Source organism: Trachypithecus francoisi, unplaced genomic scaffold (genome assembly GCF_009764315.1).
Source record: "Trachypithecus francoisi isolate TF-2019V2 unplaced genomic scaffold, Tfra_2.0 Lachesis_group17, whole genome shotgun sequence".
Taxonomy (NCBI): Eukaryota; Metazoa; Chordata; class Mammalia; order Primates; family Cercopithecidae; genus Trachypithecus; species Trachypithecus francoisi.
Genome location: NW_022681462.1, coordinates 94,334,074 through 94,406,162, shown reverse-complemented (window position 1 = coordinate 94,406,162; position 72,089 = coordinate 94,334,074). Strand labels below are relative to the sequence as shown.

The window sequence follows — 72,089 nt, the reverse complement described above, 5'->3', positions numbered from 1 at the left end:
TTAAAGGAAACCTCAGTATAGTTCAAGCACAGGGGAAACTTCTGTCACTGGAGGAATCCCTCCAGAAATACCAAGGTAAGACACCCTGGAAGAAGGCAGGCTGGGTGTTTCAGAAAGTGCTTAATTAAGGAGCAGCTTTTGGACTAGCTGGGTCATCAGCCCTTTCCCATTACACATTTTTCTTCAGCATTGGAACTCAGAGGAGAACAGTGCAATGGCCAAAATGGCCAAATAAGTAGCACCAGTGTCCCAGGTAGCTATTTACTTTCAAAAGTGTGACTAGAAACCAAACCCAGGGAAAAAGCAACTAGAGAGTCATACACTGCAGCAGAGACTACTCTTGGGAGGCTGAATGCAGCAACCAGAATCTGGATCCACACAAAGATTAGAAGGAGATCTCAAATAAAATGGTGAGCACCAAATCAAGAGTAATCAAATATTTAATAAAATAAAAAGTACTTTGAAAAATATACAAAATCCAGTAAACAGAAACTAAGACACTGGCAAGTTGATTTATTAGAGAAAAAAATATATATGACTTTCAAAGAACAGTATCCTTAAAGGGATAAAGAGATATCTTCACTGTAAACAAGAACAAGTTGTTATAAAAAAAGAATAAATTCAAGTTGGTAGAAATTATGAATACATACATAAAAAATAGGTGCTGAATAGCTGAATCATAGACTAAATATTTTAATGTCATATTATTGATCAGGAAGGTGAAAGATAAGATTCTCCTGGAGTATGTAAAATGACTTAAAAACACAAACTTAAATGATAAGAAAAGTTAAGAATGCAGTATAAACTCATAAACCCCAGCAAATGTCAACAGAAGTTCCAGGAAGCAAAATAATAAAGAAGGTGGAGGGGAGGGGAGGAAGGAAGAAGGAAAGAGGAAGGAAAAGTGTAAGTGGGATAGAATCTCTTTGTATATTCTTTCAACTATTTTGTAGATTTGAAATCATTTCAAAATAAAATTTACAGAAAGAGCTAAAAACAAGCGTGTCAACGTAGAAATAGAAATTTTAACAGCCTTCTGCAATACAGATTGATAAAGTAAATGTTGCAACTAAACTATATTTGGAAAAAGCAAAACAACACAATAACCTCTTAAAGGAAACCTCAGGAAGGGAAAAGGAAGGAAGGAAGGAAGGAAGGAAGGAAGGAGGGAAGGAGGGAAGAGGGAAGGAGGGAAGGAGGGAAGGAGGGAAGGAGGGAAGGGGGGGAGGGGGGAGGGGGGAAGAGAGGGAAGGAGGGGGGGAGGGGGGAGGGGGGAAGAGAGGGAAGAGGGGGGAAGAGAGGGAAGAAGGGGGAAGGGAGGGAAGGAGGGAGGGAGAGATTAAGGAAAAAGGGATTATGCAGACATAGAATTATGACAGAGAAAAATTTTCCAAAACTTTCAAAATGTCAAAAGACCTAAATTTTCAGACAAAAAAGACCCACTAAATGTCAAGTAGTGTATAATTTTTAAAAGGCCATGCCTTGCAACATGCATGTGATATTTAAGAACATCAAAGATAAACATAAATTTCCAGTATTTTGCAGAATATTAAAAAACGAATACAATTTGTCGGGACCTCTCATCAGCAGCACTGAATGCTAGAAGACTATGAAGTAATTTCTTCCAAAAAATATGATTTTTACCTGAGATTTTGAGTTATACCTAATTGTGAGATAATCGTGGGGGAAAAATAAAAGCCTGTTGTATATTCAATAACTCGGCAAATGTACCATTCAAGAAATACTAATTGTAAAATATGTAGTTCTCAAGGATGTACCACCACAAAATGGTGGAAAAAGTCAACAAGCAAAGAGAAGGCACAGAATAAAAGAAACAATAGATTAATGAATTAACAATATTGTAAGTTATTTTCAATATAATAGTTGATATATAATGTTAAAAATTTAATAACTCTAAAATCAATTTTCAAATAATTTTAATGAGAAGTTCCACTAGGAGATTCAAGGGAAATGAGGCAAAAATAAATTTATCTTGTTTTATTTTTAGTTAATTACTAGGTAAGCCTTTAAGTGATAAAATTCTAAAGATAGCTGGAAGAAGTGAAAAAACACAATATATAATTTTCATAACATTAAAGGTGTCGAAGCAATGATGAGAAACAAAGTTAGCATAATCAACAGAGCACCAGGGTCCCTTACTTAGTGATCCACAGACCCTTGAGACAACAGCCTGGTAATGACATATCTTTAAAATTAGCCGTGTTATTTGCTCATTAGGTGGTGCATTTCATCTATCCCACTGTCTTGGGTCATGCTGTCATGCCCTTTCTATGTGTTCCTAGAGAATCTTATTTTCCCCAGGTTTATGATAGGGACAGGAGGCAGAGAAATTCTAGGCAGAAAAGAGCGGATCCCTGGTGAAAGCCCCACCCTCAGGCTGAAAAGCCTGAAACCATGGCCCAAAGTGAGAACTTACATTCCTGTTCCTAATTCAAAGTTGTCTTTTCCAAAACCACCCATAGCCCACCCCAGCCCCCATCCTGTGCCTATAATAACCCCATGCTCAGCTGCACGCGAGAGGAGAAGCAGCTGGACATCGGAGGCTATGGCTGGACATTGGAGAGAAGCGGCTCGACTTCAGAAGGATGGTTTGATGGTGTAACTTCAGAGAAGAATCAGCCAGAGACAGCCAGACTGCAGTGGGAGATTACCTTCCCACCCCATCCCCTTCTCAGTTCCCCTTCCCACTAAGAGCCACGTCTTTCATCAGCAATAATATCCCCCACATTCACCATCCTTCAGTTGTTCATGTGACCTCACTTCTCCTGGACGCTGGACAAGAACTTGTGAACCATGATTGAGGATGCAAAATGCTGTCACACTGACCCTTTGCACTTGCTGGTGAATGGCAGCTGCCTCACGCAAAAATGCAGAGCATCCACTGAACTCTTAACACTTAAGCCATCCACTCTTTCTGTAACACTCTGTCTGGGACTTCAGGGGTCACAGGCATCCCCAGATGCTGCCACTGTGTCTGCACGGAGTTTGCTCCTTGCTCCTGCCAGTGCCCAAAAATGCTCACCTTGGCTCCTGCACCTGCTCACCTGGGTGCTCCCTCCCACAAGGAGGTGGAGTGCAGTGATCCCAGTGAGCAGAGTTCACCTCTGCCAGTGCCGATGTGGCCAGCTAGTTCTAGCTCCTGTGCATTCCAGTTCCCATGTTGCTTGCTTACGTGTTTCCTCCTGTGGGGATTTGAGGGCTGTGGGCTGAGTAAATGGGGCATCCCCTTCATGAGTCCCGCCAAGGGGTCAGGAACATATCCTGCTTCATTTATACTGTTTATCATTCGACACTGGTTATTCTGTTTCCCCAGTAGACTGTAATCTTCATGAGAGGAGGGAGAGAGCCTGTTTACCAATCTTTTTCTCCAGTGGCCAGTCTTGTGCCTAGTAAAACTTTTTGAAGATGTACATGGAGAAATAGAAGTCTGATTCCACTTTAGAATCTGGCCAACATAGATTGGAATAACAATTTTGAAACTTACTGACTGGATGACACTAACACAGCTGTGACTCACAGAAGGCATGTAAGAATCCTAGCTGCCACGACATTCTGTCCACGATCTTATCTGATTTCAGCATCTTCTCTGATCCATGCCACTCCTATCTTTACTGCTTTTCTCCGGGTACGGGACTTCCCTCGCACCCTCCTCCCAATACCCTGCATCATAATGGCCTTTTCTCTGACATTTTCCCTAGACTATTCAAATGTCATTTCAATGAGGCCTTCTCATACTAGAAATAATTGCTAAAAGTTCTGATTTTCAGAGGATTCTTGGAATAATTAAAAAATGTGATGATCAGTGATCAAGTTTCACACTCCATTTGACAACCGGAGTACAAGGAATTAGCAAAGGAAACAATTTGAGCAAGATTATGCAAACAGGATTAGATGCAGTAGATGCAGTAGATGCAGTAGTCTATGTTCATCTCTTAGCCCAGATCTATACTAGGTACTAAATGCAATTCCTATTATCACTTTTATTATAAGTGTTCCTTATTGTTATTAACACACAGGTACTCTGATTCCCCGTCTAATTATCTTTCTACTTGAACATCCCCAGTACAGTTTCACCCGCTGTACTTGTTACGGTAACATCATCTAGAGAGATTTAAATTTTACCTATTCTTAAAGACCCAAATTAAACCTCCCTACCCCAAGGAGGAAATAAAAATAAAAACAAACAGAAAAGGTTTTACTTACAAGATATTTACCATATATCAGGCAGTCTTATAAGTACTTTACATAGATTGTCATCAAATCTTCACAATAATTTTATTAAGTGGGTGGTGTAATTATCATTACCAATTAAAATGAAAAATTGAACAACAGAGAATTTCAGTAATTTGCAAACGGAAGCAAAGAAGTAGGAAGGCTCTCTTGATTTATCTAACAGCAACATCGAAAATAATTGTTTGGAAAGTAGAAGGCACTTCCTCAGATCTGTTTTATAATAGATACTTAGGAAATAGTTGTTGAATTATAAATATGATAGAACAATATTATAAGGTATTTTCGTTATGAGCCTGAGTAAAGGCATAATAAAGGAAACTGTAGCTTGTAAAAAGGAATATTACTTTCCATATGCTGAAGAAAAATTTGGGTTTAGCTAGGTTCCCTAACATACTCAGAGACAGGTCATACTCCTGAAGCTTGCCTATGAAGTACCACAGAAGATTTCACAGTCATCCTACATATGAGCTGGAACATTCTGCACTCGGACTATAGGTGTCTTCCAAATCTGGGGCACCAACGGGCAGCCACTGTATTTGTCTATTTCAGTGAGATTCAGAAAAAACCTCGTGATAGTCTGTGAGTGTCTCTTCTATTTTGATTAGCCACAGACCTCTCTCAACTTCTTATTCCAGCCCCAAGACGTAATATTGAAAATCACTTTGTTTTTTAGAAGCATATTTAAAGATTCAAAAAAGTAGAAAAACAACTGGTTTAAAGAAAAGGAAATCAGAGAAATGAAATAAATTTTGACACAGAATATAAAAACACTTATTTTATTATGGTTCAAAAGTTATCCCACAAAGAATCAGAAGAGAGGGTTTTTGATTTACCATGTTGACCAGTTGTACCATATAGTAAGGCCAGCTCAAATTGCCTTTCTGTGTAATAAGGCCCAAACTCTCCTCTAATAAACTTCTCATTTTTCCCCAATCAAAATCAATTTACCTTTACTTTGCGTAGTGTTGGCTCTTTGCTTATTTTTTATGCTAAAATTGTTTTTTATTGTTTCTTATTTTATACATATATGTATACATTTCTTTAACTTCTGAATATCAGAAAGTCTATCACATCATTTAAGAATTCACCGTTATTTCTCCTAAACTACATACACAAAATTATCAAGCTCCCACTACCATCCAAGACAAATTGTAGGTATTTAGTAAATGTATGATATACAATATCCTTAGAGAAACTTTGAAATCTCTGTGCATCTCACACCAAAAAAATAGAGTTATTTCCACAAAAAGTTCACATTTTCCTGCTTCACAGCTGCAAATTGCCAACTGTTGCATGCTTCCTTCCACAACTTAATGGAGCTGATATTGCCATGGAGTAATAGAAGATAAAAGAGGAGAAAGGGGAGTAGGAAGATGACAGTAACAGGGATTGGAAAGTGCAAACCAAACAGGTGAAAACGGTGGGGCATGAGTTGTGAGAAACATAAAGAGCTGCCTTCACTATAAGCTAACCGTATGACTGAGGAATTGAAGAGACAGACAGCAGAGGAAAAAACACCACCACAACAATTTGAAAGAAGTATATCAACACTAGAATTATGGCTGCGGTAGAATGGCATAGACACTTCTATTTGCAGAGATACGGGTGAATTGCATTCTCTCTGCTTCAGTTTCTTGCTCAAAAAAATTGACTTCAAAATATTCACCTTCCAAAACTCTTGAGAGGATAAAATGGAAAATATCGAGGAAAAGAACAAGCACAGGAGTTCTGTGCTGCTTTCTTTCTCCAACTTCCTTCTATGTCAGGGGTACATTTTTCCTTAAGGCACTGATTCCTCAAAAGCCACAGACTGTTTCTTGGCCCTTGCCTTGTGTTTTATTGATGAACACATGCTAAGAGTATCTTCAGCCATTTTCACTAAAAAAATGTTAAAATGGATAAACACTCATGTGACATGCAACATTTTTGGAGGGCTGTGGAGGACTCTAATTTCTGTTTTCCTCTCAGTGAGACTCACTTATTCCTTGTCACAAGAACCTTTCTGTGGAAGGCAAGAACTGCAGTAAACTTCTCTCTGCATGTTTGCACGCTGACTTTCAGCCTTTAGATCATTGGTAACAACCATGTTGTCTTTTCCCAGGAAGACTTTCTATTTTAACCTCCTCTCAAGAAAGGTCTCGGGGGCTCATTTCTAGCCTCTTCAAAATGTTCACCCTGCAAGGCGGCAAAGTTTTCTTTAAAATATTTCCTAATATGCCATGTTGTCTGCTCAGTCCAGGATGTAATAACTCATTAAGAACTGCAGCTGGCAGTGCCACTGAAGGAAAACACAGCTACAGTCTCTGAATCCACATAGAGAGAGCTCACAAGCCCATACCAGCACTTCTATCATTCTCCTGGACCTTAACGACCAACCCCCCCACTTTCCTAATCAAATGTGCTATTATTTGGCCGCTGCAAGTATTTATATTTTATTAACCTACCTGGAGTGTCTTGTAAAACTGCTAATACCGTAATTCATTTCTTTAAAGAACTGTGTGCCCAAGAGCTTTGAGCAATGGAGAGATTTTTGTTTTCCCCATTTGCTAAAGCAAATAAAATCACAGTGGGCCAGATTCCCCTCATGTCTACTAAACTCGCTAGAAAAATCTTGCTTGGGGAGTCCTAGGTTTATAGCATCATATTTCCCCAACATACTTTAAAGAATGATACTTTCCATCAGAGATACATTAATATCTTGTGTTCATTGGCACATCAGTATATTTCATAAACTTGCATTTAATGAGGCTTTTGGGGGTTTGTCATTCTAAGGACCATATTTTTTACATTGCTATTTACACTCACATATAAGGATGGATACACACAGATAGTGCAGCTGCTGTGTTTAAAAAGACATCCATCTCAGTAAGTGCCCTGTTTCATCATCAGTCGTGTAATACATGTCCAAGCTTTCCTTTGCTTTATGAAACTTACACACGTTAGAAATCATACTTGGCATCAAGACATTTTTCCTCCCAAGATACTGCCTGCTGCTTAGAGTAGCGATTAGTAATGAGCATAACAAACCAGGCTACTGTCATGCAGGAGATGAGAATTAGCCAGGCTTGTTTTCTGTGGAAGCTGTTGTTTAAGAGTAAGTTTTCAGGTTTGTCTTAAAACCAGGAAAACATGGCTCACACTCTGTTCTGCCCCCCTAGCTGGGTGAGTGATGTTGAAGAAATTTAATTCACACCCCTCTACTTTTCTTGTCTATAGAATGGGATGATTTTTCATCGTCCCAGGTTTATTGTGAGGAACAGATGCCATGATAGATCTAAAAATATTTCCAAACTATAAATTGCCTAATATGTATCTTTATGTTACATTTATGTATTATTGAAACATGTATATATCATACAAAGATATGTTTATCATATCAAATTATATTAGTTTCTGTCTTTGTTCATATGCAATGTTTTTGTCACAACTATTTATTACTGTATAGTTTAAGTAGGTGATATTCAGCTTTTATTGTTGTGAAAAGAAACTAAAATATAAAGATCCATCACACAGTCACCAATGCCTAGGTCTAACAGACAGGCTTGATTTCTTTCCTCTCCTGCTCAGAGCATGTGGAACCAAGTAAAAGACCAAATACCACCCCCTGCTCCGTGTAACCTGAATGGAGCTGCTGACTTGTCTGTTTTAAAGGGAAACAAACATAAAGACATGATCAGAGAAATACGTTCTGATCACTCGGGACCCCGTTTATTTTTTGTGGATATAATGTTTCTTTCCCCAATCATTAGGAAAATGATACAGTGCAGTAAACCCAAAGGGACCCCCCCCCCAACCATGACCAATGCACCACAAGCATCCATTGCTTTCTTACCAACTAAGGAAGCAAATACCATCATCTAACCCTATCACGTGACAAAATTCTTTTCCACATTATTTACTAACACAAAAAGGCAGAAAGGAAAAATGTAGAACTCCTATCTCCATAAGAGAAATAAGGATTGGTTTTGCTTCTTGCAGTGCTTCAGGGCAAGTTATTTATCATACATTACACCTTGAGTTTCATTAACCACTACTAGGTATGCTGAAAAGTTAACTTTGACCAGAGAAATTTTTCTTAATAACAGTAACTACAAGACAGAGTTTATAATTGCACAGATTTGCTCTTATAAGATATGCTAGGTAAAATAAGTTCTTTATTCATCAAAACCAATAGTGGATGCAAACCAGAATTTTGTCACTAACAATTTGAGGGAGATATTCTGAGAGCCTTAGGGTGGCTGGAACAACCCACTGAGTCAAAAAAATCATTTAATTCCTAAAAAAAAAAAAAAAAAAAAAAAAAAAAATTGCCAGAGTGAATTGTTTAGGCCTTGGAGGAGAAGACTGTGAAAGAAAATACTTGAAAGTTTCTGAAAAAAATTGAGGGAGGGGAATAGGTTTAGATAAAAGTCTTGTAGTTTTAAGGCATGAAGTATGAAAAGAGAGTAAACAAGGAAAAACTTCAAAGTCATAATTTTATTCTAATGTTGACTTCCATTGAATTAATCTATTTATTAATTTGGAAATGAGTTACCTGTTTGCTCAAATCTCACATCTGGGTAGTGCCATGATTTTAGCAAAGTATTTGAATTTAATTGTTACAAAAAGTAGTTCATTTTTACCAGCATTCAGACTCAGTCTGAATCTTTGTGAAAAGTATATCTTCAACCTGATCAAGCTCTGAGAATAATGATCTCATTTTTCCTGGGAATAATGGAATCCCCATATACTTAATAATTATGTAGACACAAACAGTATAGCTAATATTTGTGGACTAAATTACGTTTTACAAAACACTCCCCCTAACCATTACTTTATTTAATTCTGAAGCCCGTAAGAGAGGTACTTCAATCTCTATCCTATAGAGAAAGAATTTGAGGCTTAGAAATGCAAAAAGGAGAAAAAAGCATTCTCAGTCACATAGCTAATAAGAGAAGGGAATTAAATTTCTTGTCCACAGATTATACTATCCTTGTCCTTTTGAATACAAAGCAAATGTGGGGTCACAGGATGGAGGGGCAGGAGGAATAGCTGAATTACGAAGCACGTTAAACTTGCATTGCCCCCATCTTTGCAAACTAAAATATTACTCTTCTTCTCAATGCTTACCACTGTGTTATGCCACCTTCAATATCCTCAGATGGAAGTAAACTCGGCCTCTTCTAAATTCCCATGCAATTCCCTAGTAATTTATTGGGCATTTTATATCATCATTATTACAAACTACTTTTACATAGTACCAGCTAACATTTACCTAGCATTTCCTGTGGCCCAGAGTGTCCGACGTGCTTTGCAGACTGTGGTAAACTCAAAAATGTCCCCCAAGATATTTAGATCCTAATGTCGGAAACCTGTGAATATCACCTTATGTAACGAAGGGACCTGGAAGCTATAATTAAAGTAAGGATATTGAAGTCGGGGGATTATCCTGGTTTATCCAGAAGAGCACTACATGTAGTTACAGGTGTTCTTACAAGAATGAGGCAGGAGGTGATTTCACAGAGAAAGACAGAGGCAATGCGAAGACTAAAGCAAGATGCTGTGCTACTGGCTTTGGAGGTGGAGAAAAGACAAGAAGTCAAGGAATTGCAAGAAATGCAGTTCTAGGAGCTGAAAAGACAAGGAAATTGATTCTTCCTTGGAACCTCCAGAGACAGCACCAACACTTTGACTTCAGGTGATATGTATTTGGACTTACAACCTCCAGAACTATGAGAGAATGAAAAAAAAAGTGTGCTAAGCCTTCCAGTCTATTATAACTTGTCATAGCAGCCACAGGACACTCATACATTGACATTAATTAATTTAATCCTCCTAGAATACAAACCCCAGATAATCTGGCTCCAGAATTAATGTTCTCAACCACAGTACAATACAGACTTTTTGATAAATTGTGGATTTTGTTCTATGATTATGTTAATTATTTCATCTCCCACTCTTGCAATACTCTATTGAATCCTGTAGCAGTAATGGAATGTAATAGAAAAACTGGCAAAGGATCCTATGGTGTAATTCACAAAAGGGGGGAAGAGAGGTAAACAAACAAATGGAAAAATATGCTACCACTCTATAATTAGTCATACATGTATACTTTTTCTGAAAAATAAATGTATTCATTTATGATTTTAGCAACATTTTCAAAAAACTATTTTTTCTGGTCCTTGATGAAATAAGCATTACTATACATTGCTCCTTTGCTGGGAAATTATTTGGAAAATAAGAAGAACCTTAAAAATGTGTATCTCCCTTAACTCCAAATCGGGTTTATCATTTTTATCCTAAGTATGTAATCTAGAATAGCATAAAAGCGTTTTGCAAAAGGTGTTTATACCATAATTTTTTCAATATTGCAAAATGATAGCATTCAATAGTTAAACCATTCATTGGAATGTTTTACTGTGATTTAAACAGATAAATATAAAAGTGGCCAAAACATTTGAACATCAATTTACACAAAAATGAATAATATACATATGCAAATGTGCTCAAACTATGTATTGCTCTGAGAAATATGATAAAAATACAGAGTACGATTTTGATTCCATTATATTTTCAAAGACTATAAAACAGAGTATAATATCTAGTGTTTTTAAGACCAAAGGAAATATGATAGTCCACATATTATAGATTGAAGAATAAATTGGTACAACATTTTTAGAGAGTAACTTGTCAGTACCAATCAACTAAAAAATAGGTAAAAATGCTGACCAGAAAATTCTACTTTTAAGTTAACTCTCATACAAAAACACTCAGAAGAGTAGAGAAGAATATCTGTTGCAGCCTTGGAACATCAAAATATTGGAGAGAACTTAAATGTCCATTAGTACATCAATTATAATGTAAACATTGCATATTTATTCAACAGACTAAGCTGTTTTACTTAGTAAAATTGAAGAATGTCCATTGTATGTTATTGAGTCCAAAAGCAAATTGCAAGTCAACGTATTGAGTACGATCCTGTATTTGTGCTCTCTCTCTATCCTAGCTACTGCTCCACCTATCTTTTTACCCATTCTTATCTGAGAATCTGGAAACATACACAAAGAACTAGAAAAGTTAAGAGGTGAAGGCTTTCACATTGTAATTCTGTACTTCATATTTTCACTTCTACATATGTAAATTTGTGATAAGAATAAAAGAAAGGAAAAAGCTATCACATTCTGGTGAGAAATTTATAGTATATTGAAAGCTCATATTGTTAAGTTTAATAGAGAAGAATGAAAAATTGCTAAGTATATGTAGAAGAATATACAATTCTATACTGTATTAAGCCTGAAACTATATAAAACAAATAAAATGATAAGCATGAAACAATACAGAAGAATATACAACTGAATACTAAATGTGCTTATTTCTGGGACATGAGGATTGGAAATAATGGGTATTTTTTCTTTCTGTATTTTCCTAATATTGTATAATGTGTCACCATACATAACTTTTTATGATGTCAAAATGTATCTAAAATGGTATTTTTTAAAGCATTTAATTTACATGAACTGTTATATTTATTTTTCAGAAAAATTATGTATGTATGACTAATTATAGAGTGGTTGCATATTTTCCCATTTGTTTGTTTACCTCTTTTCTCCCCCTTTTGTGAATTACACCTTAGGATCCTTTGCCAATTTTTCCATTACATTCTATTACTGCTACAGGACTTCCATTTTTGTAGTGTTCCTGGGCCTTTTGGATACTGGATCATCAAAAGAGAAAGAGCAATTGTTCTGATAAAACTTTATTTAAGAGATGGTCAAGCGAATGCTCTTTAATGGTTACTTCTGCTTTTTACATACAACATGCACAAATAATCTACATTTTACATTAATGCAGTTGGTTCCTTTAAGAGGGATTTAAATAGCCAGGTGTCTAAAATTACTTATTAGGAAAACAGAAAACTTCAAAAGCCTGTACACACATGTCCAGACCTTCAGAATTACCAGCTCTAAGGAGAACTGGCCTCCCTCCTTAAATGTCTTCAAAATGCTATTTTTTTCAATGTTCACAGAATACTTCATAAAGAGATATAGAAAGGAATGGATATGGCATGTCAGCAAATGAATCAAGCCCTTTAATAGCCATTTCATCTAAGCAGCAGCAGCAATGGCAGAGAAAGCCATTTCCCTGAAGTCATGGGACAGCAAAGCTACAGCCACAGAGCATCGACGTGAATCAGCTTATGACTTTGAATCTAGCATATTAAGCCTAGGAATTACATCCATAATGAAAGAACCAGTTATAAACTGTATGAGTTGAAGTCCTGATGTATAATCATACAATTACAAAGTGAAAAAACACATCTCAAGGCCCACTTTACTTGGTTCTATAAAACACTTAACTTGTACAGTGCTTGGTTTGGCATTGTTTGGTTAAATCTGCCAAAGTAGTGAAAAATGTCAGAAGAAACTGGCAAAAAAATTTTAAGGTAATAGCCACTACTTCATATGATAAATATGTCTGTTAGCTTATCATTAAATAAACTTTAAAACAAATCATCATAAATGCAACTTCAGGAAAGTTGCTCCTAAAACCCCTTTGACTTGTAGTGTATGGGGAAATATAAGTTTATTTTCAAGTTTCCAAAACTAAAAGAGTTTTTCTTATTTAATATGACTTTATGGTTTTCAAATGTCAAAAGGAAAAGACTCATGGAACGATCAAAAGCTGTAACAATTTGAATATTTGATTTAAAATTATAACTATTACAAGAGCAAACTGGGTAAATGAAAACAAGAGATTTAAGCCAGTATTAGCCACCAAATAAATATATACAAGTTGCAGGAATAACATTTTCTTAAAGTAACACTACTCTATGCCTTGTGATCCCAATCCCAATCGTTTGTGGCATAGTAACGGGAAATGCTGGATATTTCTCTCTCAATATGAAAATTGATTCTACAATTTTTGCTTCATCAGCTACATGACCTATCTACCAAAGCAAGAGCCAGCCACAAAATTTCAAAGATCTTTGAATTGTTGGAAAAACACACACACTCACTGATAAGGTTTGGCTGTGTCACCACCCAAATCTCACCTTGAATTGTAATAATCCCCATGTGTCGAGGGTGGGGCCAGATGGAGATAATTGATTCAAGGGGCAGTTTCCCCCATACTACTTTTATGGTAGTGAGTAAGACTCATGAGATCTGATAGTTTTATAAATGCGACTTCCCCTGCAAGAGCTTTCTTGCCTGCTGCCATGTAAGACATGACTGTGTTCCTCATTCACCTTCCACCATGACTGTGAGGCCTCCCCAGCCATGTGGAATTGTGAGTCAATTAAACTTCTTTCCTTTGTAAATTACCCAGTCTCAGGTATGTCTTTATTAGCAGTGTGAGAACAGGCTAATACACTCACAAACGTGTACATGCAATGAATCCCATATAGAAAAGTGCAAGGACACTTAGAGTTGGTTGACCTGAGATTGAGTTGAGTTTCCCCCACGTTTTTTAACTTATAAAATCATGTGCAAGATTATTAAATTCAGTGATGCAACTTTTCCAACTGTAGAAAGTGAAGATTAGTAGTAAAAATTATTCAATATGACACCATTGGAGTTTCTAAATACTAACTAAATAGGATATATTAGTGCTTGATAAAGTGTACAGACCTCTCTGAAAAATAAGCTATTACTATATACATAATTGCAGATTTCAATTAAAAGTACTCCTCTTAAACTGGGGTTATTTATAATGAGAAGTATATTTTCCAGTTCCATTTATTTTTCTTTCAAATATGGTTGACCTTTGAACAATAGGAGAGTTAGGGATGCTGAGTCTTCATCCAGTCAAAAATCTTGCATGTAATTTTTTACTCACCCAAAACTTAACAATTAATAGCCTGCTGTTGGCTAGAAGACTTACTGGTAACATGAATAGTAAACACGTACTTTTAATGTTATGTGCTTTATATACTGTATTCTCACAATAAAGAAAGCTAGAGAAAAGAAAATGTTATGAAGAAAAATTATAATGAGGTGAAAACATATTTACAATTCACTAAGTGAAAGTAGATCATTATAGAGGTCTTCATTCTCCTCCTGTTAATGTTGACTAGCCTGAAGAGGAAGAGGAAGAGGAGTGGTTGTTCTCAGTCTCAGGGGTGGCAGAGGCAGAAGAGGCAAAGGAGGTAGAGGAGGTGGAAGGGGAGGTAGGACAGACAGGCATACTTGGTGTGACTTTTACTAAAAACAATCCAAGGACAAGTGGTCCTTCATGGTTCAAAACCATGTTGTTCAAAGGTCAATTGTATATATAATTTACTTCCCCAACTTTTTTTCGTGAAATGCAAACTTTCACTAAAGTTGAAAGAGTAGTACAATGCTTATGTACCCCTATTAGTGTTGTAAATTCACCAATTGTTAACAGTTTGCCAAATTTTCTTTCTATAGCCTCTGTATCTGCATGTATGTTAATATATATGTACGTAAAATTTTGTAAAAGTTGTAGACATTATTCTACTGCACCCCTATATCTCCTAAAGATAAAATCATGTTCTTGGGTAACTATAATATTATATTCACAACCTTGAAATCTAACATTAATACAATGATACAGTTAAGAAATAACTTATGTGCAAATTTTTTATCTTGAATATAATTAAGTCTTTTGGTGTATTTTTCTTTTTTTTATATATAAAATACCCCTCTTGTTTTTACACCATTGATATTTTTTAGAAAGACAGGCTATGTGCATTGTTAGTATCCCACAATATATACTTGTCTGATGTTTCTTTATGTTTAGATTAAACATAAGCAAGGATGTTTCTCAGGAGATGTTGTATTATTCCCAGAGTGTTTCATCAGGAGGAACACAGTTCCAGTTTTTCATTATTAGTAATATAGTATTTTAACCCTCAGTTGTAGTATCTGCTACATCTCCTTCACTTGAGCCCAGGAGTTCGAGGCTGTAATGAGCCATGATCACACCACTGCACTACAGGCTGGGTGGCAGAGCAAGACTCTGTCCCAAATTAAAAAAAAAAAAAAAAAAAAAAAAAAAGGATAGTTTGAGGATCTGTATTATGACCAAGCAGCACAGAGGGTCATGGAGGCCAGGTTCGAAATAGATGTCATTTGCCTTTGTATAGACGGAAATAGGGGGAAACCAAAAGATATTTCTTCATTTTACTTTGCTTTATTTTTAAGGAAAGGTTATCTTATGAATGACTTTATTTTCAAAATACATGAAATATTTTAAGTAATCTTGGGGAGTTTTGTAACCATTTTAGATAACTTAAATTGACCACCTAAATAAGAACTCAGGAAAAGTATGCAAATGAATCTATAGGTATCCATAAAAGGTAGCAAGGGACTGTAAATGTTTCTGAAAATGCTCTCAGTTGAATACTACAGACTTATTATGTTACAAACCTTTGCTCCTAAGCATTCATATAGGCCGACTTTTCAATTTCAAGGGATTTCAGTACAGTTCCCTGCAATTTATCATGTGAAAGGAATTAACAAGAAAGAAAATTGGAAGCACATTTACACTTGCCAAGACATTTCCCTTCAGATGGAGAAAAACTACTCAATGAATATTAAAAGAAAGATGATTTTCGAGCATCAATACAGAAAAATTACTTAAAGTCCCAGTTAGTAAAGCCAGCCTTCCCTTTCCTATAGAGTATGAATAAGCACCAGGTACACAATAAAAACCCGTTATGATCCAGCTCATTATCACACAGGTTCAGGCATGCTAAGGGCTGCCTTCAGTGCCCTGCACCCTTTACAAAACACTCTGATTAGCTAGGTACTACCACATGTCTCTACATATAAGACAAATCCAAATAAAATTGATCCCCTATTTTCCCAATTTTCCAGTGGAAAAATATTTCAAAATAAGGTTTTTTTCAACCAATGTGAATATTTAAACTTGTTAAGCATTCTCAGAATCTTTCATGTTGTCATTGCCCAGGGCTAATTTTTGGTTCTCTCATCTGTATTCACTCCCTGGTGTTCTATTGCCCTTTCATGGTTTAATCGTAGGATATCTATATTCCAGTGGCTCCTAATTCAATTAGAAACTTTCCCCAACCGAACTTAGATATCTCATTTCTATTCAACCTTTTCCGTGGGATATCTGATAGCTCAGACATGCACCAAAACAAACTCTTCTCTGTGCCCTTCCTAGGAGTTCTTATTTGCTAAATCCAGCAACATTACTCCTCCTCTTCCGCCATGTAGCTTTCCACAACTTAGGTCATGATGATGCAGGAAATAAGCAGAGAGGAAAAGGTTTTTGAAAGATAAAGAAGGGTCATAAATATAGTACTCAGTCAGAAGATAATCTTGGTTTATCACGCTATATACTACCATGATAATGTTAAATTCCAGCCCCCAAATGGCAGAGAATCTCTTGTCATTTCAATGTCTTTGAAGAGATTTATACCAAGACTCACCGAACAAGAAATCCAGAGGTGAATCAAGAGACCCAGGGCAGGAGAAATGCATCCTAGGCAAAGACCGTCTTATGCAAATTCCTGAACCCTGAGCAATAACAATAAGTCAGAGAAATCATAGCAATTAGGATGAGGTACCAGTAACAGTGGTAATCTGGAATGCAGTAGAATGTGACAAGAAAATAGATCAAGTGGGTCAAAATCAAGAATATTTAGAACAATACAGCAAAAGAGCAAGACGATCCAGGCCAAATCATTCAAGAGGCGTTTCCTTATCCACTGCTAATCAGCCCATAAAAGAAATAAAAATGTAAAATTGGAATTACATTTATATGATTCTTGTATATATACTAATTTGTTCTATGAGTCTCTGCTTAAATTAGTGCTCACAATACTGTTCTCCAAGGTGAGTTTAGCTTGTCTCATTTCATGTTTTGTTATTAATGAACCAACACCTTCCATTTTATACAATCTGCTTTTAGATTATCCAAATACCATCACATGCTATATTCATATAACCATGATCACATAACCAGTAAAAGATATTATACATAAGAGAGAAAGCAGATCAGTGTCCTACATGAACATAAAGATTGCTTTTAGTTTTTTCTAGTTTTTCCCATAATTTTGCAAATAGAAGAGTTCCTCCTGGCATTGCTAAGAAGAGATACACGTCTAGGATTATAATAATTAGTACTTGAACCCTAAAATTAGGATGAGATAGTCCAAGTAAGAAACACCCGTGAGTAAATTCAGCTATTGTCATTGTCAAAATGAAACCCTGGGCTTTAGAACCAAGAAGTTTGAATAATCCAATCCAGAGTTCTTAAAAACTACTGAGATTTTAGTTTTTAAAAAAAATTGTTGGGGAAAAAAGGATTAGAAAGCAAACAAGTCAATCCTTGGCTCAGTTTCTGCTTCATATTTATGCACCCATCTGCCATAGCCTAAGGTTAAAAAGTACTCATTTGAATCATGGAAAACATATCCATTACAAGTTAGCCTGAAATAAATCACTCCCCATAGGAAAAGCAATTTAAACATGGGTGGCTCTACAACAAAGTAGAAAAAAAAGAGAGAGAGAGAGAGAAACAATAGTTTTTTTGTTGTTAACTTTCCAATTTACTGAAAGTTAAATCTCAAATCAACAATCTCCAAACTCAGCTTCCCCAAATATTTGATGAACAAAGCAATTACATTTAATCTTCTCAAACAGATCTTTTAAATTTGGGGACTGGCAGAATATTGCAATATCATATAGCTTGTAAGCAGCATTTGAATTTGGTAAGGAAGCCAAAGTATATATTAAACACACTAAAATTTATTTCCTTCAGCCTAAGAATGTTTGTTAGTTTGTGAAATAGACCCACAGATAATGTAAATATTTTGACAGAAAATTGGTAGTGGTGACTATGCGTAAAACTATCTGAGGACAAATGTACTGTGACTTGGAACATAAGATACAATTTTCTTTGCATAGAGGCAAAATGAAGTGATGACAGAGTTCACAAAACCTATTCTCCTCTAGAAATTGCATTCCGACTTTTTCTTTCATTGGGCATCTTTCAAAAAGCAAAACTTGACACTCCAAGCAATCCCACTGATATTAGTTTGCAAGTAATCACAATTCCAGAATTTACTTTTTTTCTTTTTTATACTCTTTTTACCTTCAAGAGTATTAAAAAGGCATTCCTGCTTCTCCTGTGTTTTATTAAGAAGTTTGCTGTAGGGGAAAAAAAATTAAGGTATCCTAAACTGTATATCTCGCCTATCTCTTCCATTTCCTTTATGATTCTACATGTTCTGCTTCCTTCTTTCCTATCAGATAAATTCAACTGAATAATGCCAAGCACAGTGCTAGTGGGGTGAGAATAAAATTTAGGGTTAGATGTTATTCCTGCTAATCACTTACTTCCTAAGTAGTGTCTCCCACATACTTAATTATCCTTTTTGTCTTAGAATTTCCTAGAATTCCTCTTTACATGATATACATTCTAACGAAACTAAACTATCCCCAAATTTCAAACCATACTCTACAAATGGAGGGATCCATTTATGCCTCTTCTTAAGCTATCCATTCTCAGGTGTCCTTATCCTGAATTTTTCCATGTCCACATTTGAAACATTTTACAAGTTCCAGCCTAAATATTAATCTACTTGCAAAGTTTTTCCTCATCTGTCACCTGGAAACAGTTTTACTTTCCTCTGAACTCTCAAAATGCTCTACGAATCTCTCAAGTTATGTGACACGGTGACTTTTGTATTCAAGCAATTTATGTGCATCTCTTCTCTCCCTACTTGGATGGCTGCAACTTTGGGCAGCCTTGTTGCCTTTCCTTTGAATCCATCCCTGCATGTCTCCCAGTACCTAGGCCCATGGAGTATTCTGTGCAGGCAATATGATATCCGTGATTCTTTGATTTAAAAAAATGATCATTTATACTCCTTCCCAGATAAATGCAAAAGTCTTAGAAAATCTACTCTAGACTAGGCACCACTTCATAAAGTAAACTATAAAAAATGGCACTAAAACTTCCATTAAAAAAAAAAAAAGAAGTTTAACTTATGGAAGATACTTTACTTCTGTTTAATGTTTCAGAAAGAATGTTTCTGAGAAGAAAACTCAAGTTTGAACTATTGACTAAGCTAATTTGCTGAAGAATAAGACAATAGGCCAATTGCAGTATAATGTCTTAAGCAATTCAGTTTATTTTGGATCTTGGTATTATCACTTTGATCTTGGTTTCAAGTTAATACAACTTGAAAACAGGCTGGGATAAGAAGACAGAGGCACATGGTCTCATTGATTCCATCATATGCTGGTTTTTTTCCCCCATCTTGATTTTAAAATGTGTGGCATATGGTGGAAAAGTTGGCAGGAAATTCATTCTTCCAGAGGTCTTTAGAAAACCTTTGCATATAAAAGCAATAAATTAAAAATCAGTGCATTATCAAACACTGATGTGAACTTCTTGTGTCCTTTGGTATTACCTGGGAACAATAAAGGATAGATAAAAAGCACAGAGAGTTTGTACAGACATACCTTCATTTTATGGAGAACAAGGTTCTCACATTTGAGACTCTCTGCAGTACAAGAAACTTGGATTCTTGAGCAAATGTTCAGATAAAGCCTAAGTATGCACATTTCAATGAGAAATCAGGCAAATGACAAGTGGGCCCAGGAAAAAGCATGTTTGAAACCCCAGACCTTTGGCTGATAATGCTATGTAATTTACAACGAACATGAATATTTAACACCGTACCAAGAACGAGACTAATTATTAGCCGATAGATTCCTTAAAGCCTGCTCTAAAAACCCACACTAACGAGAAAATTAATAATCAAATATTTCAGAGTATCATAAAATGATTAAACTTTGAGGAATATTATAACTTCTCTAGTCCAATTCCTTCATTTTGTGATTTTAGATAGAGGCCCACACATTGGAAATGTCTTGTGTAAAGTCACTAATTACTTCTAGTGATGGGGCCATTACTCATTTCTTACCAGGGTATGAAGAGTTGACTTGACACTTTCTTAAAAGGGGTTGCTGATTCAGAGCTTTCCTTGGAGTGGGCCAGTTGGTGAGTGATCAACAAAGCATATACTTTTTCCAGAAGCAAATCTGCTAATATGTTCTCTGCATCTGCTCCTGGAAACACAGGATTTCTGTATCCTCTCTTTGGTGAGCTGCAGCTGTGAGTGATTCTTAATGAGTTTATGAGTAAATTATGTCTTTAATTTATACATCAATATAATAGGATCTGCCCCCTGATTTTTAATATAACAATCACTTTTCAGGAGATGTGGAAGGAGGCACAGAATGAGTCAGTGGCTTAAGGTTTTAATCTGTATTTTCTCCTGATGCTACCTTAGGCAATTATTTAAATTCCCTGAGCCTTTTCTCCTCCCACCAATAACATCAGGGCACAATGATAACTATAAGATAATAAAACTTACATTTATTACATGTCTAACATGAGTCATAAATTTAAATGCCTCCTTTATTAAATCACAGATACCTATAACAGAGGTATGATTACTATCTTCATTTTCCATGTGAGAAAACAGTGGTTAGCAATTTTAGGGAGGGAGTATAATACCGTGGTGATGAATACAGGACTTGGATGCAGAATGGGTTTAAGTTCTGGCTTCACTACCTTCTAGCTATGTGATCTTAAGGAAGTGACTTAACTCTTTATGCAACCGTTATCTGACCTATAAAAATGGCAAATATATTAATATAAAATTCATTTGGTTGTTGTAGAGATTAAACGTAAAAATACACACCTCTTAAAACATCCCATGAAACACAGTAATTATCAATAAATGTAGACTAATTGCCATCATTGTAATATATTGTCCAAAATCATAGTGCCACTAAGTGGCAGAGGCCAAATCAGTCACTGCTCTGATCTAATAGGAGGAGCCCTGGATTTTACCTATCATGCTGTGCTCCTTAAAGATCTTCATTGTTTCTCTCTTTCAGATTTTATGACCTTGATATATAGGCTATTTTAGGGAGACATTGACTCTTTCAACTTTAATATAATATGTTAGACATTGAAAGCTATATGAATTTACTAATTTATACCCTATTGCTTAAGAGTATGAATTTTAACTTTTATTATTTAGATTTATAAAAACCGCAATATATATATATACACACACACATACACACACATATATATATATAAAATTTTCATATACCTTTCACCCAAATCCCCAAAATGGGATAAACTGACAATGTGTGCATTCTGATATGATGTACTGAGAAGGACACAACATCACTTCTGTGGGATTCTGTTAAAAATACGTCACCTAGATGCACTCCTGAAGAAGCAATCAGTCTAACCCAGTTGAGGCACCATACAAAACAACTGGGCAGTGCTCCTTAAGTGTTCCAAGCCATGAGAAACAGAGGAATACTGAGCAACTATTCTAGAATGAAGTCTAGTGAGACATGAAAAAATTCAATGTGTATTTCTGATTGGATTCTGATCCAGAACAAGGACAATAATGACAAAATCTACTCTATTCTGCACAGATTGTCTCATGTCCTCCTGCTGATTCAGAATTCAATTCAGGAATACATGAATCAATGTTATTTTCCTTATTTGATATTTCCTGATTGAATATTTGGAGATTCAGAAAGCATAGGATAATATAAAACCTCTTTCAGGTAAATAACATGAGAACATGAAGGAAAAAGTCCCAGCAGTCATCCTGCAGATAGAGGACCTGGGCTCCAAATGAAGATTGGGTCTGGCACAGTGGCTCACACCTGAGCCACTAATCCCAGTGCTTTGGGAGACTAAAGCTGGCAGATCACTTGAGGCCAGGAGTTCAAGACCAGACTGGCCAAAATGGTGAAACCCCATCTCTACTAAAAATACAAAAAGTAGCCAGGCATCGTGGTGCGTGCCTGTAATCCCAGCTACTCGGGAGGCTGAGGCATGAGAATCACTTGAACCCGGGATGGGGAGGTTACAGTGAGCCAAGATCGTGCCATTGCACTCCAGCCTGGGCAATAGAATGAGGCCCTGTATCCAAAAAAAAAAAAAAGGTAGTTGCTTATGGTAAGTGGTAATTCCAGATTCTGTCTCTCATCTGTCAGACCAGTGCTCTTTCAGCTATATCAGATTGCTGAAAACGTTCATGCCTTTAAAATATTGCCTTAGTTTCCCATGACTGCTTTAATAAATTATCAAAAATGGGGTGGCATAACACAATACACATTTTTTATTTCACTTATAGTTTTGGCAGACAGAAGTTCAAACTCAGTTTCACTGGGCTAAAGTACAGGTTGTTAGCAGGGCTGTGCTCCGGCCAGAGACTCCAGGGAAGAATCTCATTCCCAACCTTGTCCAACTTCTAGAGCAGCCACTCTTGCAGTCCTTGGTTGATGATCCATTCCTCCATCTTCAAAGCCAACAGTTTTGCATCTTCTTTTTCCATTGTAAATTCATCTTCCCCTAATCTGCCTTCAAATTTCCCCCTGCCTCTCTCTTATAAGGACACTTGTGATTTCACTTAAGGTTGGCTCACATGATCCAGGATATTTTTTTCCACCTCAAAATTCTTTGTTTAATCACAGCTGTAAAGGCCACATTACCATATAGTGCAATGTTCACAGGATCTATGGATTAGGACCTGGATAACTTTGGGGGTCATTATTCAGCCTACTACAGGCATAGAAAGTCATCTCCATTTTTGCTAGAATTTATTTTTATTCATATCCTCAAGTAGGCCTTGATTCCTGTTCAAGCTGGAACTGAAATTAATAGTTGAGAAGCAGTTAATTCTTAACCATCTTTTTAGCAACAAAGTACTTATGCTCTCAGAGTGTGTGCCTCACATCTTTTGTAAGATTTTGGTAATCTTATGTGTCTCTCCGGTGAGCTTCTTTGAAGGTAGATGCATGCTATATATTTTGTATATCTCCAAGTGGTAGGCTGAATATTGGTCCCTAAAGATATTCAGATCCTAATTCCTGAAACCTATGAATGTTACCTTCTATGTGAAAAGGAACTTTGTGGAGGTTATTGGGGGTTCTGAGATGGGAAAATTATTCTGGATTATGTGAGTGGGCCCTAAATGCAGTCACAATGGATCTTAAAAGAGTGAGTAGAGGGAAAATTGGCATGGAAGAGAAGACAATATGACAATAGGAACAGAGAGTGGAGTGAGTGACAGGGCCATAGCCAAGGAATATCGACAGCCACTAGAATCTAAGAGGGGCAACAGAAAACAAATTATTTCCTGGAGATTCCCAGGGGAGCACAGCTCTGCCAACACCTTGATTTAGCTATGTAAGACTTAGTTTGGATTTCTGGCTGCTAGAACAGCAAGAAAATAAATGTTTATTATTTTAAGCCACAAATTTCGTGGTAATTTGTTACAACAGTAACAGGAAACCAATATATCTAGTAACCCGCTCAGTACCTGACACATAGAAGGAATTCAACGAATGCCTGATAATTGTTAGAAAGGAAATAAAACGGAAGAAAGGGAGGGAAGAAAGGGAGGAAAGGAGGGGAGGAAGGAAGGATTAAAGTTATAAGAAAAATCAACATTTTAGATATTAAATTAATATTTGCCCTGTTTTCCTCAACTGGGGAATGTTACTGACCTCTCAATTGGAAGACTTAAGACGCATTTTCTTCCTTCAGTTAAATGTCTCCTATTGAGGTCTCAGGAACTGTATTTTTAAAATCTACATTGGGACAGGAAGACTACATGACATGTTTCACCTTGAGAGAATTTTTGCAGTTGAGTTATAAACTTCTGCAAGAAGAGGTTATAGTAAAAGCCAGAGGGGTTTTTTTCTAAGGGAGAGCTTGCAGGCCTGTTCCTGTAATTGGAAAGTGTTTGAAATTTAGAGGTGAAGGTACATCCTCTGACTGCCTTAAGAGACCCATTCATTTCTGTCTGAAATTTTTAGGCTAAAAACCACATCACTCCAGGCAAAGCCACTTTAAAAAATGTTCTAATGTCTATTAGCTCCAGGCAAACAATTATTACTTGATAGATTTAGTGATACATGAAATATCAGAATCCAGATATATGGCTTCAGAAATAACATATCCTGACCCATACTGAACTCCTTAATTTGTGATATTTAGTGAAAACCTGTAAATGACTTCAAAGGAGCTAGATCTGTCTATAATAGTGTGCTACCACTGGGTGGTTTACTCGAGTGTTAAATTAAACAAAACTGAAGATGGAAAGGTTGCAGCAATTAAGTTCTTATCCTGTAGACATTTTTCTGTGAGCCCTATGCTAGGATTCAATTAAAATGAAAATGTGTTTTTTTTGTCTGAAATTATCATTGAGTTTGACAATGCTCAACAATGCCTTAATGTTTGTCCAAGTGAAAGAAATAGCTTTAATCTGTCATAGAGATAATGAGGTAAATTCATCAGGAGACCCAACTCAGTAAGAATATTGATGACGTTCTGCTTGGACGCATAGACCCTTCAGTCATGAGTGACTTGTCAGATACCCAACAAGAGTTTTCTGTTATTGTTTACCAAAAAATGTCTAAAATGCATCTAACCCCCCTATGCTGTAATTTCCTCAATTATTTTTCAGGTTATGCTACATTTTCATAGTAAGTTGCATTAAATCAGAACTGGAATGAGAAAGGTTTTAAATAAATAAAGGAACAAGCAAACACACTATCGAGCTGAATCCAGGTCTGTATTTGCTGACTTTTTACTCAAATAATATTTGTCACTTAGATTTTTAAACTAGGCTAATAAAATATATGTAAAGTATTTCCTCTCACTTTTCAGGAAAAGATTTTATACGTTTTTCTTTACACATATATAATTTTACACATACTCAGTTGCAGAACCATGTAATGCACACTATTTATTTAATGAGGCTAGCATTTATTTTGCTTTTTAATTGCCCACTTCCTTCCTCTTTCCTTCATTTCTTTACCCTTATCACTACCCTTCTAGGTAAATCATGTTAACATCTTCCATACTTGTCTCTATACTTAGGTATATCCAAAAATGCACTATGTATATACGCATACCTGGGTAAACACATAAACCTAAATTTTAAAATACCTGCACATATTGGAATCATGACTTACAAAAATTAAAACATGTCATATACATTTTTCTTCACCTTGTTTTCTCAATACCTGATAAACATTTTTTCCAATAAAGAGCTATAATTCCAATCCATTCTTTCTAATGGCTTTTTTTTTCTTTTCAATTTTTATTTTAGGTTCAAGGAGTACATATGCAGGTTTGCTACACGGGTAAACTGCATGTCATAGGAGTTTTATGTACAGATCATTTCATCGCCCAGGTAATAAACATAGTATCAGATAGGTAGTTTTTCAGTTCTCACTCTCCTCCCACGCTCCACTCTCCAGTAAGTCCGATGTCTATTGTTCCCTTCTTTTTGTCCAAGTGTTCTCAATGTTTAGATCCTACTGAGCAGTGAGAACAAGCAGTATTTGGTTTTCTGTTCCTCTGTTAATTGACTTAGGATAATGGCCTCTGGCTCTATCCATATCCCTGCAAAGGACATGCTTTTGTTCTTTTTTTTTTATGGCTGCATTGTATTGTACCGCATGGTGCATATGTACCACATTTTCCTTATCCAGTCCACCATTGATCAGCATCAAGGTTGATTCCATGTCTTTTCTACTGTGAATAGTATTGTAATGAACACATGTGTGTTCTTTGAGGACGTTCTTTAACAGATTTCCAAACTTATTTACACTATGGCTAAATTAATGTACAGTCCTACTAGCAGTGTATCAGTTTTCCCTTTTCTGCAGAGCCTCACCAGAATGTTGTTTTTGACTTTTCAGTAATAGCCATTCTGACTGGTATGAGATGGTATCTCACTGTGGTTTTGACTTGCGTTTCTCTAAATATTTGTGATGATAAGCATTCTTTTTCATGTGCTTTCTGGCCACTTATATGTCTTCCTTTGAGAAGTGTCTGTTCATTTTCTTTGCACATTTTTGGATAGGGTTGCGTATTCCTTTTTTGTTAATTTGTTGAAGTTCTTTACAGACTCTTCATATTAGACCTTTGTGGGATGCAAAATTTGCAAATATTTTATCCCATTCTGTAGATTATCTGTTTACTCAATTGATAATTTTTGTTGTTGTAAAGAAGTTTTTTAATTTAATTAGGTCCCGTTTGTCAATTTTTGGTTTTGTTGCAAAGGCTTTTGAAAGCTTTATCATAAAATCTTTGTCAGGGCCTCTGTCCAAGGTGATATTTCCTAGGTTTTCTTTTAGAGATTCTGTAGTTTGAGGTTTTCCATTTAGGTCTTTAATCCATCTTGAGTTGGTTTTTGTATATGGTGAAAGGAAATAATCTAATTTCAGTCTTCTGCATACGATTAGCCAGTTATCCCAGCATCATTTGTTGAATGTGGAGTCTTTTACCTGTTGCTTGTTTTTGTCAGTTTTGTCAAAGATCAGATGGTTGCAGGTTTATGGCTTTAATTCTGGGATCTCTAACCTGTTGTATTAGTCTGTGCCTGTTTTTGTACCAGTACCATGCTTTTTTGGTTACTGTAGCCCTATAACGTATTTTAAAGTTAGGTATCAAGATGCCTTCATCTTTGTTTTTTGGTTTTTTTGTTTGTTTGTTTTTCTCAGGATTGCTTTAGCTATTCGGGCTTGTTTTGGTTCTATATGACATTTGAAATAGTTTATTCTAATTCCGTAAAATATATCATTGGTAGTTTAATAGAAATAGCATTGAATCTGTGAAATTGCTTTGGGCAGTATGGCCATTTTAAAAATACTGATTATTTCTATCCAAGAGCATGGAATGTTTTTCTATTTGTTTATGTCATCTCCGATTTATTTCAGCAGTGTTTTATAATTCTTATTCTAGAGATGTTTCATCTCCCTGGTGAGACATATTCCTAGGTAGTTTTTTGTATGTGGCTATAGTGAATGGGATTTCATTTTTGATTTTGCTCTCAGCTTGGATGCTACTGGTATATAGAAATGCTACTGACTTTTATACATTGATTTTATATTTTGAAACTTTGCTGAAGTTATTAGGCTTAGGAGGCTTTTTGCAAAGACTATAAGGTTTTCTAGGTATAAAATTATATCATTTGTGAAGAGAAATAGTCTGATGTCTGACATGGTTTGGCTATGTCCCTAGTCCAATCTCATTTGAACGGTAGCTCCCATAATCCCCATGTGTCATGGTAGGAACTTTGTGGGAGGTAATTGAATCATGGGGATGGGTTTTTCTCATGCTGTTCTCTTGATAATGAATAGGTCTCATGAGATCTGATGGTTTTATGACAGGTTGTATCTAATGGTTTCATTCATGAACATCCATGGTATAGATGTACCATAATTTGAATAACTACTTTATCATATGTTTGGGTATTTTTCTAATATCTAATGCAAGAAAATTATTTATCCATAGGTCTCTATGAGTAACCATTTGGTTTCTATAACATACATTTCTAGAAATAAAGTATTGCTTGACCAAAAAGTATATGTACTTTAAATTTTAATACCATCTTTATGATGGCTTGAAAATTAAAGATATAACAACGTATATTCACTCTTGCCATTTTTAGAGTGCTATTTTCTCTACATCCCCAACAAAAATAAGTATTGTCATTTTTGCAAGTGTCTCTATTTTGATATATATCAGTGATATATTTTAATTAGCTTAACTTGTACTAATGCATAACTATGCTTCCACCTCATTTTGTTACATTTCTGAAAATCATCATTCTTTAGTGAATTTAGAATAAGATAAAACAATTTATAAAGAAGAAAAGGAAAGCAACTCCTATGCAGTAGATGTATGCCTCTGGATGTGAGTGGCAGAGGCACTATTCTCCTTTGGTTTGGGGGAGGCCCAGTGTCTTTCTGAATCCAAAGGAGATATATGCAGTATGGGAACAGGAATCATCTATGAGCTTGGTACTACTTAATCCTGGCAGTTCATTGCTTACTCAATGTTTGCACATCCCTGGGAATTCGGAATTCATTTTGTTTGAATGAGTCCAGCTGAAGCAACTCTACTATTAGAAATCCATGTATCTGAAGAGTCTACTCCTTACTTCTACTTGTTGATCTTCAGTTGTTTTCTTAACAAAATACAGGAAAAAAAAAATCTGATCTCTCTTCAGTAAGAGTTCATTTAAGCTATTTGATGACACTTGCACTTACTAAGAATTCTTTTCTTCTCTATGTATCTTCATTTATTTCATCCCTTCCTCAGAAAAAAAATAAAGTCTCACAACTGGCACATTCATTTTCTATTACATCTCTCTTCCTTCAGCAAATATTTAACTTATTACAAGATACTGAGAGGAAAAAAACAACAAAATAAAAACATCATATGATTCGATTCGAAGAAATACTTAAAATAGTATTTTGCCAATTGTGTTTCTAGATATGAGGAACTAGAAAACAGTTTCCATGCCTGTTATAAACGTGAATTCTCCCACTAGAGAAAGCAGAACTTGCAGAAACTGGGCCCAAGAATCTGAAAGAATTTGAAAACCGCTTCCCCAGGTAATTATTCACAATCTCAGCATAGAGCTAGTGCCTTTAAGGCCTTTATCTTGTTCTTACCACCTGGGTTGATTTAGGATGTCAGTCAGTTGTCGGGAACAAAGGAGAGGAAAGGCGCTAATTACCTATTAAACACCTCCAAGTGGCTCCTAAGAATAACTTTTCTTTCCTTCAGTCTGAGAAGTATGCATTTGGCCTCCCTTGCAGGAACCTCAGTCCCTTGAGTGCTTTTTTCCTGCTGTGAGACTGTAGTTAAAATAAAGGTTTCCCTGAGCCTTAATTGACTTGCTCCCACTTTTCTCTTATAACTGTCTTTCTTTCTACAAATTGGCTTCTTAAAGGTATCACATGTTTTCTTAAGAAAAGTTGATACTCAGTAACCAAACTATTTGGAGAGCAAACCAAATCATAATGGCTTTGTCCTGAAGAAGAAAGCCAAGTTGTTTATTTAAAAGAGAACGGATGAATCACAATTAGAACATGAAGACAGGTAAAAATATGGTTCCCATGTTTTCATTACCTATAGGCTATGGTATTAGAAGAACGTGAGTAAAGATCTTGTTCAGTGTCCTTTCAGCTTTGATTCTTTTGAATATTAAGGGTTTAGATATCTTAAAGCCCCTTATTAACTTATCTATGCTCCCTAGGTGCCCCAACGCTCATATCTTAGCTAACATTTAAAGGGTCTCAGAAATTAAACATGATATTGAGGCTAGAGGTCATGCAAGACAGATGAGGAAACCAGGGAATCAAGTGGTTTCAAGAAAAACATTTACCTACAGCCTTGTCTGTACTTGGAGAAGACTTTGAGTTCAGAGCTGGAGAACTTGGGTTCCAGTGGCACAACCAAGTCCCCTAGGTATATAGACAAGTGATGTGTCCTTTCTGAGTTTCTACTTCCTTGTCTAAAAAAATGCAATAATAATTCCTTCCCACCAAAAGTTATTGCCATAATGAAAGAAGTATTATAAAGTAAAATGGTAACTTATTTTTCACTCCAATCTGGACCTCAAGGGGGCAAATCTACCCACCTACACTAACTCAGGTATGTAGACTGATGGTCTGTATAATCTCATTATACAAACTTACCTAGGCAATATTTAAAACACTATGAGAAATAGTAAAAACTATAAATCTGTATTGAACCTACATTTAGTTAACCTTTAACAACTGGTTAAGCAAGGTTGAAAGGGTTTTGCAGAAGCAGATCCTGAGATGAGGTTTTAAGTGCAAGTGATTCTTAACAAAGTACTCCCTGGAGAATCACGTGAGCATGTGGGAGGAAGAGTACAGGGAATGGGAGAAGTCCAGCCAGGTTGAGGCTTTAGGTGCAGTCACAGCAACAACCTCGGAAACAGTAGAATATAAATTACACCTTTGGAATTTGTTCAGCCTGAAGGCAAGGCAAATTATTTTTCATACCTCTGTATTAGCTTGTCCTTGTCCACCCTAAAGGCTAGGGGTGCCTAATGAAGATATATAAACCCTCCAGCACCTTGGCTGTCTATGAATAAGGGTGAATGAAGCAGGAGGCTCCAGGGATCCAAAAATAGTCCCAAGAAGAAAGTCACTGGTACAAATCAGTAGAGGCAAAGCACGGAGAAGGTGAGGGAACTGATATGCAGAAGAATAAAAGGTGCATGAAAGGATCTGGGGAGAGTACCAACAGTAACACCTTCATTTGCCAATGCCAGTGTTGAGGCTCAGCAATAGTAAGAAGCAAGCCCAAGGTCACACTGCATATCAACGGCAAACTTGATTTCTCAACCCAGGACTCCCAGGTCAGCATTCCTTTCACATCACCAGAATGCTGGCGGGTCTTTTCTAAGTCCTAATATTATTGTGCACATTATTTATCCTGAACTGATTTTTTATTCATATCAGAGAAAATTCCCCACCCCCATACAAATTGATATGTACCCACCACAGCAAAAGTCAATTATTTGTCAGACTATAAATAACTTAGGAAGCAGTTGCTGATAACAAATCCCTTGCAAACACTGGAGTGAGTGAAAATGCTGTCCTTATTTCCATAAGGAAATGATAAAGGGAACGATAAAGGGAACAGGGAGTGAAACACACTCCCTCAAATGTAAGAATTTTAGAGAAATCAGTTTTTCTAGGATGTTTGCAAGATTTCGTATGTATTGGGCATTTCCATTAATACAGAACAAAACATTTAATTAAAAAGAAGAAGAACAATAAGAAAGGACTTCCTGTTGTGCTGAATCCTGTTGACTCCAGTGGGGATGGCAGCATGTTCAAGAGGCCAAAGAAGAGCCCTGGAGCCAGTGAATGAGATATGGGGTTTTACTAGGGGGTTATATACAGGGGAGAGAGTCCAGCAGTGGCAGGCTGGACAGGAGAACCACAACTCTTATAAAAGCCATGCAGTTTACATAGCATCTTCACTTAACAGCCTCCCGCTAACGACCTCCACCTGACAACCTTCATTTAACCCGGAACAAAGGGTCTTGATCCCCTTTACAGACCCCAGTCCACGGGAATGGCTAGGGGCTGAGATGTTCCTCGTAGATAGGGAATAAATCTCTGGGTTGTCTACTCTTGGATTCTCTAGGTCAGAACTCTGAACACACATTCAAGGGCATCTGCCACACAGGGTAATTCTCAAGGTGAGTTCAAGTCACGTTATCACTTTGAGGTGTGTTTACCACACAGTCCCTACCATGATGAATGTGAACAAATTGCCTAATGATCTTGCTGCTTGGAGAAGGCAGATCTTGTTGCTTCATATTCAGAAAAGAATGCAACACACCCATCAACACAGAAGTGAAAAGTATAGGGTGTCTTCTTTTATGATATCACCAACAAATCAGTGACCAACACTAGTCCAAAATGAGGAAAAGCAAATTGTCAAAGGCTTACAGGATTTGTTAAGATGCCCATTTGTTAAGATGTCCATCTTACAATCCACTTGCAAGCGACTTGCAATCCACTTGCAAGAATCCACTTGCAAGCGACTACTGCAACGTGGCTGTGGGAAAGCCGTCTTCTGCCAGGTGCCAGCTTTAACAGCTGCTTCCTTCTGACATGGCCAGCAAATGTTTGGGCTCTTCTAGGTTCAACAAAATGGTAGTTAGCTAACCAGAAATAAGAAATGATCATCACTCTATATTTTGGAATTTTATCCCCAGAAATTCACAGAAGAATCACAATCAAAAGAAACCCATTTGAGAAGCATGGGCCATTTTCCAGTAATGGGATGGCATGACCATTTTATTCTAGCCTTATTTTACCTTCACTTTTCTTTGTCCAGTGATGTTACAAAAATAGAAGAGAATGACAAATAGTCATCCTGAGAGATTTAAAAGGTTACTGCATCAAAGAGAAATTTGTTATAATTTATTTCACACTAAATGGCAGCAGAATCAGTAATGTAGATATTAGAGGATTCTATGCTGCATGCCTTACACATCTGATATGGTTTGGCTCCGTGTCCACACCCCAATCTTGTGTTGAACTGTCATCCCCCAGTGTTAGAGGTGGAACCTGGTGGGAAGTGATCATATCATGGGGGTGGTTTCTAATGGTTTAGCACCATCCCCCTAGTGATGTCTTGTGATAGGGTTCTCATGAGATCTGGTTGTTTAAAAATGTGTGACACTTCCCCTTTGCTCGCTCTCTCTCTCCTGCTCCACCACGGGAAGGCTTACCAGCGTACCCTTTGCCTTCTGCCATGATTGTAAGTTTCCTGAGGTCTCCCAGCCATGCCTTCTGTACAGATGGAGGAACTGTGAGTAATTAAACCTCTTTTCTTCATAAATTACCTAGTTTCAGGTAGTTCTCTATAGCAGTGTGAGGACTACCTAATACAACATCATCACTCAACAATTCTGCAAGTTTTATATTATGTCTATTTATATAACAGGTATAAAAATACAACTTGTGGAGATTACAACCAAAATTTCTTGGACATTACCTGCCCAAATTCCATCACCCTAATACCCCCCAAACCTTCACACACACATACCTAGGTCAGGAGATCGTGTCCCTGACATGAGATGACCTTCCTAAAAAGAGACTGATAGAAGTACAAAAGGGGACTGCAGAAGAACAGAAAAGGTGTCTCCAAAACAGATTTCAGATGAAAAATAGAGACATTATTGTCTGTATCTGAGCAGGGAGACTCCTTGAGGAGGAAATGGGGAGAGAAAGGAGGATGTAGCTATCAGGTAGGAAGCAACTAGGTAAACATCCTCATAGCCTTTCCCTCAGAGGCTATTTGGTCACACCTTAGCATATTTTAAATTGATAAAGTATTTTAAATGTGTTACATCACCGTTCTGAAACAAACAGGGCAAGGGAAACAAACAGGAGAGCAAGTTTTCCTGACTTTTCCTGATGATTCATTCAAAAACATTGTTGTTCTGGATGACATTCCTTTCTGATTCTACCTCAAATCAAGAGTTTGCTAGAAAAGCTAATCTAAGCTAAATTTCTCTAGCATAATACACATGCCTTAATATTAAAACACCCTAAGGGATTTTAAGCAGGAAGAAAAGCTCATGGCGGCACTGAATTCAAACACTAAACCTCTCCTTACATTTATGCGCTTTCTTATAGATTCTTGTGAACTCTCTTAGCCATTGCCTAAATTCAGCCTCAAAATATGTCTGTGGATTAACAAAGATTATTACTTTGTTTCAAAAAAGGAAAAATTAGAACTTAAAGATGTAAAAAGGGAAACTTGTAACATTCAAAGTTGATCAAAGGTAGGAACAATGAATGCCTTATTTAAGAAAAAAACGCAAATAGACTAAGGGGAGAGTGATGATTCCTCCCAGTGCTCTAGTTGGTGACCATTTAGTCTAATGTTTTAGTCACAAGATGAGAATTCGTTTGAGTGTCATATGTATAACACCGTAATTTGTCAGCCCCTGAGTGCCTGTCTCTACTAAATTACTTCATGTGTTATGATAATGATGAGAAATAGCAGTGCTCTCTAATAATATTGCACTTATATAACAAGTTCCAAATGGGCAATTTTGAGTAAAAACTGTTATATATCTTAGATTATTTATCAATTGTTTCAGGATAATTGCATATTTAAAGCTAGGGTGTTCACTTAGATTTCCTTTAAGAATTTCCAAGACAATTATCCTTGTATAAGTGAGTTTAGCGAAAATACTGGCTTTGCTCTTAATATTCATTGATGCTGTATAACAAATAAAATATATAAAACTATTGAAAAACAAACGAATGAAGATTAGCATTAATGACAATTATATTTAAAAAATATTTCATTATAGCAAAATATATGAAGATATATAAAGATCTAACTTTTATTTAAATGTACTTTCTTCATTACTTGAATAAATGAAGCAATCTCCTGCTTCATTTATTCCTGGGGTTCTCCTCAACATAAAGAAGCATGACACTTTTGAACACATCTTGAATTTTATCATAGAATGAGATATACTGCAAGACAACCTCTGGAACACAGGTCAAGGAGGTTCCTAAGATGAACTAGTTACCAAAAGCACTCTCCTATAATAACAATATTTTTTAATTCTTTCTTGTTCATTGTTTATATACCTTAATTTTTATTTATTGGCATATGTCAAGGAAAATGAGGTGGAAATTGATAGCAATAAGCAAAGAAGAAAGTTCTACAATGAATAACCTTAACTTCTGCTTTCAGAAACTGAATAAAGAAAAGCAAACTAAACACAAGGTAAGCAAGATAAGAAAAGAATAAAGATCAAAACAAAAATAAAGAAAAAATCAAAAAGAGGAAAAAAACAGAAAAATAAAATCAAAAGCTGAACTTTTAAGACCAATAAATTGATAAACCTGTAGCCAGATTGATCAGGAACAAAGGAGGGATGAAAGACACAAATTACCAATAATTGATATAAGAAAGATGACATCATTATTGATTCTAAATACAAGAAAAGAATAATAAAGTAATACTGTAAACAAAATAATGCCAATGAATTTGATAATTAAGACAAAAATGGAAAAATTCCTTGAAAGATACAAAGGATCAAAGCTCATTCAAGAAAAAACAGTTAACCCTAGTAACTCTATGTCTATGAAACGAATTGAATTTGTAGCTTAAAACCTTTTAACAAAGGTAACTCTGGGCTCAAATGGTGTGACTGGTGAATTCTACCAAACAGGAAAAACCAATACTGATTATAGATGTAAGAGACAAGAAAATAATCTCTATGACTGTTACAAATGCACAAACTCTTCCAGGAAATAGAAGCAAAAGGAATACTTCACAATGAATCCTGAGGCCAGTGTTAACTTAATAACAAAAGCAGACAAAGACATTGTAAGAAAATAAAACTACAGATCAATATCCCTCATAATCGTAAATATAAAAACTTAAAAAAATTAGAAATTAAAACAAAAATATATTTAAGGTATATGATATGGTTTTGGTCTGTGTTCCCACCCAAATCTTATGTGGAATTGTAATCTCCAACGCTGGAGGAGGGGCCTGGTGGGAGATGATTGAATCGTGGGGGCAGATTTCCCCCTTGCTACTCCTTGTGGTAGAGTTCTCACAAGATCTGGTTGTTTAAAAGCCTGTAGCACCTCCTGCTTCACTCTTTTCCTCCTGCATCGACCATGTAGGATGTGCCAGCTTCTCCTTTGCCTTCCACCATAATTGTAAGTTTCCTGAGGCCTCCTCAGTCATACGTCCTGTACAGCCTATGGACCCATAAGCCTATTAAATCTCTTTTCTGTATAAATTTCCCAGTCTTAGTTCTTCACAGCAATGTGAGAACGGACTAATACAGCATATCATAACCAATTTGGGTTTATCTCAGGGATGCAGAGTTGATTTAACATAGTCATCCAATGTATTCACCAAATCAATAAACAAAAAGTAGAAAAATAGAAATATGATCTTCTCAATAGGTACAGATAAAGCAATTGTCAAAATCTAATATCCAGTCCTGATAAAAACGCTCAGAAAACTAGGAAGGACATGAAAAAAATCTATAGCTAAACATCATACCTAATGTTGAATGGCTGAATGCTTTTCCTCTAAGGGCAAGTATGAGACAAACGTGTTTGCTCTCACTATTTTGAAGTCAACGAAAAACAGGGCAATAATAATAATAATAATAATAATAAATAAAACATCCAGGCTGAAAAGAAATAAAGCTGCTTTTATTCACTGTTTCTTAAAAAGTGAAGCATACACCTATCATATATTCCACCCATCTCACTACTAGGTATTTACTCAACACAGATGAAAGCATATGTTTATACAAAAGCTTGTATACTAATGTCGCATAGCACTTTAATTTGTAGTAGCCCCAAACTGGAGAAGACTCAAATGACTATCAACAGATGAATGGTTTAAAATATCATGTGATGCACATAAGAACATAGGTGAATCTCAAAATAATTATGCTGAGTGAAAGAACATAGACCATAAACATTGCATAAAATATGATTCCATTTTATAAGATTCTAGAAAATAAAAACAGATCTATAGTGTCAGAAGGTAGATTAACTGTTACTAAAAAGTACCAGGTACTGGTGAGGGGGAGGAGTTCAAAGGGGCAAGAAGAAATTGGAGGCATAATTTATATGCTATCTTGGTTGTGGTGATAATTTTACAGACTTATACATTTGTCAAAACTAATCCAATTATACACTAAATATATGTAGTTCATTGTATGTCTGTTATACTACAGTAAAGCTACCCATATTTGTTTCTGACAATCACAAAGGTGAAATCAAGGGAGAGGGAAATATGAACGATAGGTATAAATAGAGGAATATAACAGCACATGCCTTGACTATTCATGATTATCCTCTCCTCCAGACCAAAATAAGAGTTCTTTTTAGGTAAATGAACCTATTTTTTATATTTTAAGGAAAGGTAAATATTAGCTTGCAATGTTATATACTAGCTTACTATAGTATTACAAATAACGACTATTCCTGTGACTGAACTCTTAGAACATTAGTTCATTTAGAAAACAGCACTCAGGCCAGACGTGGTAGCTCATGCCTGTAATCCCAGCACTTTGGGAGGCCAAGGTGGGCGGATCACGAGGTCAGAAGATCGAGACCATCCTGGCTAACACGGTGAAACTCCGTCTCTACTAAAAAAAATATAAAAAATTAGCCGGGCGTGGTGGTGGGTGCCTGTAATCCCAGCTACTTGGGAGGCTGAAGCAGGAGAATGGCCTGAACCCAGGAGGTGGAGCTTGCAGTGAGCTGAGATCGCCCCACTACACTCCAGCCTGGGCAACAGAGCGAGACTCCATCTCTAAAACAAACAAACAAAAAGCACTCGGCCGGGCGCGGTGGCTCAAGCCTGTAATCCTAGCACTTTGGGAGGCCGAGACGGGTGGATCACAAGGTCAGGAGATGGAGACCATCCTGGCTAACACGGTGAAACCCCGTCTCTACTAAAAAAAAAAAATACAAAAAAAACTAGCCGGGCGAGGGTGGCGGGCGCCTGTAGTCCCAGCTACTCGGGAGGCTGAGGCAGGAGAATGGCGTCAACCCGGGAGGCGGAGCTTGCAGTGAGCTGAGATCCGGCCACTGCACTCCAGCCTGGGCAACAGAGCAAGACTCCGTCTCAAAAAAAAAAAAAAAAAAAAAAAAAAAGCACTCAAAGAGTTGATGATTATCAACAAGAATAACATGCAGTTACTTTTGCAATACACTGAAGAGCAAATAGGCTTTATAAAGAATACAAAGAAGTTAAAATTCACTGATTAGATGTCTTTAAGTTAGGACATTTTTTACAATATTCTAGCAGGAAAAACTATCTTACTCTTTGGCATAAAAATACGATTTATTACGAATTTTAGACCTGACTTGAAATGTCAAGGTTACTCTCCAGATCAAATGATTTTCTGAATGATGGTCTCAAATGACAATGGCAATGGCCAAAACATCCTTTTATTTGTTTAAAATGCAAGCTAAGCATTCCAGAACCCGCTGCAATCTCTCCAACAGTTTTCTCACCTTAGTGTGTGCATTGCACTTATTCTTACTCTCAACTCTTCACCACTGTGTATAGTCACAGGACTTTGGAATTGAAAGGGATCACGGGAATCAACTTGCCCATATCTTTTATTTTTTTTTTAAGAAAAGAGATCAGATAGATAGTCAGAAAAGAAAAGTGAGTGCCTCAAGGTAAATGGGTGAGTTTGGAGCAGGTTAAAATGTGTAATTTAGATCTCTTTATTCTCAGTGCAAAACTTCTCTTACACCACTGGATTTCTTAAAATCCTCAGCCTCTATCACACATACACACGTGCGCGTGCGCGCGCACACACACACACACACACACACTGAGATACTAACATTTTCAGGATACAAATCTTGATCTGAAAATATCATTATTTCCTACCTAGTAATTTCATTTGACAGAATCCCCACTATTTTGTTTTTCTTCTGCAACTGATTCCAAGATACAGTAAGCTCAGGTCTTGAATAGAGCCAGCTTAATTTGGGAATTAATGTTCCTGTCATCACCAATATGCTTCTTTGCAGTTTTGTTCTCTATATGGGAATACATATCTGACAACTATCATATCTGGTATCTTACTTTAGGTATATGTGGCCCAGCCTGAAGTGGAAACACCTGTGAAAGCATGGACAATGTTGGCAAGTCCTGGTGCATCTCCTATATTTGATTTAGCTGAACTGAGATATATACGCAAGGTGATTAGAGTCTTAGGATTACTCTCATTGTGATAATTTATTTAAAATCACACCTTGATAAGATCTGTGAAATTTCACTGAAGACCACAGCCAACATACCATCTCATCAATAAAATTCTATTTCTGAAATTTAATTTATTTTTTAAACCTACTTTTATACAAGAGATGAAACAAATATGAGAACGTTGTCATTGGCTTTAACCCAATACCTTTAAACCAAGCTATATTGCCTGTAGTCTCTGGTGGCTGCTGCCCAAGAGATCCAGCCTTTTCCAGTCTGGCTCCTTTAGCAATTTTCTTGACCTTTTGGATTTCCTCTGACTTTGCTCTCACATCTTGTCTTATTTAAGGATTTACATGAAAAAACAATATTTGTTTTTTTTTCTTTAGTCCCCATATCTACAGATATGACAGGTTAGATTTCCTTAGATTTAGTGCCATGTGTTTCCAAGCACTGGCATGTGTATATCTGCTTCCCAACGTTGACAATTTGGGGAAATGTGATCCAATATCAGCCTTCAGAGCCAAAGTTCTGCATCTCCAGCTCTACTGAGCTGCCATGAGGCCATCCAAAGAGGCCTCTACGTATAACCTCAAAATGCACAAAAAATGGGAGTCCTTGAGAGCCTCTAAGCATTTTGTATTATCTTCACATTCTCTCGATAAACTTTGGATGAAAACCACACAGCAGAGTGATGCAGAGTATGTGGATAAACGAAGAATTTTATCCTGCATCCAAGATCATTGAGCCTTTATAATGTAACAAAACAATCCCTAAGCTAGAAATCAATTTTAGGCCCAGTTCTTCTACCAACAGTATGTATCTCAAACAGTTGGTTTATAGGATGAGTAAAACACAAATACAGATGTGGGGACAAATGAGAGGATAAATGTGGGGATATGGTTTGCCCTGTGTCAAGGGCAGGACCAGGTGGAGATACTTGAATCACAGGGACAATTTCCTCCATACTGTTCACGTGGTAGTGAGTAAGTCTCACGAGATCTGATGGTTTTATAAATGGGAGTTCCCCTGCACAAGCTCCCTCTTGCCTGCCACCATGTAAGACGTGACTTTGCTCCTCCATCACCTTCCACCATGATTGTCAGGCCTCCCCAGCCATGTAGAATTACAAGTCAATTAAACCTATTTCCTTTATAAATTATCCAGTCTCAGGTATGTCTTTATCAGCACCATGGGAAGAAACTAATATAGTGAGACATAGGGAGCTGGGAAGGAAGCATGATTCAGGGCTGGGGCAATGACCTCTGAGTCAGACTTGGGCTCAAATTGTACCTGCCTGGTTTTTTTCCTTGGGCAAGTTATTAAATATTTTTATTACTGCATAAAATGGGCAAATATTTACAATATTGGTGTTTGTTGTAGAGTAAATTAAGAAAACTGATAGTTTCAGGATTTGATTTTTTTTAAGGTAGTAGGTGCCCTGTACAGAAGTCCTATGTGAGGTCATCATACGAGACTTGTAAAAGACATTAGGGGCCGGGCGCGGTGGCTCAAGCCTGTAATCCCAGCACTTTGGGAGGCCGAGGTGGGCGGATCACGAGGTCAGGAGATCGAGACCATCCTGGCTAACATGGTGAAACCCCGTCTCTACTAAAAAAATACAAAAAACTAGCCGGGCGAGGTTGCTGGCGCCTGTAGTCCCAGCTACTCGGGAGGCTGAGGCAGGAGAATGGCGTAAACCTGGGAGGCGGAGCTTGCAGTGAGCTGAGATCCAGCCACTGAACTCCAGCCTGGGCGACAGAGCGAGACTCCGTCTCAAAAAAAAAAAAAAAAAAAAAAAAAAAAAAAAAAAAAAAGACATTAGGATGAAAAAATAAGTGTTTTATCCTTTATTGGCCACCAATTTTTACCTTCTAAAGAAGTTAGAGAAGCTGAGAATAGAACAGAAGAAGAGGATGGGAGTGCCCATAGCACCCCAAGCCTAAGGAAAGTGGCTTTCAGTAAACAACATGAATAATAATAACATGCTTGTTTCCTGAAGTTTGGAAGGCAGAGCAGATGACTATTAGATCCACAGGCAGAGACAGAGAAATCTACATGGAGAAAATACATCTTGCTAGTTAGGCTTACAACAAACCAAGTCACCAAAGTGGGATTGTCCTGAGCTCTGAGTTTGTCAAAGAAGAAAGAAGTGAGAATGTGTCATGAGTCAGTTATGCTCTGTATAAAGGGCAGAAGATTCCGTCCAAACAAGGCACCTGGTGGGCTGAAGGACCTGAGCACACAGAATGTGCCCTGCTGAATGTTTAGAAGCTACAGAAGGAGTAGTACGTGGCCATACAGAAGGAAATACGTTTGCCAGCATTAAGAGAACACTGCGTGTGTTCCCTGATGGGGAAAGGTTTAAGAAGATCAATAAACATGCTCCTGTGTGAGAAAGAGTAACCAAACACCTGCTAAGCCCAGGGAGACTGAAACCAACTCACACCACCAATCAATCAGAACTTTCTGACACCCTGTTTGTTGCCTCCCCTCATCATTTCCCCATCAGAACCATTAGATAAGCCCACCTTTAAAACAAGTTCAAGTTTTAAATGTACACCAGAAATGGATTGTTTCTTATGTTTAAGCTTTTCTTTGGGGGTTGTTGGCTTTAAGTCATCAGGCTTGTTGGTAGATATGTATCTACTTGTAACTTTGCTTTTTACCATAATCCTGTACCATTTTGTTTTCAAATATAGCTTTTAAAAATGTTATAAACATTGCCTGGAAAAAATGTGTAGCACTGTTTTACTATGCATGAGTTGGGTAGTCACACCATTCAAACACCCCTACTTCTCGTCTCTCAATCAAATATTAAAAAAGAACCGTACACACACAGTCACTACTGGTGAAATATGTACATATGTTGAACATAATCTAAACATATTTATTGGAATTAGTCTAAATATAGTAGTTTTTAATTTTTTGAATTGTCAATTATTAAATATTATCATTTAAGTTATCTTATTTGATTCTAGCAACACCCCTCTGGAAAATTATATCCCTTTCTAGGCTTATAATTTCTTTGTTTCTATTCAGGGACCTAAAACTCAGAGATATTAGGGACTGTACAATGTTTGCTATTGTACTGTGTCCTTTTGATACTCAATGCAGATTTCTATCTTCAAAAATGTTGCAATACTGCATTAACTGTATTAATGTGAAGTAAAACAATAGTAAGGGAATGTACTAATTTTATTGTCACATCAAAAAATAAGTAGTTATTACATATACACACTCAGTTTTTGTGCATGTGTATACATATAGAGTATATTTATAGCAAAGACAATTTGTTAGGTTTTTAAAAATTGGTTTTTCTTTTTTCATGGTGTCTTAACCTTGTATCATCATTTCAGTGCTCCTTTTATAAGATAACATGAGCTCTCCACAGAGGAATCCTAATGTAAGTTGTTTGTACAACAAAGCCTCCATTATCAAAAATTTTATTTGGAGCAATCTGGAACTTCCATAACAAGAGTGTGAATTCAGAAATAAGAAAATAGTTATCTTAATGTATAAATTTAATATATTAAAGGGATCCTCATTCAGAAATTATTCTTCTTTACTACAAATTAGAATAACTGGTTTCCAGATTTTCTAAGCCATATTACATTTAAAGCACAAAATATAAATATATTTGATAATTGTTCTCTTAACTGAGTATTTATTACTTAGTTGATACAGTTGAAGCCCTATAGTAAGCTTCAAGTCTACAAAAACTTAGAAGAAATGGCCCATGTCTTCAAATATCTTATATGTTTATAATTTCACATAGAGAAAATCTGTCAATTAATCAGCATGCACTTCCTCCATTCAGAACACATAAAAACCACAGACTCAGCCAGACTCACTCACTTGATGGATGACCTGCCTGCAGATAGGAGCTATACATTTCAGGTCTTCTGAGAGCTGTTCTGTCACTCAAAAAATGTCCTCTCCACTTTGCTCACCCTCAAGTTGTCTGCATACCTCAATCTTCCTTGATGTGAGACAGGAACTTGGACCCTCTGAATGGCAGGACTGAACGAGCTGTAACAAAAACAGGCTAAAACATATCCCCCACTGCTTGCTACATTTCAGGTGACCAGAAGCAGAGAAGACCTATGACCCTTCTAGGAGCCCAGACCTAGGGGCTCCCAGAGCCAGGGTTGTGACACGGTGTAACTACCTCTTTGGGGCTCTGTAGTTGTGGGTGTCTCTGAGCTTTTGGGCACCACCATGTTCTGCTCATCCAGACATGGGTGCCTGCAGTGGAAGCCACTTGTGGTACAGCTGGTCTACCTGCAGGCTTGCACAGAGCCAGCACCTGTGCCAGTGCCTAGAGCTGCCCACCTCACAGCAGTAACCAGCATGATAGACTGTGCACAGTGTTCAGACTCCATGCTGGCATTCTTAAACACACCTCACCACTCTGTGCCTGGCTTGCCCTTGGCAGGTGTGGAATCCATGCCAGTAGTATGGGCTGAGCACAGCCTGCCAGGTCAAGCGGGCAGAACAAACTCACCAACCCAAGTAAAGGCTTCACCAGCTACAGAGGTTTTCAGCTGTTGAAGTGGCAGTGAACAAATGCTGTGTCACTTCTATTACATTAGTCAAAGCCAGTCACGTGGAGAAACCTAGATTCAAGGAGTGAAGACTCCACCTCCTAAAGAAAGAAGACGCAACATCAATTGCAAAAGGGCAGGCATACTGGCATAGGGAGAATTTGTGGCCACTTTTCTAATTTGCCACAACAGACTATAGATGGAATACAGTATTCCTTGGTCAGTTGAACTAGGTGACATGGAATGTCTTCAGCACTCCCTGATTTGTGTTTTCACTGAGTTTTCTGTTCTCTAGTGGCATAATCTTTCTCTTATTTTACTGTATCATCATATTACTTAGCGCATGGCTAGTCTTACCTCTTCTACACACACAGTGATTGCTGACTTGACATAAATATTTCCCATAGAGTTCTAATTGAGCTATTTCTAAGAGAATATGGTCAGAAAAGTTTATAAAAGTATATAGAAGCCTATAATAAAAAAGTTTGGTAATTTTTATATTAATTTCTATTAGACTATTAGAATGTAATAAAGGTAGAATATTATAGACCATCAATAAACTAGAACTTATGTATATACTATTCACATTTAGACCTTACATGATGAAGGGACAGAGCAGAATGAAATGGAGAAGTGGCTTCCTTCAAAAAAGAAAACAAAATATTTAAAAATACAAAATTCTTCTAGAGTTGATCAGAATTGGGAGATAAAGCTCTAATTCTCAATAATAAGAGTTTCTTCCTTTTTGTCGACAGAGGATAAAGAGATGAGTGTACTTAGATGGAGCTAATATTGTTTGGGGACTTTCTGTAAAAGCCAGATGTTGCACGGAACCTCTCTGAATTACCACTTACGCAATATCGCAACATATTGCCAGGGAAGGCTGTGCTACAAAATTAAAAGAGTTTAAAAAATTCAGTCAGGAAAGATGCCAAACATGCTTATGCTGAAGTCAAGGGTCACAAGGAGAAAAGATCAAAACATAATGGTAGGTGAATCACTTATTTGTTTATTTTTAATTAATTCATATATTCCCTAATTCATCCAACCAATATTTATTGATAATTCACAACATATGAGATATTAGAGATAAGGAGATCATAAAAGAACAAATAGCAAAAGCAAATAGACATTCAACAAAACTACCACTGACCTATGCTTTCAAGAAGGCAAACAAGAAAACAGATAAAAAATGTATCCATAGCAAATAAACATACTTAATTATATATTTTTGGATACAGATAATGCATGAAGCTGTAGAAAAATACCTTTGTTTGCTGATTTGGAATGCATTTTTCTACTACAAGAGATGTCACTTTTTCTACATAATTTTTTTAAATTAATTTTTTTCAAATTCTTAGTTATAACATATGTTTTTAATACATCTCAAAGGACAACAGAAATATCAGAAGAAAAAAAGCATTATGAACAGCAATCCTCAAGAATTTCTAATCATTAGAAGTAACTCTAATGGGTAAAATTTTTACCCACATGGAAGTAACTTAAAGCAAGTTATTTATTATTGTTATGAAAAACCTGTTCTGGGTGATCAGAAAAAATCTTGGGTTTTGTGATTAGGCTACCTACTTAGAATTTAAATAAATGTTTTCACTCAACTGTAATGAATTTTAAGATAATAGAGAGCCAAATCATGAGTGAACTTCATTCACAATTGCTACTAAAAAGAATAAAATTCCTAGGAATACAACTTACAAGGGATGTGAAGGACCTCTTCAAGAAGAACTGCAAACCATTGCTCAAGGAAATGAGAGCGGACACAAATAAATGGAAAAACATCCAATGCTCATGGATAGGAGGAATCAATATCATGAAAATAGCCATATTGCCCACAGAAATTTGTAGATTCAATGCTATTCCCATTAAGTGACCATTGAATTTCTTCACAGAATTGAAGAAAAAAAAAAAAAAAAACTACTTTAACATTTATATGGAACCAAAAAAGAGCCCACACACCCAAGACAATTCTAAGCATAAGAACAAAGCTGGAGACATCAAACTGCCTGACTTCAAACTATACGACAAGGCTACAGTAACCAAAACAGCATGGTACTGCTACCAAAACAGATATATAGACAAGTGGAACAGAACAGAGGCCTCAGAAATAACACCACACATCTACAACCATGTGATCTTTGACAAACCTGACAAACACAAGAATGGGGAAACGATTCCCTATTTAATAAATGGTGTTAGGAAAACTGGCTAGCCATATGCGGAAAACTAAAACTGAAACCCTTCCTTACATTTTATATAAAAATTAAATGAACATGGAATAAAGACTTAAATGTAAGACCTCAAAGGACAAAAATCCTAGAGGAAAACCTAGGCAATACCATTCAGGACATAGGCATGGGCAAAGACTTCATGTCTAAACCACTAAAAGCAATGGCAAAAAAAAGCCAAAATTGGCAAATAGGATCCAATTAAACTAGATCTTCTGCACAGCAAAAGAAACTATCATCAGAGTGAACAGGCAACCTACAGAATGGGAGAAAATTTTTGCAATCTATCAATCTGACAAAGGGCTAATATCCAGAATCTATGAGAACTTAAACACATTTACAAGAAAAAAAAAACAACCCCATAAAAAGTGGGCAAAGGAACAGACACTTCTCAAAAGAAGACATTTATGCAGCCAACAAACGTATGAAAAAAAGCTCATCATCACTGGTCATTATAGAAATGCAAATAAAACCACAGTGAGATACCATCTCACTCCAGTTAGAACGGCGATCATTAAAATGTCAGGAAACAACAGATGCTGGAGAGGATGTGGAGAAATAGGAATGCTTTTACACTGTTGGTGAGAGTGTAAATTAGTTCAACTATTGTGGAAGACAGTGTGGTGATTCCTCAAGGATCTAGAACTAGAAATATCATTTGACCCAGCAATCCCATTACTGGTTATATACCCAAAGGATTATAAATCATTCTACTATAAAGACACATGTACACGTATGTTCATTGCAGCACTGTTCACAATAGCAAAGACTTGGAACCAACCCCAATGTCCATCAGTGACAGACTGGATAAAGAAAATGTGGCACATATACACCATGGAATACTATGCATCCATAAAAAAGGATGAGTTCGTGTCCTTTGCAGGGACATGGATGAAGCTGGAAACCATCATTCTCAGAAAACTAACACAAGAACAGAAAACCACAACCACATGTTCTCACTGGTAAGTGGGAGTTGAACAATGAGAACACATGGACACAGGGAGGGGAACATCACACACTGTCAGAGGGTGGGGGTCTAGGGGAGGGGTAGCATTAGGAGAAATACCTAATGTAGATGACGGTTTGATGGTTGCAGCAAACCACCATGGCACATGCATATGTATGTAACAAAACTGCACGTTCTGCATATGTACCCCAGAACTTAAAGTATAATGAAATATAAAATAATAAAATAAAATATACACACAAAAGAAACAATTTAGGTAAATCTTTCAATGTTATTCATAAATTTGTGTAACTTACATCCTAACTTCTCTCAGCAATGTTTTAAAGTTTTATTACAAAGGTTTTGCACAAGTAGTTATAAAGGTTTTGCACAATATCTATATGCATTTAATTTTTAATTGTATGTTTTATTAATATTTGAATTTCCACTTTTTAAAATTATTGAAAATAGACATACAGGTGATATTTTGTGACCTGGTATCCTAAAACCCTACTAAATGCAGTTTTGAGTTCTATTAGAATTTTTTTATAGATTCCTTATTTTTTTTTCTTTTTCTTTTCTTTTTTTTTTTTTGACAGAGTTTCGCTCTTGTTGCTCAGGCTGAAATGGTGCAGGGGCATGATCTTGGCTCATTGCATTCACTGCAACCTCTATCTTCCAGGTTCAAGCAATTCTCCTGCCTCAGTCCCCTGAGTAGCTGGGATTAAATATATGTGCCACCATGCCTGGCTAACTTTTGTATTTTCAGTAGAAACAGGGCTTTGTCTGCAAATAATGTCAGTTTTGCTTCTTTTTTTACAACTGGTTTGACGTTTATTTATTTCTCTTATTTTATTATGCTGATTAAGATCTCGAAAATGGTATTTGACAGAAAAGGTAAAAATGAGCATCCTTTCTTTTTTTGTGATCTTAGTGAGAAAGTATTTGGACTTTCACAATAAATACAATTCTAATTGTAGTTTTTTGTTTATTTGTGTTTTTGTTTTTGTTTTTATTTTTGTTTTTTGAGACAGCCTTGCTGTTGCCCAGGCTGGAGTGCAGTGGCACGATCTTGGCTCACAGCAACCTCCTCTTCCCGGGTTCAAGTGATTCTTCCACTTCAGCCTACTGAGTAGCTGGGACTGCAGGTGCCCGCCATCATGCCCGGCTAATTTTTGTATTTTTAGTAGACACGGGGTTTTGCCATGTTTGCCAGGCTAGTCTTGAACTCCTGATCTCAGGTGATCCTCCCACCTCGGCATCCCAAAGTGCTGGGATTACATGCATGAGCCACCACGCCCAGCCTATTTATGTGTTTTTGATTTGTTTTTGTAGTTGCCTTTTAAGGGGTTGAGGCAGCTCCCTTTCATCTTTTTATTCCAGTTTTCTCAGAGGTTTGTTTGGTTTCTTATGAATGGGAGTTGAATTTTGCCAATTTTTTTTTTTTTTTTTTGGATCTTTTGGGATCCTATAGTCTTTTATTAGTCGGTTACAAATGAGATTGCATTCATTGTTTTTCCAATGTTGATTCGGCCTTACATTCCTGAAGTATATACCATTTGGTCATGGTGAATTAATCTTTTTACATAATGCTGGATTCAGTCTGCTAATACTTTGAGGATTGTTGCCTCTATGTTCACAAAGTATGTGTTTCTGTAGTTTTCTTGTGATGTCTGTGTTGGGTTTTAATATCGGCTGGTAGCTTCATGAATTGTTGGGAATTACTCCTCTTGCTCTATTTTCTGAAGGTTTAGTATGTTCAGTATTCAAAAAATACTTGATTAAATTCATCTGTGAAACAATCTAGGCTTAGTACTTATTTATTGGTTGGTTTTGTTCTTTTGTCTATTTATGTCAGGGGGTATGGTTAATTACTATTTCAATTTTAAAAATATATGCAGAGTTGTTAAGATTTTAGTTTTTCTTTCTTTTATTTTGAGACAGGGTCTCACTCTGTGACCCAGGCTGGAGTGCAGCGGTATAATCTTGGCTCACTGTAACCTCAAATTCTTGGGCTCAAGGAATCTTCCCACCTCAGCCTCTGGAGTAGTGGGGATTACAGGCGCACACCATCATGCCAGGGTAATTTTTGTATATTTTGTAAAGATGGGGCTTTGCCATGTTGTCCAGCCTGGTCTCAAATTCCTGGGCTCAAGTGACCCATCTGCCTCAGCCTTCCAAAGTGCAGGGATTACAGCAGGGAGCTGCTCCACTTGGTCAATTTTTCTTAATTCAGTTTTGTTAAACCATGCTTTTCACTGAATTTGCCTACTCTAAGTGTCAGATGTATTGAGATGAATACTTTCATAAAATCCTCTTATTGTGATATCAATATGTAAAATCTTAGTGAGGTTTCTCATTCCTCATGTTGCTATCTATGTTTTATCTTCTGCCTTTTCATTTTGTTTCGATTCATTGAAGTTTCATTTTTTTTTTTTGCTTTGTTTGCTGATTTTAGTTTCTATTGCTTACATTTTCTATTTCATTGATTCCTGTTAACATACACACACAAACACACACACGTGCACACACAGAGTTGATCTTGAACAACATGGTTTTGAACTGTATGAGTTCACTTATATGCCAATATTGTTCAGCCTCTGCCACTCCTGAGACAGCAAGACCAACCCTTCCTCTTACTCCTCCTCCTCAGCTTACTCAATTCGAAGATGAAAATGAAGAAATTCATGATGGTCCACACTTCGATTTAATTAATATGTTGTCTTCCTTATGATTTTCTTCATAACACTTTATTTGGATTACTTTATTATAAGAACATATTACGCATATAATATACAAATACGTGTAATCAACTGTTGATGTTATTGGTAAGGTTTCTGGTAAACAGTAGATTAGTAGTAGTTAAATTTGTGGGGAGTCAAAAGTGATACACAGATTTTCACTTGAGGGAAGGGGCCGGGCTCCTCTAATCCCTGAATTGTTCAAAGGTCAAATGTTTGTGTGTGTGTGTGTGTGTGTGTGTGTGTATTTCTTATTTTGATTTGCTTTTCTGTTTATAATTTGTTAAAGTGGAAGCTTCAATCATTTAATTTAGAATTTTTTTTAATGTAAGTTTTTAAAGTTACAATTTCCCACTAAGCACTATTTTAGCAGATAAATTATGTTATACTATGTTATGTTTTCATTATCATTCAGTCAAAATATTTTCTAATTTCCCTGATGATTTTTTTCTTTGGTCCATGGTTTATTTAGTAGTAAATTGTATAATTTCCAAAGATCTTTGGCTTTTCCATATGCCTATTGTTGTTGCTTTCTGATTCCATTCTTACATAATTAGAGAACATATTCTATATTATTTTAATCTTTTTAAGCTTAAGGAGAATGGTATTGTTCTTTCTCCTTTTAGGTATGCTAATTTTAGCTACATGCAATTAAAAACTCTTTTATAGCATATTCAGAACCTAGAATTGTGTTCCATCTAGTCTATATCTCCTTTTATCATTAAGAAGTTTCCCACTCTGTAGCTGGTAATAATTCTTTTTCTAAAGTCTACTTTGTGTTATACCAGTATAGGCATTTCAGCTATCTCTTACTGGTTAGTGTTTGCATTATCTTGTTCTATTTGTTTACCTTTAGATTATATGTAGTAATTTTATATTCAAACCACCTTTTATGTAGTCAGCTGGTTGGGTTGTGCTTTTTTATTTAGTTTGGTAATATATGTCTTTTAACTAGAATGCTTAGATGATTTTATTTTGTGCAATTATTGATATGATTTGATTTATAACTAACATCAGGATATTTGCTTTATCTTCATCCAATCTGTTCTTGGTTTCTTTTATTTTCTTGACAAAAGGATTAATTTAGTATCTTTAAGATTGTATTGGATCTCTACCGTTAGCTTATTACTTATAACTTTCTTTTTTTCTGGTTTCTATGATTTTAAAGAAATCCACCTTTACCTTTTAGCATTTGCCTTCGAATGACATTATACTAGTTTCCCTATAACGGACTTTCGAATCCTCCTCTGATTTTTAGGCTACTGACTTTTCAGTATGTTATAAACTGCATAATACATTGTTATTATAATTGCTTCTAAACCTCAGTGATCTTTTTAAATAATTTTAAAATGAGAAACGTATTATATACTTATCAGCACATTTATTATATCCCATACTCTAATTCTTTTGTATAGACCCAGTTTTCCAACTGATAACACGTTTCCTTTTATTTAAAGAACTTCATTTGCTGTTTTTTTTTTATGGTTTAGATTTGTTGCCAATGGTCTCTTGCCTTTTGTTTGTCTGAAAAGTCTGATTCACCTCCACTTTTGAAAGAGATGTTGACTAGCTCTAGAATTATAGTTTAATTTTAAAATTTCAGCACTTTAAAAATATCATTCAACTGTCTCCTTGTTTAATAGTTTTGTTATTCTTATTTTTATTTCTCTGTACAGAAACAAAGCAGTTTTTAAGATTCTTGTCTTTATTACTGGTTTTCACCAATTTTGATGCGCTTTGGTGTGGTTTTATGTTTCATCTTGGACTTCATCAGACTTCTTGGATCTACAGTTTGATAGTTTTCACCAAATACTTCAGCCATTGTTTCTTTAAGTATTTCTCTGCTCCTTCTCCCTTTCTGAAACTCAATTACACAATCCGAATGGCTTCCATATTCCTGTATCTTATTTCCACAAATTATGTTCACTTTTGTTGTGTGGTCTTTTTTCCCCAGCACTTCATTATTAATAATTATTGTTGTCTCATCTTCAAGTTTGCTGAACTTTTCTTTTGCAATATTTTAATCTGCTGTTAATAATACTTTTTATTTTTTAATTTTTGAAATTTCAGATATTGTATTTTTATTTCAATAAAATAAAAGGAGTGGGTAGATCTTATCTGCAGGCAAGTCGTCTCGTTGAATGAGTGATTCTGGCTGAGTCTGGGGTCCTATGGGCTCAGAATGGAGGAAGTGCATACTGATTGGTCCATGGGAAGCCAATATTGGGCCTGGAAAAAGCACCGTTTGATTGGCCAAAACGTCATCAATGAAGTTCTCACTGTGGGCGTGGACTTCACTGGAACCGGCGTCTTGGCCCCCAGGCTTCAGAAGGTTGCTGGCTTGAAGGAAGAGTTTCACCAGGGTCCCACCCCTTCCCATCAAGGAACCCATCTGCTTCCTGCAGCTGCCATTAGTGTGCTGTCCACAGCACTCCTGCTGATGGGCGCCTGCAGGCCTGCCTCCAATGCTGGTCAGTGCTGGGGCCAAGGCAGCAGGGGGCTGATGTGTCAGTGCCGCCCCAAGCACACGCACACCCAACTGGGTAACAGCAGCACTCACTCTCAGCCACAACTTTGCTTCCTACTGGAGCTGGTGCTGTGAGCAGAGAGAGACCAGGCAGCAGGAGCCAGCACTTCTGAACATGTGGGGGCAGGAGACTTCCTGGGTCCCCAAGAGCACAGGGATGCCCGGGTCTAGAGCCACAGCTGGGTGGGCGCAGCTGTGCCCAGGCTGGCTCTAGCCCTACCAACTCAGTAGGGGGCAGGGCTCCTGCTGGGGTTGCTTGTTCTTGTCTCCCTGCCAACTGCATGGTGACGCTTCCCGCACTGCAGTCGACATCTTTGCAGTGGCTGCTGCAGTGGGGCTGCAGCTGTCATCAGAAGGAAATATAATAAAGCAGAGAATTGAAAAGAATATATGCATTATTATATGCCTTCTCTTAATGATCTTGAGACCTTCAGAACAGGTGAAAAAGATCAGGTTATTCTGTCCAATGATGAGAGAAATGTCAACCAGTCATCCCTGTCATCCTGATCGACAGCTTAATGGCTGTCTGATATGTACATGAGGCCATCATATATCATCCAGCCACAACCTGACCTGCCAGTTGACCACAGATATATGAGCAACGTTAGTAGATATCTGTCAAGATGGCCTAGACCCAAGGGACAATCCGGCCAAGGGCTGAATCACAAGCTAAATACATGCTTTATTTATTTTATTTTGTTTTATTTTTTAAAATTTGAGATGGAATCTCATTCTGTTCCCCATGCTGGAGTGCAATGGTGTGAACTCAGCCCACTGCAACCTCTGCCTCCCAGGTTCAAGTAATTCTCCTGCCTCAGCCTCCCAAGTAGCTGGGACTACAGGCGTGCGCCACCACACCCAACTAATTTTTGTATTTTTAGTAGAGACAGGGTTTCACCATCTTGACCAGGATGGTCTCAATCTTCTGACTTCGTGATCCACCTGCCTCGACCTCCCAAAGTGCTGGGATTACAGGCGTGAGCCACCATACCTGGCCAATAAATGCTTACTTTTAAAGCCACTAATTTAGCATCAAAAGCTATTTGATATAAATGGAAAAGAGTAAAAAAACTCAGTTGTCCATACATTTCCAGTTAAATACTTAAAATCATTTATAGAGCTTAAACGCTTATAAGCTCACCTCAATTTAATAAATATCTATCAAGTGCTTATTTTTAGCTAGAAAATAAAGTCACAAAGGCATATAAGTACGAAGTATTCTGTTTACATTAATATAACATGAACTATCCATCATTTTATGAACTATGCTTTCAAATATAGTCTAATATGATTTTCAAAGTCACTATCTGTGTTAAAGATCTGTGTGAGACCCCAGTGAAAATGTTTAAATAGTTCATGGCTTTGGAAGAGAGGAGGTAGAACACGTGATGTATTGAAGGTATTCTTCCAGTAGGACAGCATTTCCGTTTCATGTTTGCATTGTTTAAACATAGTGTGCACTAAATACACTGTGCATTATTACTATTGTTTTCCCCTCATTAATAAGCGAAATTATCTTTTAAGAAATTGGAAAAGCTGTAAAGAATGCAAGTGTTCCAGACTGTGCTCAGTGAAGCTCCACCATCACCTCTTTCTGGGTTCTTCTTGGCATCACAGGAGAGAAGCCAGGAATGCTAATTCTCAAAATCCCTTGTACTTCAGATTCAGCTAATGAGTCACTAGAATGCTATTTAGAAACAAGTGAGAAAGAAAAGCTCTTCCCCCACAGAAGCTGCAGGCCACTTGTAATATTCACGCTGGATTCCTTGACTTACTGGAGTCCTCTCTGTTGACAAGCAACAGAGATCACACCTATCGCATGTAGGAAACTAAAAACTTAGAGGGTGTCTTCTCTTGGCTTCCAGGGACCTCCTGAAGAACACCTACTTTAGTCCTGGGAGCAGATGGTGTCATCAACTACTTTTGATACCTGTACTTCTAAATTTCTTAAAGGCAGATTCCTAACCTTCATATCCCCCGCCCTCCAAATGACTGTATGCATTTCTAGTTCCACGTATTAAATCTCTATCCAATAAAATTACCTATGATGCTTTTATTCCTGAAATACTTCAACTGATAATTTTTGTAACTGCAAATGATTTCAGGAAAATAGAGCCTCTTCACAATGATTGTGGGACTAGATTCTCAAACCCAATTTGAAATGAAGGCAGAAATAACCACAACGCCAGTAGAGAATGAGGTATATAGCTATTTAGAATATCATGGAATATAGTTACTTATAATTTCCCCTGTATTTACTTAGAATGAAGGATCTATTGAAGGCAAGGTATAGAAAGAGCACATAGTTGTTAAAATAGAATATTATAAAGTAAATATTAAGTGAACTGCTTCTTACTGCTCTGAGGAGCTTGGAGAAGAAAGAAACGACAGGGAGTTCCATAACTTCTTGACCACATGTAGATCTACTGAGTCTCATGACTAATGTTAGAACTTGCAGGTAAGAAATATGAAAATTTCGGGAACATGAGAATTCAGAAGTTTAAGTAAGTGAGAAAAATTACAACTTTTTTAAAAAACAGAGGATTGACTAGTCTTGCCTGAAATTGAGACAGCAAACTCTGATTCATATTTTGCCTCTGTTACTAATAGTTGCTGTATGCCCTTGAACAAATGACTTAATCATCCTGTGCCTATTCAAAGGAAGTACAGAGATGAAGCTGGAGAAGTGTTCCTTTGAGCTCACAACAGAGAGCTTAAGATGAGTGAAAGCTTCAGTCTAGCCTGGGTCACAGTGAGACCACGTCTCAATCAACAAATACATAAATTAATTAATTAAATGGAATGAAAGAAGTAGCCTCTGCTATGTGTTTGAACTTAAATGATACTACAAAGATTTTCCATAGAAGGTCAATTCTGTTTCTCATACACTCATAATTGGTTGTCTGCCCCTTTGTTCTAATTTGCCAAACCTGACAGATTAATCCTCTAGAGGGGCAGAACCTTTAAACCATTCCTCCCCTCAATACATGTCATGGTTTCCTGCTGAACACTAAATTAACCTAAACTCATCATCTTGGCATTCAAGGCTTCCAAGATTGGAATTACTGAATTAAAGTGCTATTTTCTAATCCAGTTTTTTTTTTTTTTTACATTGGAAAACAGCTGTCTTATTAATTGGTTCATTCAGTAATTAATTCAATCACTCAACAAACCTTTATTCACTGCTTTCAGTGTGCTAGTTACTTTGTGAAATACTAGAGAACAACGTAAATAAAACACAGTTCCTACTCTCAAATAGTTTATATGTTAGCAGAGAAGACATAAATATTGAGAAAGTAATATCACATGATGTGATAGATGCTAGGATGTAGGTTTGCACAGACAGGTATGAGAATCAAATGGAAAGCTAAGCAAACTAAAAAGGCAGGCAAAATGAGGTTTTCATAAGGTCCATAAGTTTTAGGTAAAGGAAAAGGGGACTAAAGATTTTTTAGTAACTAAGATATGACTTATGTAAAACACAGAGACCAGAAGATCCTGGAATGTTTGCAGTCTACCTCCATATGGTTAGAATTCAAAATGCTAAAAGGGACATGGTAAGATAAACTCATTAAGGCATAAAACATAAAAATTGTAGCATATCATGTTAAGGTGTTAGAACATTATTGTGAAGATAATAAGCAACCATCCAAGGGCTGTAAGAAAGGGAGAGAATCATGAAGATAGTAATTTCAAACTATTTGATAGCAATATGAGTAAACATAATTAGAAATGACAAACATTGCAATTGATCTCACAAAATTTCAAAACATCCTCAGAGACTGTTATGAGCACCTCCATGCGCACAAACTAGAAAATCTAGAAGAAATGGATAAACTACTGGAAACAATGTCCCAAGATTGACTCAGGAAGAAATTGAAACCCTGAACAGACCAGTAATGAATTCCAAAATTGAATCAGTAACAAAAATAAACCCAATTAAAAAAAATCCCTGGACCAAATTCTACCAGATGTACAAAAAAGAGATGGTACCAATCCTACTGAAACTATTCCCAAAAAATCGAGGAGGAGGGATTCCTCCCTACTCCTTTTATGAAACCAATATCATCCAGACACCAAAATCTAGCAAAGATACAACAAAAAAAGAAAACCACAGGCCAATATTCCTGATGAACATAGACACAAAAGTTCTCAACAAGAGACTAGCAAACTTAATCCAGCAGCATATCATAAAGTTAATTCACCATGATCAAGTAGACTTTATTCCTGGGATGCAAGGTTGGTTCAACATATGCAAATCAATAAATGTGATTTACCATGTAAACAGAATTATGAACGAAAACCATATGATCATTTTGACAGATGCAGAAAAATTCTTGATAAAATTCAGCATCTCTTCATGTTAAAAACTCTTAAACTAAGAACAAAAGGAACAGACTTCAAGAAAAAGAGACATCTATGACAAACCCACAGCCAACGTCATACTGAATGGGCAAAAGCTGGAAGCATTCCCCCTAAGAACTAGAACAAGACAAATGTGCCCACTCTCACCACTCACCACGGTACTGGATGTGACAGCCACAGCAAGTAGGCAAGAGAAAGAAATAGAAGGCACCCAAATAGGAAAAAGGAAAATCAAATTATCTCTCTTCACTGATAATATGATTCTATACCTAGAAAACCCTTAAAGACTGCCAAAAGCCTCTCAAACATATATATAACTTTATGATAAAGTTATATATATATATTATATATATATAAAGATATAAGGTTATGATAAATCACTTTAGTAAAGTTCAGAACACAAAATCAATGTTCAAGATGTCTGATGGCAACATGGAAGGTAAGTGGGGAAGAGAGATAATGAAGACAGTAGAAGAAATTGGGATTTTTACAACCTAGAAAATAAATTAAAAGTCTTGAATGAAGAAAATGAGAATGAGGATGGAATGAAGAGGGCAAATTCCGTGACACTTCCCTGTACACACGGTTTTCGGTAGTCACTGGGCTACACTGCTGATGACATGGAATATCAAGGTAGAGTTTCATTTCACTCTAATGGTAGAGGAGACAAGCACTTCTTTTGCGGATCTGCAGAACTTTCACTAGAGAAGACCCTATGCCTTAAAATATATCATTCTGTTCCTCATTCCTGCCAAGGTGTAATAAGTAATAAAGGAGGACCTGTACAATTTGGAGGCCTCAGCTTAGAGTGTGCAGGCTCCCAGACTGTACGCCTTAAATCATTTGAGTCTTTCTTCTTCTTGCTAAATTGTGTATGAACAAGTTGTGGGTGCAGGATTTCAGAACACTAATCTTTATCCCCACTCCAATTGTGAAAATAGCAGCTTGAGAAAAGGGATGAGGAGGAGTTGAGTAGCAGAAATTCCTCAATTAGAAAGAAAAAAGTAATTGAAAAAATCAAAAACTTTATATTGTTTAATTCCATAAAAGGAATAAAGGAACCACTTGTAATTTTTTAAAATAAAAAGCTATGTATTAAGTACCAAAGTCTAATTACCATGTCACATAATATATTACCTTTAGAAATAGTTAATTAAAAAACATTAATATTGAGAGGTGATAATGAAATAATATTGCCATTTATTTATTCTTCTAAAGGAAATTGGGTATCTTAAGTAAACTCATACTCTTATTTTCATACACATACTATTATATTTAGTACTCCATCTGTGCAAAGCCCAGAATGAGGTTTAAGCCTGGAATTTGAAAGCTTCATGGCCAAGAGCAAGGAACTGAGGAATGGGCTCCTGGGTCCTCAACTGAAACGTGGATGTTCGAAGGAGGTAACGAACTCCAAGAGTCAACTTGTGGCCTGCCCAGGTCTCGTGTAATTTCACTGTCAATAACAAGATATCCTTCCTGCATATTTTCTTGCAACTGAAGGTGCTGTATGTCCAACTGCGTTATAACCAAAATAATGGCCAGAAGGTCAACTATCTGGCCAGAGCTTTCTGTGATTGAGGGTCAGACAATTGGATAAGTCCCTGAGTGCTTTAGTAGACTAAGCTAGAATATTCATACACTTCTGGGATAAACATAGAATTCTCATTTCCAGAGAGACCTACGAAGAAAGCACAGGTCTCTGAGAGGCCACCTGCCATATCTTACCAAAGCTCCAGAGTCTTTTTCCTCCCATGTGCACCCCAAGAATCCTACTCAGACCTTTACATTTTGTCTGATAATTGTGACACTTTTCAGCCTTTTTGCATTTTCCTTGTCTAAAAAAAAATTCAGAATCAGATATGAGTCTGTTAAATTCCCTGGGAAGCTATCCAGATTCTGCCCAGCCTCCCTTTCCACCTGTACTAACTATATGGTCATATACATTACAGAATATTACAGAATGACATTTATAACTATGTTCTGAATGAATGTATAAATAAATACATCAATTAATTAAAGCATTAATTTTAAAGGTTGGTGGAGAAGTACTAAAAAGTGAAAATAAAGTAAAATAGAAAGATACTTATTTCACTCCAATAGGACCCCTCAGAGGTTTATGAGCTCATTTCCTTATAGCAGTCATGGGGTCTAGAGTATCTCAACCTTATGTTAAGTTACAAATGCAGCATGCAATATCTTTCTTTTTATTACCTTTGGCTGGTCTCATTGGGGAAATGCCTCTTTTAGAAAATATTTTTTGAAAATTTTCTACAAAATATCACTATTTGGACATCAAACAGCCACATTCCAAAGCTAGTTTGTCACCTCAGAGGTGCAGCTATTTACAGTAAAGAAATTTCTCAATGGGAAAAATGCTTTTGAGTTGTCTAGGTCTTTTTGAGTTAGTTTATAATTGATCTTACTAATGAAGTATTGTGAACTTGGTGGGTACAGAAGAGGGCACACTGGACTTTGTGTCTTTGTAACACCGTAAACCTACCTTTTCTGTAGCACTTCTAATTTCCTACTATGATTATACATTTTTGTTTCTATCACTCTACATTGTGAGTACCTGAGAAACATCTGCATGTCTTACTCCTCTCTTCCCAGCTGTGTAACCAAGAGAGTCAATGCTCACTAACTGTTGAAGGAATGAATGAACTTGCTTATTTAGAAGGATACATATTATGGGATATTGTGATAGCACCAAGTGTAAAAAGCAACATGTTCTCAGAGAAATGCCCTTTTTCTGAAGATGATTTAGTCTATGTCTGCTTTGAGGGAGAAGTAGTTAAGGGACAGGATGGAGTTAGTTTTGATGGGAAGTATATTAGCCCATTCTCACCATTGCTATAAAGAAATGCCTGAGAAAGGATAATCTATATTAAAAAAGAGGATTAATTGGCTCATGTTTCACCGGCTGTACAGGAGGCATAATAGCATCTGCTTTGGGGGAGGTCTCAGGGAGCTTTTACTCAAGGCAGAAGGCAAGGAGGGAGCAGGCATCTTATGTGACAGGAGCAGGACAAAGGTTTAAAAGTGTTTACATACTTTTAAACAACCAAACCTCATGAGAGCTCCATCACGAGTTAGCACCAAGGGAATGGTGCTAAACCATTCATGAAGGATCCAACCCCATGATCCAGTCACCTCCCACCAAGCCCCACCCACCTCCAACACTTGAGATTTCAATTCTCCATGAGATTTGGGTGGGGACACAGCTCCAAACCATATAAGAAAGATTCTGTTTTCTGACTTCAAACAGGAAAGTGACGATTAAGATGGCGACTCTGAGGCAGACCATCCGCCTTCAAACCCTGGCTCTGCTGTTGATGACTCTGGTCCTCGAGCAAGGTTTTTACTTTTTCTGTAAATTCATTGTCTTATTTATAAAATGAGATACTAATAGTAACTGCCTCATAGTATTGTTATATCAGTTAAGGAAATAATATATGTAAAGTACTTAAAATAGTGTCTGGCACATAATTAAGTACTATATGAAGGCAGTTGTTAAAGTGGTGGTGTGTGTGGTTATGGTCAGGGTGGTTTTTGTTATTATTTCACAGGTTAAAAATTGTGACATCTAAGAATACATGGGTTGAAAGGGCCTCAAAGTTCATTTCATCTGAAACCTATGTAATAGGTCTATTTAGTCCTTAAGATTTGAAAAATATTTTGCATCCTCAAATTCTGTGGGTCCTTCAGGCCCCAACATCCAGTTTATTTTTTATCTGGGAATATTTGGTCAGAATCACTTCCAGAGACTGGACAGTGAATACTTATTTCAGTGTCTGTCTTTCCTGGAAGGATCATGACACATCAGTCTATACACTTTCTCTGTGGCCATGCTCTAGCGCTGGTATAGGAGAAATTTGAATAGAAAGCTAACAACTTCCCTTTACACTCTGCCCCCAATCTTGAAGAAGATCCTGCAAGTCGGATCTTCTTCAAGATCGGGGGCAGAGTGTGATGAGAAGTTGTTATTATTACAGTAACTATCACAATAAATTTTACCCATTCTATACTGAGCACCTTCTGCTACTTACTGTAATAACAGTTAACAGTGTTAACAATCATCATCAATAGCTTTCAAATTTATACAAAACTTCACTACTTTCAAAGTGCATTTATATAATGATCATATTTTGTATTCAAAGCCTTTCTGCAAACTTGTGATTGGATTCCTAGTTTTGCAGAAGAAGGAATGAAGCTCTGAAAGGGTAGAGACTGAAGACAAACTGGCAGAGCCATATCTCCCTGCTCCCTGTCCAGTGCTCTCTCACTATAGCATATTTATTTTTTGAAAACCCAAGAAAGAAAAGGAACTCATTGCCTGGACATTTCTTGGGTGTCTGGGATTTTGAAAGCAGTAACGAAAGCCTGTGAGATGCACAGCATATGCTCCAACTAAAGATAGAATACAGCCCCATGTCCACAGCAAGATCCATTGCAAATCCTCTAATTGATCATTTGTGCATATTTTCTTTAGGAAAATTTGTTGCATATATGAAGGCCTCCTGCCAGAAACAGAGGTGATCCAAAATGAACATATTTGATGAGTCTGATGCCCTGGTAGGGAATGCCAGACAGGAAGGAAAAAGACCAGGAAAATAGCAGGAATCGTTCTAAACACTTTACATATGGGAACACCTTTATTTCTCAGAGCACCCCTGTGTGGTGGTACCGTTGTAATCTCATTTTACAGATGAGAAAACTGAAGCACACAAGTGAAGCACCTGCTCAAGATAATAGTCTATGTAATTGGCAGAGTCTTACAGAATTCTTTAACTGTTTCTATTTCTATAATAGAACTCTAAATAGAAGCACAGCTGGAATATGCTGTCTGTTGGGCTTATGTGATTTAGACATGGACATCCATATTGTCCAGCCTGTTTTCTTTTGTATTTTAATTTGTGTGTGTGTTTTTTTAACATTATGGGTAGTCTACTGATGGAGGTATCAAAAAAAAAAAAAAAAGAAAGAAAATTCCCAGAGCGTTCCATTATCATATTCAATAGGTATTATAATTAAATATTTAAATGTTAAAATTTTAAATGTATTCTAATTAGAATATCTACTTATATAATAAAATAAAATATTACATAAGAAAGCAGTTTCAGTTTGAGTTCTTTAATTGCTCTTAAGTGTTTTGTCATTGGTCACTGACAATATTAACTCTCTTTGACTTGTTTTCCACTCACGGAGCCCCCAGAACTCTAGGATGCTCATGTCAGTCCTGAGAGCTTCATCTTAATTAGAGATGCAAAATGCATGTGATGAACTGATAAGATTTTGGCATATGGGTTTAGATTCCCTCATCTGAGCTGAGACAGTGCCTCACAGGGTATGAGTTCATTCGTGCTGCAGTTGCAAGTGAGCAACAGGGAACTCACCCCAAGATACTGGACAGTCAGGGAGGCCAGGCTCTGAAGAAGGCAGGGCACAGGAAAGGTGGTGAAGAGAAAGGCTAAAAGGGTAGTTCTGGGTGTGTCCCACGTGCAAATCCCCTTAGTATTCTGAATATGTAGAACAAACACTTAAAAAGCAAACAAAATGTGATTTTGAAGGTAAGAAATAAACCAATAAGAGCTCCAAGTGCCTTAGGTCGGAGGATACAGATTTCAGCAGGCAACAAGCATAGGTTGATGTTGTCATTCATCAACAGAGGAGCAGTCAGGTAACAGGCAGCCAAAGTGACTAAGCAATGTGGGAACTGTTGAAAGCCAGTTGAGCCCATAAACCTTGAAGTCAGAGTCGTCAAGAAGAAGGGCCTAAAGAAGGGCTAAAATATTGACAAATGAACAGGTAAATAGATAGACCTTATATGCAAAGACTATCTGCCTAGCCAGGTGTCTGTATGCGTATCTGCAAACTCATATATATATTACATATTATATATAGTATAATATATGTTATATATAATATTATGTATAATACCTATTATAGTTATATACAATATACATAGTATATTGTATATTATACATATTGCATACTATACATACATATATAATCGTATACATATCATGTATACTTATATATCTTAATATATGCTGACACATATCGATATGTACTGAAACACATATTATATATTAATATATTATATATAAATACTATATTCTCAAGTATATGATGAAAAGTAAACATACCTATGGCTACTGAACTATTGAAGTAAAATGGTCTGTTAACAGAGACAGAATAATTAGATAATTATACCATAAATGCAAGGCAAAACTGCAATGCTGGTAAGTGCTGTTCAGGAGAGGTCAAAGCGCTGTGAGAATACTTGATTGATAGAAGATTTGACCTAGGCAGAAAGGTCATGGAAGTGTTTCTAGAGAGAATAAGATTTGTGCTGAATCAGAAGAATGATTAGAACTTAGGTAAAAGGGGGAAAGGAGAGCTCTCAGATAGAGAGACATTTAAGCGCGAAGCCCGAGTGACAAGAAAGGGAGCAGAGGGACGGCTTAGACTGCTGGAGCAGAGAGATAAGAGGGCTGTATGGTTAAAACTGAAGCTGGAATCCTACTTAGGCCCTAGTGGGCACAGTCACTTTTTCATACTGATGAGTTTGTTCTTTATTTGAAGTGCCATGGAAGGCATTTAAGTGTAAGCAGAAACATGGGAGGAGGGGAAAGACCACTAATAAGATTTGTGATTTGAGCAGAGCTCTCTGAACTGTGCATGCTGGACTGACAGAAACCAGAGTATGTGTCCAAATGCAAGCTGAAAGGCAATTGATCTCGATGATAGGCGCTTTGCTGGGAAGACGAAAAGAATCGGACAGATTGAAAGTAACAGGAATTCTTTCTTCTCCCAGTTTCTGATGTCAAACCACCACAATGTAAACTAGCGGATACAATTTGATCTTATTGAACTTCCCTTCCCTGTAGTTTAGAAAAAATATCATAGCAAAAACATGGAATTGTGACAAGAATTTATGAGAATAATACTTCAGGAGCTGCATGGGTCATCCCAGACCTAGAAGGAAACTGAGAAAGAACAGCTAATATTTACGGAGTCCCAAGAAGGAGAGAGTCAGTGTTGTGAATAGCTTGAGAAAGGAAAAAGAAAAGGGAAATTGCTTTGAAACAATTGTGACCTTTGGTATTACTTGGTGGTTGAAGAAATTAGATTACAAGGAATTGAGAAGAGAGAAAATAATAAAAAATAGAGACAATATGGATAAACCATCATCGGGAGATAATACTTCAGGGAAAAGGAGACCTTAGTGAAAGGGTATCAGGTAAAGGGAAAGCAATAGGAAGGAATATTATCTTTAAGTCTAAACAGAATCTTTATTAAGTATGATGTTAGTCATAAGTTTTTTCATAGATGTTCTTTATTAGACTGAGGAATTTCCCCCTTATTCCTATTTTGCTAAGAAGTTTTATCAGGAATGAATGTTGAGCTTTTTTAAATAGCTTTTTTCTGCTTCTATTGAGATACTCATATTGGTTTTCCTTTTATTCTGCTAATATTATAAACTAAACTCATTATCTCTCCAAATTTAAATAAGGCCTGTATTTCTGTAATAAACCCTTTCTGATCTTGATTTATCTGCTTTATATATTGATTACTTTGATTTACTATTTTCTTGGATTTTTAAATATGTGTTTATGACAAGTGTTTGCCTTTTGTTTTCCTTGACTTCCTTTTGTTTTATTATGTCTGTGTCAGGTTTTATTATCAGAGTGAGATTGGCCTCTTAAAATGAGTCAGAGTGTTTTTCTTTCTTTCTTTCTTTCTCTTTCTTTCCTTTTTTCTCCCTCCCCTCCCCTCCCCTCCCCTTTCCTTCCCTTCCCTCCCCTCCCTTTCTCTTCCCTCCCCTCCCTTTCCCTTCCCTCCCCTCCCCTTCCCTTTCCTTTCCTTTTCAGATGGTGGGGGGTGGGAGTGCAGTGGCACCATCATAGAGTGCTAAACCTCAAACTCCTGGGCTCAAGTGATTCTCCTGCCTCAGCTTCCCAAGTAGTTGGGACAACACATGGATGACACTGCACCCCAACCCTCCACTTCCTGAAAAGTTCTGTATAAACAAAGAATGCTGATTCTTTCTTCCTAGGATGTTTTATAAAATCCACCCATTAAAACTTCTAGGCCTTGAGTTTTCTTACGTAAGTGTTTTCTCTATGGAATATTAATCTATTTGATATGGTTGAACTTAAGTTTTTCATTTTATTATTAGTCATTTGTGATTTTCTTCCTCTGTTGTTTTTTCTGCCATCATTTGGATTTGAATATTTTTATAGCTGCATTTTATTTTATTGACTTGACTTTTATCTATACATTTTATTTTGGCATTTTTTGTAGTTGCAAGATGTGAAATATATTGAGTTTTCAGTGTCAGTTTACAGCTAATTTTGTATCACTTAATGGAAAAATAGAAACTTTTCAATCACATACATTAAACAGGTCAATTTATCCCAACCCTCTTCTTTACGCTGTATTTGAAGATTATCATGAGGTTTCTGGTAGGCGTTAGCTTAGGAAATAAAGAAGAATACTTTTTATAATATATAACTGTAACAGTCATCAGATAATTAGATATAATTCTCCCATATCACAATTCAGAGATGTAGATTGATTTTTTCCAACACAATACAGTTAGCTGCTTGCCAGTGATGATTTTGAATCCAACATTTATCCAGCTCTAACACTTGATAAAATTCTGTGGTGGCAGTACCTCCTCTGCCATAAGAGGAAGTGAAGGGTAAATAAAGATTTGGAAATATCCTGAGGTGGAGCACAAAGGGAAAGAGAGACTTCATCTACCTGCTCTGATGCAAGGTTACTAAAGAATCATTCCAAACTCACACCTTAGGGAAGAGTACAGGCTCTGGAGACTGACAGGCTTTGGTGAATTTGCTGATTTAATGATGTTTTTACTTCTCTTTTGTCCTAACATCATCAAGAACAATTCTTTATACAGGTCTACAAAAAGTAAATGTTCTTGGTTAGCTGACTGTGACAGATTCTCAAGGGAAAAACTGAAACGATTGACTATATGTGCTTTATTGCTCTCAGAAGGTCAAATCTTTGCTTAAATTGTTTCCAGCTACTTTGAATGAATGAAACATACATTCTTCCCAGCATATTTTTTCTTTGTTTTCTTTTCTTTTTTTTCAAATTATTCACAATTCACAAAATGGTTCAAAATGAAACAAGAAGAAATATGAATAGGACCAGCCCTCTTTGACTCCTATAGAGAGTACTGTTAAGAACCAGGGCTATAAAGGAGCATGATACATTACAGGAAACAAACTGCCCCATAGCAATTTTTTTCATTAAGTTTAAGTGGCTCCCCATGTGGAGGTTTTCAGTGAGCCTTGCAGGCACCCCAGCAGTTAGATAACAAGCCTTGGTGTATCCCACCAAGGAGGGATGTTTCCTGCCTTGTTAGTGACTATCAACCAGTTTTGGCCCAGAGTAATTCAGGGAATTTCTGAACTATGCAAGGAGCTATAACTATGCTTTGTCCAATTATGTCTGAATCCTAGTTTTGGAGAGGAACTGCTCACTACTTTCCAAGTTTGTTCTTTCCATGTTTTTCCCATCAAATGTAAACTATTTTAAAGTTCTCTTTAATTCTGTAAAGTTATTCAACTTATAGTCATCAAAAATAATCCTTTATCTGTTTTTTTTTTTTTTTTTTTTTTGATGGAGTCTCGCTTTGTCACCCAGGCTGGAGTGCAGTAGCATAATCTTAGCTTACTGCAGCCTCCATCTCCCAGGTTCAAGTGATTCTCCTGCCTCAGCCTCCTGAGTAGCTCAGACTATAGGCACGTGCCACCATGTCTGGATAATTCTTGTAGTTTTAGTAGAGATGGGGCTTCCCCATGTTAACCAGGATGGAATTATCCTTTATCTTAAAATTAACTCTTTCAATTGCTGTGTAGTTTCTTTATCTTGATTGGATCCTGACTGATACAGAGTCATAGAACTGAGATTAACAAAAAAAAAAAAAAAAAAAAAAAAAAAGGCTTGATTAAAATCAGTGACTGCCAAACTATTTACAGAGAAGCATTATGGGGAAAAATCAGAATATAAAATTAGTTCAAGATTGGGGGAAAAAATCAGATGAAATCAGAGGCTCTTGGGATGCAGTCCAAGACTGTAGCATGAGCAAGAAAAATCCAATCAAGCCTGCAAGAATTGCAATTTAGAAGATGGCCGAATAGGCCGGGCGTGGTGGCTCAAGCCTGTAATCCCAGCACTTTGGGAGGCCAAGATGGGCGGATCACAAGGTCAGGAGATCGAGACCATCCTGGATAACCTGGTGAAACTCCATCTCTACTAAAAAATACAAAAAACTAGCCGGGCGAGGTGGCAGGCGCCTGTAGTCCCAGGTACTCAGGAGGCTGAGGCAAGAGAATGGCGTAAACCCGGGAGGCGGAGCTTGCAGTGAGCTGAGATCTGGCCACTGCACTCCAGCCTGGGTGACAGAGCAAGACTCCATCTCAAAAAAAAAAAAAAAAAAAAAAAAAAGAAGATGGCCGAATAGGAACAGCTCCAGTCTCCAACTCCCAGCACAAGTGACATAGAAGACCGGTGATTTCTGCATTTTCAACTGAGGTACTGGGGTCATCTCACTAGGGAGTGCCGGACAATCGGTGCTGGTCAGTTGCTGCAGCCCGACCAGCGAGAGCTGAAGCAGGGCGAGGCATCACCTCACCTGGGAAGCACAAGAGGGGAAGGGAATCCCTTTTCCTAGCCAGGGGAACTGAGACACACAACACCTGGAAAATCGGGTAACTCCCACCCCAATACTGTACTTTAAGCAAACGGGCACACCAGGAGAATATATCCCACATCTGGCCGGGAGGGTCCCATGCCCACGGAGCCTCCCTCATTGCTAACACAGCAGTCTGCGATCTAACTGCAAGGCAGCAAAGAGGCTGGGGGAGGGGTGCCTACCATTGCTGAGGCTTAAGTAGGTAAACAAAGCCGCTGGGAAGCTCAAACTGGGTGGAGCTCACAGCAGCTCAAGGAAAGCTGCTTGTCTCTGTAGACTCCACCTCTGGGGACAGGGCACAGTTAACAACAACAACAAAAGCAGCAGAAACCTTTGCAGACGCAAATGACTCTGTCTGACAGCTTAGAAGAGAGCAGTGGATCTCCCAACATGGAGGTTGAGATCTGAGAAGGGACAGACTGCCTGCTCAAGTGGGTCCCTGACCCCTGAGTAGCCTACCTGGGAGACATCCCCCACTAGGGGCAGTCTGACACCCCACACCTAACAGGGTGGAGTACACCCCTGAGAGGAAGCTTCCAAAGTAAGAATCAGACAGGTACACTCGCTGCTCAGCAATATTCTATCTTCGGCAACCTCTGCTGCTGATACCCAGGCAAACAGGGTCTGGAGTGGACCTCAAGCAATCTCCAGCAGACTTATAGCTGAGGGTCCTGACTGTTAGAAGGAAAGCTATCAAACAGGAAGGACACCTATACCAAAACCCCATCAGTACGTCACCATCATCAAAGACCAGAGGCAGATAAAACCACAAAGATGGGGAAAAAGCAGGGCAGAAAAGCTGGAAATTCAAAAAATAAGAGCGCATCTCCCCCTGCAAAGGAGCGCAGCCCATCGCCAGCAACGGATCAAAGCTGGTCAGAGAATGACTTTGACGAGATGAAAGAAGAAGGCTTCAGTCCATCAAACTTCTCAGAGCTAAAGGAGGAATTACGTACCCAGCACAAAGAAACTAAAAATCTTGAAAAAAGAGTGGAAGAATTGACAGCTACACTAATTAATGCAGAGAAGGTCATAAACGAAATGACAGAGATGAGAACCATGACACGAGAAATACGTGACAAATGCACAAGCTTCAGTAACCGACTCGATCAACTGGAAGAAAGAGTATCAGCGATTGAGGATCAAATGAATGAAATGAAGCGAGAAGAGAAACCAAAAGAAAAAAGAAGAAAAAGAAATGAACAAAGCCTGCAAGAAGTATGGGATTATGTAAAAAGACCAAATCTATGTCTGATTGGGGTGCCTGAAAGTGAGGGGGAAAATGGAACCAAGTTGGAAAACACTCTTCAGGATATCATCCAGGAGAACTTCCCCAACCTAGTAGGGCAGGCCAACATTCAAATTCAGGAAATACAGAGAACGCCACAGAGATACTCCTCGAGAAGAGCAACTCCAAGACACATAATTGCCAGATTCACCAAAGTTGAAATGAAGGAAAGAATCTTAAGGGCGGCCAGAGAGAAAAGTCGGGTTACCCACAAAGGGAAGCCCATCAGACTAACAGCAGATCTCTCGGCAGAAACTCTACAAGCCAGAAGAGAGTGGGGGCCAATATTCAACATTCTTAAAGAAAAGAATTTTCAACCCAGAATTTCATATCCAGCCAAACTAAGTTTCATCAGTGAAGGAGAAATAAAATCCTTTACAGATAAGCAAATGCTTAGAGATTTTGTCACCACCAGGCCTGCCTTACAAGAGACCCTAAAGGAAGCCCTAAACATGGAAAGGAACAACCAGTACCAGCCAATGCAAAAACATGCAAAAATGTAAAGACCATCAAGGCTAGGAAGAAACTGCATCAACTAACGTGCAAAATAACCAGTTAATATCAGAATGGCTGGATCAAGGTCACACATAACAATATTAACCTTAAATGTAAATGGACTAAATGCTCCAATTAAAAGACACAGACTGGCAAATTGGATAAAGAGTCAAGACCCATCAGTCTGCTGTATTCAGGAGACCCATCTCACATGCAGAGACATACATAGGCTCAAAATAAAGGGATGGAGGAAGATCTACCAAGCAAATGGAGAACAAAAAAAAGCAGGGGTTGCAATCCTAGTCTCTGATAAAATAGACTTTGAACCATCAAAGATCAAAAGAGACAAAGAAGGCCATTACATAATGGTAAAGGGATCAATTCAACAGGAAGAGCTAACTCTCCTAAATATATATGCACCCAATACAGGAGCACCCAGATTCATAAAGCAAGTCCTTAGAGACTTACAAAGAGACTTAGACTCCCATACAATAACAATGGGAGACTTCAACACTCCACTGTCAACATTAGACAGATCAACGAGACAGAAAGTTAACAAGGACATCCAGGAATTGAACTCATCTCTGCACCAAGCAGACCTAATAGACATCTATAGAACTCTCCACCCCAAATCAACAGAATATACATTCTTCTCAGCACCACATCGCACTTATTCCAAAATTGACCACATAATTGGAAGTGAAGCACTCCTCAATAAATGTAAATGAAAGAAATTATAACAAACTGTCTCCCAGACCACAGTGCAATCAAACTAGAACTCAGGACTAAGAAACTCAATCAAAACCGCTCAACTACATGGAAACTGAACAAACTGCTCCTGAAGGACTACTGGGTACATAACGAAATGAAGGCAGAAATAAAGATGTTCTTTGAAACCAATGAGAACAAAGATACAACATACCAGAATCTCTGGGACACATTTAAAGCAGTGTGTAGAGGGAAATTTATAGCACTAAATGCCCACAAGAGAAAGCAGGAAAGATCTAAAATTGACACTCTAACATCACAATTAAAAGAACTAGAGAGGCAAGAGCAAACACATTCAAAAGCTAGCAGAAGGCAAGAAATAACTAAGATCAGAGCAGAACTGAAGGAGATAGAGACACAAAAAACCCTCCAAAAAATCAATGAATCCAGGAGTTGGTTTTTTGAAAAGATCAACAAAATTGACAGACTGCTAGCAAGACTAATAAAGAAGAAAAGAGAGAGGAATCAAACAGACACAATAAAAAATGATAAAGGGGATATCACCACCGACCCCAAAGAAATACAAACTACCATCAGAGAATACTATAAACACCTCTACACAAATCAACTAGAAAATCTAGAAGAAATGGATAATTTCCTGGACACTTACACTCTTCCAAGACTAAACCAGGAAGAAGTTGAATCCCTGAATAGACCAATAGCAGGCTCCGAAATTGAGGCAATAATTAATAGCCTACCAACCAAAAAAAGTCCAGGACCAGATGGATTCACAGCTGAATTCTACCAGAGCCACAAGGAGGAGCTGGTACCATTCCTTCTGAAACTATTCCAATCAATAGAAAAAGAGGGAATCCTCCCTAACTCATTTTATGAGGCCAACATCATGCTGATACCAAAGCCTGGCAGAGACACAACAAAAAAAGAGAATTTTAGACCAATATCCCTGATGAACTTCGATGCAAAAATTCTCAACAAAATACTGGCAGACTGGATTCAGCAGCACATCAAAAAGCTTATCCACCATGATCAAGTGGGCTTCATCCCTGGGATGCAAGGCTGGTTCAACATTTGCAAATCAATAAACGTAATCCAGCATATAAACAGAACCAAAGACAAGAACCACATGATTATCTCAATAGATGCAGAAAAGGCTTTTGACAAAATTCAACGGCTCTTCATGCTAAAAACGCTCAATAAATTCGGTATTGATGGAATGTACCTCAAAATAATAAGAGCTATTTATGACAAACCCACAGCTAATATCATACTGAATGGGCAAAAACTGGAAAAATTCCCTTTGAAAACTGGCACAAGAGAGGGATGCCCTCTCTCACCACTCCTATTCAACATAGTGTTGGAAGTTCTGGCTAGGGCAATCAGGCAAGAGAAAGAAATCAAGGGTATCCAGTTAGGAAAAGAAGAAGTCAAATTGTCCCTGTTTGCAGATGACATGATTGTTATTTAGAAAACCCCATTGTCTCAGCCCAAAATCTCCTTAAGCTTATAAGCAACTTCAGCAAAGTCTCAGGATACAAATTAATGTGCAAAAATCACAAGCATTCTTATACACCAGTAACAGACAAACAGAGAGCCAAATCAGGAATGAACTTCCATTCACAATTGCTTCAAGAGAATAAAATACCTAGGAATCCAACTTACAAGGGATGTAAAGGACCTCTTCAAGGAGAACTACTAACCACTGCTCAGTGAAATCAAAGAGGACACAAACAAATGGAAGAACATACCATGCTCATGGATAGGAAGAAGCAATATTGTGAAAATGGCCATACTGCCCAAGGTTATTTATAGATTCAATGCCATCCCCATCAAGCTACCAATGAGTTTCTTCACAATATTGGAAAAAACTGCTTTAAAGTTCATATGGAACCATAAAAGAGCCCGCATTGCCAAGACAATCCTAAGTCAAAAGGACAAAGCTGGAGGCTTCACGCTACCTGACTTCAAACTATACTACAAGGCTACAGTAACCAAAACAGCATGGTACTGGTACCACAACAGAGATATAGACCAATGGAACAGAACAGAGTCCTCAGAAAGAATACCACACATCTACAGCCATCTGATCTTTGACAAACCTGAGAGAAACAAGAAATGGGGAAAGGATTCCCTATTTAATAAATGGTGCTGGGAAAATTGGCTAGCCATAAGTAGAAAGCTGAAACTAGACCCTTTCCTTACTCCTTATATGAAAATTAATTCAAGATGGATTAGAGACTTAAATGTTAGACCTAATACCATAAAAACCCTAGAAGAAAACCTAGGTAATACCATTCAGGACATAGGCATGGGCAAGGACTTCATGTCTAAAACACTAAAAGCAATGGCAGCAAAAGCCAAAATTGACAAATGGGATCTAATTAAACTAAAGAGCTTCTGCACAGCAAAAGAAACTACCATCAGAGTGAACAGGCAACCTACAGAATGGGAGAACATTTTTGCAATCTACTCATCTGACAAAGGGCTAATATCCAGAATCTACAAAGAACTCAAACAAATATACAAGAAAAAAACAAACAACCCCATCAAAAAGTGGGCAAAGGATATGAACAGATATTTCTCAAAAGAAGACATTCATACAGCCAACAGACACATGAAAAAATGCTCATTATCACTCGCCATCAGAGAAATGTAAATCAAAACCACAATGAGATACCATCTCACACCAGTTAGAATGGCAATCATTAAGAAGTCAGGAAACAACAGGTTTCCTGTTGTTGGATGTGGAGAAATAGGAACACTTTTACACTGTTGGTGGGATTGTAAACTAGTTCCACCATTATGGAAAATAGTATGGCAACTCCTTAAGGATCTAGAACTAGATGTACCATATGACCCAGCCATCCCACTACTGGGTATATACCCAAAGGATTACAAATCATGCTGCTATAAAGACGCATGCACACGGATGTTTATTGTGGCACTATTCACAATAGCAAAGACTTGGAATCAACCCAAATGTCCATCTGTGACAGACTGGATTAAGAAAATGTGGCACATATACACCATGGAATACTATGCAGCCATCAAAAAGGATGAGTTTGCGTCCTTTGTAGGGACATGGATGCAGCTGGAAACCATCATTCTTAGCAAA

General features: G+C 37.1%; 2 long non-coding RNA genes across 2 annotated transcripts; one reads left to right on the top strand and one right to left on the bottom strand.

The window, feature by feature from the left end:
- The first annotated feature begins 24,760 nt into the window (after positions 1–24,760).
- Positions 24,761–38,395, top strand: LOC117063033. Its single transcript, XR_004428683.1, has 5 exons — positions 24,761–24,849; positions 25,394–25,477; positions 28,570–28,691; positions 32,360–32,445; positions 38,253–38,395. It is a non-coding gene; the product is annotated as an uncharacterized LOC117063033 (long non-coding RNA).
- Positions 32,269–35,381, bottom strand: LOC117063035. The gene is made up of 3 exons (XR_004428684.1): positions 35,271–35,381; positions 32,374–32,380; positions 32,269–32,321 (listed from the first exon to the last, which is right to left on the bottom strand). It is a non-coding gene; the product is annotated as an uncharacterized LOC117063035 (long non-coding RNA).
- Positions 38,396–72,089: the final 33,694 nt, after the last annotated feature.